The sequence below is a fragment of the Schistocerca americana genome, chromosome 2 (assembly GCF_021461395.2).
Source record: "Schistocerca americana isolate TAMUIC-IGC-003095 chromosome 2, iqSchAmer2.1, whole genome shotgun sequence".
Taxonomy (NCBI): Eukaryota; Metazoa; Arthropoda; class Insecta; order Orthoptera; family Acrididae; genus Schistocerca; species Schistocerca americana.
Genome location: NC_060120.1, coordinates 1,105,553,938 through 1,105,626,026, shown reverse-complemented (window position 1 = coordinate 1,105,626,026; position 72,089 = coordinate 1,105,553,938). Strand labels below are relative to the sequence as shown.

Here is a 72,089-nt window from a genome sequence, read left to right as displayed (position 1 = left end):
TGCAAAACATCTACCGCCAGCTGTATGCAACAGGTATGGTCGTAGCACGCAAACGGGTCCGTAACAGGCCCGTCACAGGAGAAGCGGGTGCAGTTGGTGTGTTAGCTGCTGTTGCCATGAACCCACACATGAGTACACGGGACATTGCGAGAGCCGGTGGACTGAGTCAAAGTGGTGTCATGCGCATACTGCATCGTCACCGCTTTCACCCGTTTCATGTGTCGTTACATCAGCAATTACATGGTGATGACTTTAATCATCGAGTGCGATTCTGTCAATGGGCATTAATAGAGAATGCGTTGCGGTTCTACCTGTTTACCGATGAAGCGGGTTTCACAAACCACGGGGCAGTGAATCTACGGAATATGCATTACTGGCCCGTGGACAATCCTCGCTGGCTCAGACAGGTAGAGGGACAGCGACCGTGGACTGTAAATGTATGGTACGGAATCATGGGCGACCACCTCATTGGTCCTCACTTCATTGCAGGGGCCCAAACAGCTGCAACATACATCGCGTTTCTACAGAATGGTCTGCCAACGTTGCTCGAAAAGTCCCACTGGAAACGCGTCGACGTATGTGGTATCAGCCTGATGGTGCACCTGCACATTCCGCAATTAACACTAAGCTGACCCTTGACAGGATGTTCGACGGGCGTTTCATAGGACGTGGAGGACGCATAAATTGGCCAGCCCGTTCTCCTGATCTTACACCTCTGGACTTCTTTCTGTGGGGTACGTTAAAGGAGAATGTGTACCGTGATGTGCCCACAACTCCAGAGGATATGAAACAACGTATCGTGGCAGCCTGCGGCGACATTACACCAGATGTACTACGGCGTGTACGACATTCATTACGCCAGAGATTGCAATTGTGTGCAGCAAATGATGGCCAGCACAGTGAACATCTATTGGCCTGACATGTCGGGACACACTCTATTCCACTCCGTAATTGAAAACGGAAACAACGTGTGTACGTGTACCTCACCCCTCATGGTAATGTACATGTGCGTCAGTGAAAAAGACCAATAAAAAGGTGTTAGCATGTGTACGTAATGTGCTGTTCCAGTCTCTTTTGTACCTAAGGTCCATCACCGTTCCCTTTGGATCCCTACGTAATTCGGTGCTCTCCGATACACACCATCGAACGGCGGAGGAGTGGTACTCAAGCGTCAACTTTAGGTTACAATATCTCCGGATGTAATTAACATTTTACAAGTCAACAAACGCCACTGATTACGTATTTGTTTATATGTTCAGATGTGCTAACAAAACTAACGGGGTTCCATTTAAAAAAACGTAGGTTTGTGTTAAAAACATAGTTCCGTGCATTTTTTTATGGTTTTTATTAACCAATTACACTAGCCCCTCTCCTCACGTTCGGTCTGTGGAATCAATTCGTCAGTATTTGATGTGGTTTACGAAATCGTGTATTCTCGGAACTGTGGTTCGGAATTTCGGCGCTTGTCGCTTCAATTCGATAGCAACACCCGCTATCTGCTTATATCTCCTTGAACTGTTTAAACTCATCAAATGGAAGTAAGTGCAGCTGGTACCTATAGAAACCGCAACTGATGCTTAGTCAAAGATTACGACTCCTTTGGGAGACCTGTAATCCTGTAGCAGAGCGTAAATAACCTCGTCACGTTGAATCCTCAATTCCTGTTGTGCGTCAAGCTGTCTGAATATTACACCATTTGTTCCATTCTTCATTGCAGATGTAATTGTAATATACAGTGCTTCAGGGGCTGCTTCATGTCTCTACACTGACACAAGGTTGATTATTTTGTTGCAAGTTGAACGAGTCGAGCAATGACTTTTCTTAGTTAACGCAAAGTTGACTAACGAATGCAGTCACTTCAAGAGGTGCGGCCTTGCGATAACCTCTGCTTCCACAAAATGGACCCTGAGTCAGAAACAATCTCACCCAGCTGCTCAGCTGCCTAGTCTGGGCCTTTGAAATGTGGTAGCTTTCGTTGTCTTGCTAAGAAGTAAAAAACTATTGTCAAATGATAGAAATGTCGTTGTGAATGTGGTCTGGAAGTGGACTTTCTTATGCAAAAAGTATTTATTGTGATGAAATGCAATAGATTTTGCAGCGGTACAATCATTGGTACAAATTTTATCCATTATTAAAAGATTGTTCAAATTATTCGCATAACTCCTTTAGCTACCAATTTCTTTCAGAGTAAAGAATGTTAGTATATGGTTATTTCAATCAACGTTGTAGCCACAAGTAACGATATGCCAAAAATGATTCCCACCACTGCCTTTTCTAATGCAGCCAGGTGTTGGACAAACGTGTGCCTCTGATATTTTGATGTGATATCTCTAAGTCCCAGTGACGATGTAGTGAATTATCATCCTGCATTTTAATTTACGATATTTCTTTACAGAAGAGCAGTAGAATCATTTCTATGATTACAAATTTTTGACATTTCAGTAGATTATTCCAAATGACAAGTTCTGTATCGTTACAAGCAAATACGAGTGCGTAATGTGACAGTTACATCCATCCTCCTACTTGTTATTTTAAACAGTTTTTGCACAAAGCAATTTGACGGATTGCACACAAAGCCTTTGTACTAGTTTCCTTCTTTCCGGTAACCGAGCCTCTACCTCTTCTTGTTTCATCAGCCGGTGGACGATCCCCAAAATCCACCGGAGATTTTTACGAAATATGTGGGCGTTCAGCAACATTCTTTCTACACATAATCACATCTTTTTCTCTCACCATTAGCTCTGGAAATGAGATAATAAAATCAGTCAGTGGTATTTTTTACACTGTAGGTACTGAAATATATTCAACGTACTCACCATTGGTGTCATCAGGTGCAGCTTGTAATTTTCAAAATTGTGCAAGCCGTAAAGAGGCTTTCCCTTACCAATGGGACATTCTCGTAGATAGCAATATCAATCGCAAGTCAGCGCTAGTTTTACGGTAAAATGTCTTGGGCACATACTTCCCATTGATAGTCAAAGGGGTTAAGCAGACGACTGAAAAATGTGCCTGTGCCTGAGCGCCTGCGAATATTTCAGTGCCCAAAAATTTGTTTTAGATAACATAAATCTAGTTTTCTTTATTGTACACTACAAAAAATGAACAAGCAGAACTGCAACAATTGCTTCAAAATCTACGTTACCCTTAAAAAAGGAAATATACTGTGTGATGCAATGCAGTGCACATGTGGTGTTTATGTGCAAATATAACTGATAGGAATGATTCGTCCCAATTATAGTTAACTATTATGTACACATCCTAAAATTAAGGTATAAAAACAGCATACATTATTCCTCTAATTTCGAAAGAGAGAATTACTCCATAATTAAACTAAATTATACTCTTGTTTCCAATGACTTCTCATACGTAATCTCTAGAGCATCGTAATTCCATTTCCTTTAAGTTTTCCCAAGCTCTTGACTGTCTCGTTTGCCTCAGGTGAATCACTTCATTGTGGTCTTTTCAGCTTCATCCTAAGCATTTATTATGTCAGAGGGCCACACGCAGACAACTAGGTAATGGCGATCCATAAGACTCCCACATGAGAGTTCGTTGCTGCAATGAAAAATGTTACTAAACTTGCGAGAAGAAATATCTGATAAACGGCAAATCACGCAAAGCCATTGCGTTTTGCATCGGAGGAAGAATTTACAATCTGACTTTTCCTATTCCTCCGTGATTTTGGTGATGGCCCGAACTTATTTTCTGACCTATTTCCTAATAGTAATCGCGTCCTTACATGGACATTCGTGTGCCTTGAGAACTTTATTGTACACCTTTCTCATAATGCTCCGGGACTCATTTTAATTTAGCATTTCAGAGCAAGGACTGAGCTGTAGTTCTTTTTGGTGTCTTTCGTCGTAGGAGCGCTTCCACATAGCTCTCCGTACAAGTGTATACTGTGCAGCCCTATTAATCTCTGCATAGCTGCCGAAAGGCGCATCCTATGGAACCTGCAATCTGCATTGAAGCCTTGGCTTTCCTCTTCGATTTGTACGATCGAACATCATTCCGTCACAAAATTGATAATTCCCTGGTGCCTTTGGACGTACTCTATCGTACAATGCCTTCTTTTAGTAAATTGTGCCCTGAATGTCTACTCTCCCCAGTTCAACTCAATATCACTTCTAATGGCTTCTGTCTAGTTATTGTCCACCTCCAGTCACATACTATCTCGAATAGCTTCGTAACACTTAAATTTACCTGACGTGTTGACATGCTCCGGTTTTTCAGAAAAAATTTGTTAATGTGCCTACAACTAATAGAAAAAACGTCAATCATACACTACTCAGTTTGCAAATATAATCGTAAACAAAGAATGAAGTTTCTTCTGCTCGCAAGTGCCATATATTGACTCGATAAATTAAGAAACATAGCCTTACTCCTATCTGCACCGGGCCGGCTGCGGTGGCCAAGCGGTTCTAGGCGCTTCAGTCCGGAACCACGCGACTGCTACGGTCGCAGGTTCGAATCCTGCCTTGGGCATGGATGTGTGTGATGTCCTTAGGTTAGTTAGGTTTAAGTAGTTCTAAGTTCTAGGGGACTGATGACCTCAGATGTTAAGTCCCATAGCGCTCAGAGCCATTTGAACCATATCTGCACCGGATGTTTTGAAACGAGGATTTGATTTTAAGGTGGATGAAACTGAAGATATCATGCCCAACTAAATTTGAAGATATGTGGTTGGTATTCCATTCTAGTACCGTTCAGATGTGATGAAAGTCATTTGTTATTCGACCTCAAACTTGAAATTCAAACATTCTGGAAAATGGTGGAATTTCTGACACCGATATCTTCCAGCTATCAGTACCGATAACAGGCAAAATGGATTAACTGTCAATATATACTATTAAGTCGTACGGTACGCTCAGAACGCGAGTCCTAATCGCATATCGTCAATTGTTTTTTCTATATTTCTACCCAACTCCCAACGGCAATTTGCAATGTGCAGTGTGGAATGTTTTTCTTTTCATGACGTTGAAAGACGTTACTTCCACAAGAAAGGAAAGAAAGGAAAACAGTGCACTGCCGCAATATAGTAGGTACTATTATTGTTTGCTAAATTTTATCAAAAAATGGTTCGAATGGCTCTAAACACTATGGGACTTAACATCTATGGTCATCAGTCCCCTAGAACTTAGAACTACTTAAATATAACTAACCAAGGACAGCACACAACACCCAGTCATGACGAGGCAGAGAAAATCCCTGACCCCGCCGGGAATCGAACCCGGGGGCAGGAAGGGAGAACGCTACCGCACGACCACGAGCTGCGGATGGAATTTTATCCCTCCGACCGGTATCTAATGGATATTATTATCCATTTTTTAAAACAGTGTTAGAAACGATAGCTTGTTAGCTCAATGAAATTTAAATAAAATAAATAAATAGATAAATGTGAGCAAACTACAATGGCCGCTCACAAAATTTCGTGTTTCGTATATCTGCCAAAAGATCAGATAAAATGCGCCTTATATCCCATAGGACAGACACCCGTATATTAGCGTTTTAGAATACAGCTACTGCATGGGTACACAAAATACAAGTACATCCAAACGTTTTAAGTAGCTTATGTCTCAACACGGAAACCATTTGCTACAGAGCTTTAATTCTCTTTATTGTGGAGTTGGTCGCCTGAAGCCCATCACAAGACTGTCAGCTCTACCGTCAAGCGAAACGTTTCTGTGATTGGAGCTAAGAAAGTGAACACACCTGATAGCAGTACTTGTAGAACTGGAGAAAGGAAAGCTCTCTGATCCCTCTCCGTCTCGAAGATGAACAGCGAGGACATACATTTCTTGAATAATGGACACATTTTCTTTTGTTGTAATAGTAGAATAACCGGGATGGATATCGTAAAATTTATGCCTCTTTATGTGAATTTTAATAAGCATTTTTGCCTTTTTTCTTTTTGCATATTACATACTCCGCAAAATGTACATTTTTACGCATATATACTGCACATAAAGATACTTGAACTGTTATACGTTGGCTATATTAGTGACACTAATGTTTTTGATGTAGGATCGAGTTATATCTATAGATATACTAGGCGCATTATAACTCACTTTATGGATTATTTTTATGACATCTACGTAGCTGCTTCCGTGACTCCATGTTATGCTCTGGAATCTACAAAGTTAACTGTGGAGAATGCCCAAAATTTTATATTGGCCAAACAGGAAGGAAAGCTACCACACGATTTAAAGAATGCCCGACAATAAGCGACAATAACCCATCCGCATTTGCAGCACACTTGAACGACACCAACCACAGAACACCTAATATAGATGACTCACTTCAAATATTAAGTAAGTTACAGAAAGGAAAAATCATGGTTGTAATGGAAGAAATTGAAATTTACATCCATCAAAAAGGTCTATCAGACAGAGTTTTAAATGAGCAAAAAGACCTGCAAATGGGAAATTCCTCTACAACTCTTTACCACCTCTACGTCGGAGCTTTACAGAAGAATAGAATGAAAAATTATCGTTACATCCAGTAATAAATATGATTGTAATGCGAAACACAACACAACCATTTTCAAGTTATTTTAAAGAAATTACATATAGTCATATTTACACCAACCATGAGCGATAATTAAACATAATTGAGAACAAAAGTATATGCAGGTTAATTAACAAATTTCTGTAAAATAATTATAATTTTCCTAGTTAATACATAGGCATAGCTCTTATACAGGGTGTTACAAAAAGGTACGGCCATACATTCAGGAAACACTCCTCATACACAATGAAACAAAATATGTTATGTGGACATGTGTCCGGAAACGCTTACTTTCCATGTTAGAGCTCATTTTATTACTTAATGGAATGGAAACACACAGCAACAGAACGTACCAGCGTGACTTCAAACACTTTGTTATAGGAAATGTTCAAAATGTCCTCCGTTAGCGAGGATACATGCATCCACCCTCCGTCGCATGGAATCCCTGATGCGCTGATGCAGCCCTGGAGAATGGCGTATTGTATCACAGCCGTCTACTATAAGAGCACGAATAGTCTCTATATTTGGTACCGGGGTTGTGTAGACAAGAGCTTTCAAATGCCCCCATAAATGAAAGTCAAGAGGGTTGAGGTCAGGAGAGCGTGTAGGCCATGGAATTGGTCCGTCTCTACCAATCCATCGGTCACCGAATCTGTTGTTAAGAAGCGTACGAAAACTTCGATTGAAATGTGCAGGAGCTCCATCGCGCATGAACCACATGTTGTGTCGTACTTGTAAAGGCACATGTTCTAGCAGCACAGGTAGAGTATCCCGTAAGAAATCATGATAACGTGCTCCATTGAGCGTAGGTGGACGAAACTATAATGAGCTCTAACATGGAAATTAAGCGTTTCCGGACACATGTCCACATAACATCTTTTCTTTATTTGTGTGTGAGGAATGTTTCCTGAAAGTTTGGCCGTACCTTTTCGTAAGACCCTGTATATATAAGAGCTATGCAACAACTGTTCGAAAATAACGTGCTCCTAAAATAGCGTAAAATACTTGAATTGTGTTTGAGACTCTTGCATGTATAAGTACATACATTTTATACTCCTGTGCAGTAGCTGTATTCTTTTAACATGCCCCTAAAGAGCTAACATATAACTTTCTATTAATTCAGAAGCAGAAAGTAACTGTAATCTTTTTGAATAATCAGTAATCAAAATAATTTGTTATCATGTGTCCTTGTTCTTATTTACAAATTATTCCTTGAATCTCAGATCCTGTCACAAAACTTATAAACCAGAGCAGTCACGCACTACTATTACTTGACAGCTCTTATGACAGACCACACACAAGTAGAACATATGTGTACAGATACATATGATGAGGAATGGTGAAGCTTGCAGGCTAGGCATTAAAAGTTTTTTTTCTCATTTCATCAGAGCTATTAGATAGCTCAGACACACATTTTTCAGACTGCAGATCATTAGAAAATGATGTTGGACAGTGGTCTATAATATCTAAGCAGTATTGTATTATTATTATTATTTTCGTCGACACACTGTAGAATCACTCTGCCTCATTTGAGCATTTTGTCAAATCTTCCGCGATTCTCTCAGTTTTTTTCTCCATGGAGCCTCTTTCTGTCCTCAGTCTCCTTTGTACTTCTAGGTCAAGTTGGACTTGTGTGATCCATAATATTGATAACGTGGCTTCTTTTATGTATGTCAGAGCTCTTTTGTTGAGTCTTGTTGCTGGTCCGTCCGCGATTGCTGCTCCGTCGCGACTGCCCTGCTGGTGCGTCTCCCACTCACTTCCAGACACACAACGGCGGAAATACTGGCTCGGACCCAACCATGCAGAGGAAACACGCCCACTGGCAAAACGACATCCCTGCACCAGGAAACGACCAAGCCAAGCTCCACAAGCTGGTAACTGAAGGGCCCCAGAAGCGCTCGGAGAACCAGTTACACCAAGGCGTCGCAGCTAGCACCGGCCAGACTGATGTGGTGAGTTGACTCTTGTTGCTCTCGTGTCGACCCCTCGCTATACGCCGCGGCCCACTGGACTCACGTGGCGACCTCACATCCGTCGACGCTCAACACGGACAAGTCATCTTGTGTCTCAGTGCGCGACCGACCAACCGATCGATCCAACCGCCAATGACCATTGCCTGAGCAAACTCGAGCAGACTGGCGGCCTAACGCGCAGAGTCAGCTGCAGGAACTAAGCCCCGACCGGGCGACCACTCGCTGAGTTCTCTTACTGGCGGAGTGGAAAGACTGTCATTTTGCCAGCTTTAAAGGTTGATCCGAACGACAGACATACTAGCACTCCGACGACAGACAGACACTAACTGCATAACAAATGCGGACGAGAAACAGACCCAGACTGACCGACTGACCCCAGACTGACTGATTGACGAGCTCATAGCGCCCCGTAAATGCATGTGAACAGGCAACTTTTCCCCCCCTTTCTCACCAGAGGGAGACACCAAAGCTGCGATTGCCACAGCGGCGCCACCGCCAGAAACGGAGGGCGACTGCTGCACACTAGCGCTACGGCGCGCTCTTCAAAACAACAATTATTTACCACGGCTCAGTATTCACTTCAGGGCCTCACTGATTCGTTATCTTTATTACTTTTAAATATAAATAGCATCTCCGCTGAGTAACAATAGATTCTAACGTAAAGTTTTCACTAAACGTGGACAAAGTGAAACGAAACAAAGCTCTACAATCAGACTTAATACAAGAGGGAAACGAGTCACAGATAGGCAGCCATATTGCAACAAATAGCCGAGATGTCGCATGCGATTGATCACATTGCATGGGAATTCCGAACTATCAGACCACAGATCGCACAACTTGGAGACGTATCAGTGTTATCCGTTGCTCGTGTGTGGGTGCCCCAAAAGGTCTATTACACTACACTCCGCTATGAATGAAACATCTCAGACAGCCTATGTACATAGGCTGTGTTAAACGGGTCTATCGTGGTTGCCATCTGGCGGGAGAACGCGTGGTCGTGTGAGAATTAGCAGACACATCATTGCCGAGAGGGAACAGACAGCAGTTTCGGAAATCCTGTGAATTCGCTCACGTGCACAATACTCCGTTCATCATAAGAATACACCTGATGTAAGCAAACACAAACGCGACGATTGGCCAGCAGCCGTAGCTCTCGCACACTGGTGTTGTTCCGCTCCTGGATAGAGGTCTAATTTATGTATTAAGGAATCTTATTACTATGTCATTGTAAATGAAACTTTAATGCCATTCTGATGTATTAAAAACCATCAACGTTTTTTCTTAATGATGCTTTAGATATTTAATTTTTATTTCAGAAACCGTGTACAGTCACAGTCTCGGTGAGCTCTACTCGTGCACTGATTGTCTCACTGCTCATCCGTACCGTGAAAATGGGTGACACTGCTTCCTGTTTCTTAGTGAAACACACGTGCGGACACAACGTTAATGGTGAGAAACAAGTTGTTGTTAATGTTTTTCACAAGATTACAGGGAAAAGACAACTTCGACGTTTCTCGAGAAACAGTACGCAATAGGAATAAGGCAACGCATTTAAATTATATGCTTGGGGTAATCGTTAGCGTCTAAGGCAGTCGGCTCTCAGCCGTGTTGCGAAGCGCGACTCTGTGCCGGTAGTGGTACTGGAGTGTAAGCAGATCGCCCCGAACTTTCGTACAGAAAGGCCAAGATAAAATTTGCGTTCCATGCCCAGTACGTACGGCCTAAGACATAAGAAGTCGTTTCCTGCGTGACGTAATACACGTCGATCGACAGGAACTTCTCTGTATACATCTTTCGATCGTATCCAGCACAGTTTACCTGAAATTTGTCGATGAAGCAGCGTGCCGTTCCACCGATGGATATCGTTTCCATCACTCGGACAGCAACCTGGCTGCAGTGACTGCCGACGGTGCAGGCGTCGGCGTCCGAAACATACGAATATTCGAGCTGCCGTTTGAAGTTTCCGCGACACTTGTCGTGGACGCGCTACGGCCTTACGGGGAAGTACTAAGTCATTTCGAAGAGAAGTGGCTCACGTTCGAGACCTCCTCCTGCGTGTTTATGGTTACACGTCTTACGTAAACCTAATTATGGACGGTGGTGGTGGTACGGTCGTACTAATACGCGATGGCATAGAACCAACGCATATTCAGTATTTGCCATCAGCGCGAGGCGTCACGCGGGAAGAAATACGCATGGCCCTGTCGCGAGTTGTTAGAAACAAATCCCCTGGATGCGATGGTCCTCTGCTTGAATTTGATAGCACCTTTTCTGACCTGATGGGGGAAGTATGGGGGCAGATGTGCCGCGAACACGTGGATCCAGACTTCTGCATTCCCCCGAAATTTTGGAGGGCATGATCAAAACCAAAATTAAACGGGGGGCGCAGGCCGCAAGACTTCCAGCCGTTGACATTAGTAAATTCCCATTACAAGATGTTAACCCGCATATTTTTACTTAATTGCAAGGAAATGGACTAACAAAGGTGTGGAACTATTATCATGAAACACAACATCAATGTTATTAATAATATCTGTTTAAATGTTTAGATTTCAAAGCTCCTAAGAATTCTTGTCGTAACAGTGCAAAAATCCTAGTCTCTATACAGTTTAAAGCAGAAAATGTCCTTTCACACGTTACTTTTGTAAATACAAAGTGCTGTATGCAATACAGAAACTGCAGAATGCTTTAATGTGCAAGTTATACTGAGACAGCAATTTACAAGCGCAAGGCACACAAGTTCTATAATTGTGGCCGATTGATAAACGAGTCATTACACTCTTCCTGTTTATTATTTACGTGTACGTCAAATTTAAGAGCACGGCAGCTAATTTGTTTGAGAAAACACAATAAATTCTCTTCTCGTTCTCGTTCTCTTCTCGTTCTAGAATTAGAAACAGACAACAACTCATTTTTTGTATTGGTATGATGAACTGCGCTTACTGTTTCCTCCTTTTAGATACGTTGCAAGAAAAGTACAAAACTTAGATTGCGAACACGTGATTGATTATTCACAGGGTATAATAGTAGAACTGAAAATGTCATCAGAACTACTCAATATTACTGATGCTTGACAAACGATCTGCAGTGACGAAAACAAAAGGACGGACTGAGCAAAGTATGGTATGAAGTAGTAATACGATCGCCAGGCGGCGCACGTGCCCTGGTCCAGCACTCGACAGAGATGAATCAAGGTTATGACTGTCTCCGTTTCGTACTCAGTGGCGGCTGCTTTAGTTTTGAGGTACGTAGAGGTAGTGTGTTCACCTTCGTCAAAACAAGTGAAGACTTATTGCGCAACTGTTCCATAAGTTTTGAAAACGATTCGGAGTTTTAATTTTTCCTCTTTTTCAATTTTCTCACCATTTGCCCAACTTTTTCACTGTTTGATTTCATGTTCAAGTCTTTCGCCCTTTGGCGCCACTACATTTTGCCGCCACAGGCGGTCTAGATATTTTCCTACCTTGTATGACGTTGATGTCTGTGTGTGTGTGTGTGTGTGTGTGTGTGTGTGTGTGTGTGCGAACTAAGGGACCAAACTGTTGAGGTCATCGGCCCCTATATTTACACACTACTTAAACTAACTTATACTAAGAACAACACACACACCGATGACCGAGGGAGGACTCAAACCTCCGGCGGGAGGTGTCGCGCAATCCTAGACATGGCGCCTCAAACAGAGCGACCACTTCGCGCGGCGTCGTTGATACACTACTGGCCATTAAAATTGCTACACCACGAAGATGACGTGATACAGACGCGAAATTTAACTAACAGGAAGAAGATGCTGTGATATGCAAATGATTAGCTTTCCAGAGCATTCACACAAGGTTGGCGCCGGAGCGACACCTACAACGCGCTCATATCAGGAAAGTTTCCAACCGATTTCTCATACACAAACAGCAGTTGACCGGCGTTGCCTGGTGAAACGTTTTTGTGATGTCTCGTGTAAGGAGGAGAAATGCGTACCATCACGTTTCCGACTTCGATAAAGGTCGGATTGTAGCCTATCGCGATTGCAGTTTATCGTATAGCGACATTGCTGCTCGCGTTGGTCGAGATCCAATGACTGTTAGCAGACTATGGAATCGGTTGGTTCAGGAGGGTAATACGGAACGCCGTGCTGGATCCCAACGGCCTCGTGTCACTAGCAGTCGAGATGACAGGCATCTCGATCCTTGAGTCAACAGATGGTGACGTTTGCAAGACAACAACCTTCTGCACGAACAGTTCGACGTCGTTTGCAGCAGCATGGACTATCAGCTCGGACACCATGGCTATGGTTACCCTTGACGCTGCATGACAGACAGGAGCGCCTGCGATGTTGCCGCCCACTGTGGCCGTGTGGTTCTAGGCGCTTCAGTCTGGAACCGCGAGGCCGCTACGGTCGCAGGTTCGAATCCTGCCTCGGTCACGGATGTTTGTGATGTCCTTAGGTTAGTTAGGTTTAAGTAGTTCTAAGTTCTAGGGCACTGATGACCTCAGATGTTAAGTCCCATAGTGCTCAGAGCTATTTGAACCTGCGATGGTGTACTCAACGACTAACCTGGGTGCACGAATGGCAAAAGTCATTTTTGCGGATGAATCCAGGTTCTGTTTACAGCATCATGGTGGTCGCATCCGTGTTTGGCGACATCGCGGTGAACGCACATTGGAAGCGTGTATTAGTCATCGCCATACTGGCGTATCACCCGGCGTGATGGTATGGGGTGCCATTGGTTACACGTCTCGGTCACCTCTTGTTCGCATTGACGGACGGCACTTTGAACAGTGGACGTTACATTTCAGATGTGTTACGACCCGTGGCTCTACCCTTCATTCGATCCCTGCGAAACCAAACATTTCACCGGGATAATGTACGACCGCATGTTGCAGGTCCTGTACGGGCCTTTATGGATACATAAAATGTTCGACTGCTGCCCTGGCCAGCACATTCTCCAGATCTCTCACCAACTGAAAACGTCTGGTCAATGGTGGCCGAGGAACTGGCTCGTCACAATACGCCAGTCACTACTCTTCATGAACTGTGTATCGTGTTGAAGCGGCATGGGCAGCTGTACCTATACACGCCATCCAAACTCTGACTCAATGCCCAGGCGTATCAAGGCCGTTACTACGGCCAGAGGTGGTCTTTCTAGGTACTGATTTCTCAGGATCTATGCATCCAAATTGCGTGAAAATGTAATTACATGTCAGTTCTAGTATAATATATATGTCCAATGAATACCCGTTTATGATCTGCATGTTTCCTTGGTGTAGCAATGTTAATGGCCAGTAGGGTAATAAATTACCTGTACTGGTATTACTGCGTGAGTGGAAAAAAGTATAAATATTTCGTTCTGGAAAATCAGCTGCATTGAAAGCGTTTCTCCCATTTTCTGTGTTTTAAATTTCCTAAACGTCAGCACACAAACACGTATTCTGGATTTTCCCACTATACGAGAAAGTTATTAGGTCCACAGTTTGAGAAAAATTGTGTGATTTATTCAAGAGGAAGAGCTTAACAAAATGAGCAAGCAAGCAATACGTTGGTCCACATCTGTCCCCTACGGAAGCAATCATTCGGCTGTCGCATTGATTCACATAGTGGTTGGACGTCCGATTGGCACCTTCGGTCGCCTTGCCCATAATGCTCCAAACGTTCCCATTTAAAGAGAGACCCGGCGACCTTACACGCCAGGGCAGGGTTTGCCGAGCACGGAGACAAGCAGTAGAAGCTCTCGCCGCGTGTAGTCTGACGTTACCAAGGCTGAAACGTAAGACCAGGTTGGATTCCATGGAGGGCAACAAAACGGGGCGTAGAATATCAGCGACGCACGGCTCAGTTGTAAGGGTGCGGCGGATGACAACATGGCGTCCCCAAACACTTCTTCGGCCTGTAATCTTATTAACTGGAGTCGTATTGTTTCCAGTGATGGGTTCCGCTTCGAACTGAGCTCCAATGACGAGCAAATACGTGTGTGAAATACCACCAGTACCGTCGCCCGCCATTCGGCCCGACAACCAGGAGTGATGCCCATGCGGTGGGAATTGGTTTCATAGCATGATCCCTTGGTTGTCATATGCTGCTCCCTTAACGGCACAGACGCAAGACGATGATATTCTACGGCCCGTTTTGTTACCCTTCAAGGCAAGTCATCCTGGGCTTACACTTCAGCAAGATAATACCTGCCCTCACACGCCAAGAGCTTTCGCTGCTTGCCTTCGTGCTAGCCAAACGCTACCTTGGCCAACAAGATCGCTGGATTTCTCCACTATTAAGAACGTTTGAAGCGCTATGCTTGCTCGGGATTTCGACGCCCTAACGTGTCAGGTCTATACAGAAATTGGCACAGTATCGGTCAGAAGGACTATCAACAACTTTATCAATCAATGTCAAGCCGAGCAATTGCTTGCATAAGGCCCAGAGGCAGACGAACGTGTTAATTAATTGCTCAATTTGTGGAAGTCTCTCTCGTAAATAAATCATCCAATTTTTTCTGAAATTGTAATCATGTCTGAACTTGTTCATCACGTCTGCCGGTACCGTCACATTCTGGTAGTTCCTGCGTGGTGCTTCGTTGTCCTCTAGTCTGAGAGTGTATGCTCAAAGTCGAGAGACTACTAACTTGAACGACGAATTTCGTAGCAGCAAAATCTGAAACAGTTTCAGAGCGCATAAAAAAAGAGAACATTTGTCTGGTCGATTGCCACTGTCTCCAGAAAATGGACAGTATTTCACTATGCTTTGGCGTTCGTCAGACGATACACCGCTTCACACCAGACAGAGTTAACTCCATGTCAGTTCGCATACGACAGCAGGTGCCACCACTATGTTCCAAAACCCCGCGCATAAAAACGGGATTTTTCCGGGGCTCATCTTTTGGTTCTACTGCTGATAGAAAGGTAGGGTCAAGGGTATTGGGTAGCACGTTGGCTAGGAACCATTTGTAAAACAACAGAAGGAGCGCCTTAGAGTAACTATCCTGTAGTGCAGGGTCAAATTCTGAGTATTACACACTTCCTCTAGCTTAGGCAAACCGAGTAAATCGCTTGGCTCTTCTGCCTTAGTTGTGGTCTACCGTGTGCCCTGTTTAAATGTGTAGTTCCCAGTTGCCTCATTCTTCCTTCCTTGGCACATTTAAAAACTTCCCAAAAGTTTTGGCATGCGATCATATTCCCATTTTTTTATGTTGAGATAGAACAAAAGAGTGGTAGTGGGAAACAAACAGGAAACAATACTGGAAGACGGTAGACCATAGTTGAGGTATAGAAAGACGGGAGGAAACAATGACAACGCGAGAGAAAGAGAGGGACACAGCGACAGTGAAACATAGTTGACGGTGACAGATCAGTGATACGGAAAGAGTGAAGGAGACAGTGCAAGTGGGAGAGGAATAATGGGAGGGAGAAAATGTAAGTGAGTGAGAACCAGCGATAACGTGAAAGAAAGAGATAGCCAGTGTGCGGAGAGACAGTATCAGTGGAGACGGATGAACGAGATAGTAGCAAGGGGAATACAGTGACAATGAGAAGAGATAGTAGTAGTAGAACAGAACGAAGGAGACAGGGGCTGTGAGACAGTAGACTGTGATAGTTGGGGAGACACACGGAGATAATAACAATGACATGAGCTGAGTGAGTAAGTGAGACAAGGAAAGTGGGAGTGGATGGGTGCGGGCGATTTATAGCAGTGGGCAGTGGGTGTAGGTGAGTTACAGATAGGGAAGCCTATGAGAGTGAGGGATGATTTGCATGTTAAGAAGAGGGTGAATATGTTAGCATGCCAAAATATTGGGAAAATTTTTAAAGATTCTGTGGAGGGTAGAACGAGGCAGCTTGTTTCCCACTAGCCGGCCGGGGTGGCCGAGCGGTTCTGGGCGCTACAGTCCGGAACCGCGCGGCCGCTACGGTCGCAGGTTCGAATCCTGCCTCGGGCATGGATGTGTGTGATGTCCTTAGGTTAGTTAGGTTTAAGTAGTTCTGGGGGACTGATGACGTCAGAAGTTAAGTCCCATAGTGTTCAGAGTCATTTGAACCATTTTCGTTCCCACATTTCAGTCTGAGTCTTTTAAACTGGAGCATATTAGCCTATTTTGTGCTGCGATAGCAGCATCTTTCCGCTGGTTAAATGTATAGTCACACGGAAATGGGATACGCTATAACCACGTACGAAACAGAAAGCTAGATCTGCTGTTTCGGTGTCATTTGTCAGATCGGTGTCTTGCTACAGCCAATAGGCGACTGCGTTTCACGTTACGTCTCTGTCTGTACACCCCGCGAGCACTCTGAAGAAAACTTGGCGGTCTGAGGATTAACGAATTTTACCCTGTACGTAGACTCTCTAGGTGCGCGTCTTAGAGATAAGAATGGACCGAGATGGCGAGCAGATGATATACAAAAAATATAGGATCTACCTGGATATGTATAGCTGAGGACTGAAGATCAAAAAAATTTTAGATTTTAAATACCTGTTGACGATTACGTCACAAATATTCAGAAACAGTATAAAATGTCTTCCGAAACATGTTTACATTTATTAAATGTTCCTGGTACTTTACAATACTGTCAGGTTAGCAATGACAATTAAACAGTGTAACATTAATAGATCGCCCGAAAAAAAAAGTTAAACACCCTGGAGTGGAGCGGGAAACAAAATTAATCTTCACAGTTTAAGAAGGTACGTTATATTATTTCAGTGATTACAAAATTAAGTGAAATTAGGGGGAACAACAGGGTAACAGAAGAAAATAATGTTGAAATTCAGGAATTTTTTCTCCGTACTGGAATGCAGTAGACAAATGGGATTTGCTGCAATGAATAAATCATACATTGAAGTTTTTGTTGGTATTTTTATTCAAAAATATTAACATCTTCACTGTGTTACAGGGATTTTCCCGAGGCAGCTCTGAAAGGCGATACTGTAGAGCGAAGATTCGTCGCTGGAACTCCGGTTGTGATTATCAGAAAGATGAAGTTAACATATCACCCTGATCCTTACAGGTGCAATTTTAGTTCATCGTTGTGACTTTGAAAACAATATGGTGAAATTGTAGATATTTGAAAATATGGCCATTTTCGGACCCCTCTTTTTTGGCCGAAAAAAATACTGAATGTCGACATAAAACTATCGTCTTTGATGAATTTTAGAGAATTCATTTCGCTTCAAGGGAGACCAAAAATCATTAAAATCATACGATAATTGTAGCGTGGGCCAAGACAACCACGCCGAAAAACATGGTTTTGAGAACACAACTAGTGCGCTATTTCTTCGCATCGCCATTCTTCAAAACCAGTTGCTGAAAATGATGAACGAAAATCTAAATGGCATGATTGGTCTTTGCGGTAGTCGGAGACATGTGAAGGGAAATGCTGACGTAATCGGCGCTCGGCGCTACCAACAGAGTGTGCAGCGTTTAGCTTCACCACTCAGTTTTGACACAAATGCTAGATCGCTGGAACTGGTAGGAATGAAAAAACAAGGAAGTCGACGTGTAGAGTTACGGACAAAACCGATATGTGACGAAACCGGGTATGTAAATGAAGCAATCTTATATCATCTCCTGAAGTTAGTTTTACGGTAGAGGTTCTCTTTTTCCCTTACAAAATTAGAAACAACTTGTTTTCACATTTGGGCGTTTTCTTTACGACACTATGTAACACGTTTCATCCGGTTATGAGGAATCTAACTGACGTACAGAATCGATTTCTTTCGTATCTTATAATTTCCTCTCACAGCTTGATCATGAAGTGCCTTTTTTGATTACTGGTCATAGTTATTGTCATACTTAATTCCCCAGTTCTCTGCAGCATAAAATTTGAAGGGTTTGGAGTGGAAAATTGGTCGCTGGCTACTTTGCATTAGGTCTACTTTAGGTGATACGTTGATCCGTGCTAAATGTAGCTAACACATCGATATTGTTTTTGATGTTGGAAGGAAAACCACATCTTACCACAGAATTGCGAAAATAGAGGTTAAAGTATTTTATTTGAGCGCTGCCAAGTGTAAGTAACCTGCGACTCTGTCGTGTACGGTTTGTGCAAGTAGACGCATGTTTCTCAAGTTAGTGAAGGAAATTTGTTGTTGTACTCACTGCTGAAAGAAAGTGACGGAGAAGAAGTCATTCCACTTCAAAGGTTACATAATGGAAAAACACAAACACATCTCATATTTAGAACAGAGCTTGACAAAAGTTTCGTTGCGACACTTATCAATCGCCATTTACTAAACGAATATGATTCATATTACATATGTTAGCGTGAACTTATAGGTCCAATTCCAAACATTTCTATAAATTAAATTTTAACGCAGCCGACTGCTTTCATTTCAAGTAATACCTATGTTAATCCGAAATAAATTTTCTGAGTGCGACTATCGTGGCATATGCTGCGTCAGATATAGATGTACTATCTATATGTAGATATAGATATGCCACCTATTTCTAGATACACTATCTGTATTCTACAGATGTATTAGCGAAATATGAAAAGTTGTGCTGGACCAGGATTGGAAGCCGGATTTATCGCTTATCGCCTGCAGTAGCCTGAACTATTGGGGCTATCCTTGCTCGTCAGCTTATTTCGAATTAACGTTGTGCGGCTGAAAGTCGTCGTCAACGGATGTTCATCCACACATGCAAGTAAATAATACATATGTGTTACTGTAATGCCGAGAACACGAATGAAAAAATCCCAGTACTGACATAAACACTGAAACTCTTGCAGAATGTCCGATAATAGCTATTTTTGTTGGACCTGAAGTTGATTTATCAGCTACAAAAGAAAAAAATAAGAAGTATGACAAATTTCCAGCAAGGAAAACACCGATATTTACTAAATATAGGAGCTGTGTCATTTCAGAGGTTGCACATACGAACAGTAATGCATTTAAAGGCTTATGTGATAAGTTTTTAACTAAAAATTTATCACAGTGTGTTTCATTAATGTTTACTTGCCTACAAGTTTTCATGTAGTCGGTTAGATTACTTCCATCCGTTAGGACGCACAATTCAAGCCGTGGTAGTAGGCAGCTATCGTATGGCGTTCACTCGGTTCCAACAAGGCGTCGAGCGCAATGCTTGACTTCCTACAAACTAATCGAGCCGCCCTCTGCTTTGCTTTCTGTATCGCTGTCTCGCGCGACTACGCACCATCTCCTTGTCCTTCATAGTGATCCGTCAACATCCAACCCTGTTCGAGCACTTTGTGTATCCCACCAGGCCTGGGAACAGCACGCAACACGAACAACACTAATGTGCACCAGTGGCCATTCTACCTGCCACAGAGATTTGCTACTCTCGTTATTTACAAACCAATCCATGATTTCTACGAGTACAAAGTTACACCGACAACCGACCACGTTTTCTGTTTGCTTCATCGTTATTGTCAGGCAGTGAACAATAGCTGCGGATAAATGACACTCTTTTCCTTCTGTCACTAAATATTAGGAAACGAGTGTGTAATTACTTCAAATATCTTGTGAATGTTGTTCCGTGGTTCAAATTTGCGGTCGTGTAGTCATCCGGCCGCACCCAGACACTTTGTTCAAGATGTAGGCTATGGTGACACTGTGGGAATGGGAACTGACAAGTACACATGCCTAAAATGTATTTATTCTGCCAAATGAGTAAATGGACAAGTGACAAAAATGAAATGAGATCGAAATGTCCATTAACCGGCGATCGCGATAACTGTGTTTTCATAACGGTTCCATCGATCCCAGAGGGAGTACACACCTTGGTGAGAAGCGCATTGATCGATCGCGTGATCGCGGGTGAACTGTGGACGCGTATCCGTAACGAAACAAACCTTTTCCTCGTGATTCCTTGGCGTCGTGTATTTCGTGGACGCGATGAAGTGAAGGCGGAAATGAACCGAGAGCTACAAAGAAGCTTCCGTATGCGCCTGTGGGGAGCTCGCGTTAAACTCGAACCACGTGGCCAGCGGACTCAGGTTTAAGCTACTCGAAAAACACGTCTTTACTGTACAGTGGCTCGATTCGCACTGCCGTTCCTTCTTTTGCTGACCCCGCGCTGTGGGCGCCACACGTTGCCAGAATTTTGCCTATTGGTAGGTATGCACGCCGACGGATATCTGACGCAACTAAGGCTGTGGTCATAGTGACTCCAATATAGGTGGATTCCTCCGACGACCGACATCGGCCAGACACGGCCGATCTTTCAAATCAGTACTCCACGACCACACGATAGTATAGACTTCCGACAACAATCGGTAAAAATGAAATGTGTTTGTTTTCTTCGATCAAATCGACTGAGGTTTCGCACACGAAATATGCAGCGTGAGAAACTGATAAGTTTGGACCAAGAAAGAGTACGTTTGTAGCATTCTGAGGGTGAAAATATCATAATTGGGATATAGGTCGAAAGCAATGGACGGAATTCACAGGTTTATTCGAAACCTTAAATAGGCAAAATCTTTAGTAGAAATTTTAAGCATAGATTATAACCTCAAAAATGAAATACACTACTGGCCATTAAAATTGCTACACCAAGAAGAGATCCAGATGATAAACGGGTATTCATTGGTCACATATATTATACTAGAACTGACATGTGATTACATTTTCATGCACTTTGGGTGCATAGATCCTGAGAAATCAGTATCCAGAAAAACCACCTCTGGCCGTAATAACGGCATTGATAAGCCTGGGCATTGAGTCAAACAGAGCTTGGATGGCGCGTGTAGGTGCAGCTGCCCATACAGCTTCAACACGATACCACAGTTCATCAAGAGTAGTGAAGTGGTGTATTGTGACGAGCCAGTTGCTCGGCCACCATTGACCGGACGGTTTCAATTGGTGAGAGATCTGGAGAATGTGCTGGCCATGGCAGTTTCTGTATCCAGAAAGGCCCGTACAGGACCTGCAACATGCGGTCGATCATTATTATGCTGAAATGTTTGGTTTCGCAGGGATCGAAAGAAGGGTAGAGCCACACGTCGTAACACATCTGAAATGTAACGTCCACTGTTCAAAGTGCCGACAATGCGAACAAGAGGTGACCGAGACGTGTAACCAATGGCACCCCATACCATTACGCCGGGTGATACGCCAGTATGGCAATTACGAATACACGCTTCCAATGTGCGTTCACCGCGATGTCACCGAACACGGATGTTACCATCATGATGCTGTAAACAAAAGCTGGATTCATCCGCAAAAATGACGTTTAGCCATTCGTGCACCCAGGTTCGTCGTTGAGTACACCATCGCAGGCGCTCCTGTCTGTGATGCAGCGTCAAGGGTAACCGCAGCCATAGTCTCCGAGCTGATAGTCCATGCTGCTGCAAACGTCGTCGAACTGTTCGTGCAGATGATTGCTGTCTTGCAAACGTCCCCATGTGTTGACTCAGGGATAGAGACGTGGCTGCACTATCCGTTACAGCCATGTGGATAAGATGCCTGTCACCTCGACTGCTATCATACGAGGCCGTTGGGATCCAGCACGGCGTTTCGTATTGTCTTCCTGAACCCAAGGATTCCATATTCTGCTAACAGTCATTGGATCTCGACCAACGCGAGCAGCAAGGTCGCGATACGATCTTTATCAAAGTCGGAAACGTGATGATACGCATTTCTGCTTCTTACAAGAGGCATCACAATAACGTTTCACCAGGTAACGCCGGTCAACTGCTGTTCGTGTATGAGAAATCGGTTGGAAACTTTCCTCGTGTTAGCAAGTTGTAGGTGTCGCCACTGGCGCCAGCCTTGTGCGAATGCTCTGAAAAGCTAATCATTTGCATATCACAGCATCTTCTTCCTGTTAGTTAAATTTAGCGTCTGTAGCACGTCATCTTCGTGGTGTAGCAATTTCAATGGCCAGTCGTGTATGATTAAGTGGGAAGGGTGGCGTATCTTACAGGATTATAGCTGCTGGATCTTTTTTGTGGTGGGTTGTCATTAGTTGTCTACAAATTATTATTACTGCTTACTTGTGTTTTATGCTAGTAGGATAGTGATTCTGTTAACATGAAATGTTTTGCAAATGTAGCGTACGGTATGTATTTCCACTTTTAAGTGTTTCACGTGTGCAGAGTATCTTATGCTACACTTTTTGATCGTCTTTCACTCGTGCGCTAAATGACAGTCATTGAAGGTTAATTGACATACGTCTGCACAACTGTAAATAAATACAACTAAACAGAATGTTCATAACTTGCTTTTCAAGGCCACCACGAATTATCTCGAGTATGTAACAGAATGTTTCTCTCGTCGTCTCATACATTTGTAGAACTTGTCTGATTCTACCGACAACTGACGACACGGTCTATAGTACTCGCGACGTTCCTTGTGAGACAGCAGAGCTCATTCACACATCCGGCGTTATCTCTAACAACAGAAGCCGCCATGCAGCACTCGTACCCAAGCACAGAGGCGTCGCGGTATCCATCCCACCCTAAGAGGTTCAAATCTAACCTACTTCACACACAAAGCAGTCTAACCTAACCTAACCTAGCCTCCTTGATCCTGCCAAAAAAGGACGAAGGACATCGGACGCACCGAGCTATCGGCCAATGTTATCGGGTGACCTCTGGCGACAGTGTCAGATGGCTAGGCCGACCTTGAGCAGCCCAGGTCCGCTGGTCCGTTCACGCAGTTTTGCGGCACGGCTGCCACAAATTTTCTAACTAACCATCTTGAAATAATGTTGTGTATTCATAAGAGCTTCCCCCTATGAACCATGGACCTTGCCGTTGGTGGGGAGGCTTGCGTGCCTTAATGATACAGATAGCCGTACCGTAGGTGCAACCACAACGGAGGGGTATCTGTTGAGAGGACAGACAAACGTGTGGTTCCTGAAGAGGGGCTGCAGCCTTCTCAGTAGTTGCAGGGGCAACAGTCTGGATCATTGATTTTCTGGCCTTGCAACACTAACCAAAACAGCCTTGCTGTGCTGGTACTGCGAACGGCTGAAAGCAAGGGGAAACTACAGCCGTAATTTTTCCCGAGGGCATGCAGCTTCACTGTATGATTAAATGATGATGACGTCCTCTTGGGTAAAATATTCCGGAGGTAAAGTAGTAGCCCATTCGGATCTCCGGGCGGGGACTACTCAAGAGGACGTTGTTATCAGGAGAAAGAAAACTGGCGTTCTACGGATCGGAGCGTGGAGTGTCAGATCCCTTAATCGGGCAGGTAGGTTACAAAATTTAAAAAGGGAAATGGATAGGTTAAAGTTAGATATAGTGGGAATTAGTTAAGTTCGGTGGCAGGAGGAACAAGACTTCTGGTAGGTGAATACAGAGTTATAAATACAAAATCAAATAGGGGTAATGCAGGAGTAGGTTTAATAATGAATAAAAAAATAGGTGTACGGGTAAGCTACTACAAACAGCATAGCGAACGCATTATTGTGGCCAAGATAGACACGAAGAGCACGCCTACTACAGTAGGACAAGTTTATATGCCAACTAGCTCTGCAGATGACGAAGAAATTGATGAAATGTATGATGAGATAAAAGAAATTATTCAGGTAGTGAAGGAAGACGAAAATTTAATAGTCATGAGTAACTGGAATTCGTCAGTAGGAAAAGGGAGAGAAGGAAACATAGTAGGTGTATATGGATTGGGGCTAAGAAACGAAAGAGGAAGCCGCCTGGTAGAATTTTGCACAGAGCATAACTTAATCATAGCTAATATTTGATTTAAGGATCATGAAAGAGGGTTGTATACATGGAAGAACCCTGGAGATACTAAAAGGTATCAAATAGATTATATAATGGTAAGACAGAGATTTAGGAACCAGGTTTTAAATTGAAAGTCATTTCCAGGGGCAGATGTGGACTCTGACCACAATCTATTGGTTATGACCTGTAGATTAAAACTGAAGAAACTGCAAGAAGGTGGGATTTTAAAGAGATGGGACCTGGATAAACTGAATAAACCAGAGATTGTACAGAGTTTCAGGGAGAGCATAAGGGAACAATTGACAGGAATGGGGGCAAGAAATACATTAGAAGAAGAATGGGTAGCTTTGAGGGATGAATTAGTGAAGGCAGCAGAGGATCAAATAGGTAAAAACACGAGGGCTAGTAGAAACCCTTGGGTAACAGAAGAAATATTGAATTTAATTGATGAAAGGAGAAAGTATGAAAATACAATAAATGAAGCAGGCAAAAAGGAATACAAACGTCTCAAAAATGAGATCGACAGGAAGTGCAAAATGGCTAAGCAGGGATAGCTAGAGGACAAATGTAAGGTTGTAGAGTCTTATCTCACTAGGGGTAAGATAGATACTGCCGACAGGGAAATTAAAGAGACCTTTGGAGAAAGGAGAACCACTTGCATGAATATCAAGAGCTTTGATGGAAACCCAGTTCTAAGCAAAGAAGGGAAAGCAGAAAGGTGGAAGGAGTATATAGAGGGTCCATACAAGGGCGATGTACTTGAGGACAATATTATGGAAATGGATTAGTATGTAGATGAATATGAAATGGGAGATACAATACTGCGTGAAGAGTTTGACAGAGCACTGAAAGACCTGAGTCGAAACAAGACCCCGGGAATAGACAACATTCCATTAGAACTACTGACGGCCTTGGGAGAGCCAGTCCTGACAAAACTCTACATTTGGTGAGCAAGATGTATGAGACAGGCGAAATACCCTCAGACTTCAAGAAGAATATAATAATTCCAATCCCAAAGAAAGCAGGTGTTGACAGATGTGATAATTACCAAACTATCAGTTTAATAAGTCACAGCTGGAAAATACTAACTCGAATTCTTTACAGACGAATGGAAACTCTGATAGAAACCGACCTCGGGGAAGATCAGTTTGGATTCCGTAGAAATGTTGGAACACGCGAGGCAATACTGACCCTACGACTTATCTTAGAAGAAAGATTAAGGAAAGGCAAACCTACTTTTCTAGCATTTGTAGACTTAGAGAAAGCTTTTGACAATGTTGATTGGAATACTCTCTTTCAAATTCTAAAGGTGGTAGGGGTAAAATACAGAGAGCGAAAGGCGATTTACAATTTGTACAGAAACCAGATGGCAGTTATAAGAGTTGAGGGGTATGAAAGGGAAGCAGTGGTTGGGAAGGGAGTGAGACAGTGTTGTAGCCTATCCCCGATGTTATTCAATCTGTATATTGAGCAAGCAATAAAGGAAACAAAAGAAAAGTTTGCAGTAGGTATTAAAATCCATGGAGAAGAAATAAAAACTTTGAGGTTCGCCGATGACATTGTAATTCTATCAGACACAGCAAAGGACTTGGAAGAGCAGTTGAACGGAATGGACAGTGTCTTGAAAAGAGGGTATAAGATGAACATCAACAAAAGCAAAACGAGGATAATGGAATGTAGTCGAATTAAATCGGGTGATGCTGAGGGAATTAGATTAGGAAATGAGACACTTAAAGTAGTAAAGGAGTTTTGCTATTTGGGGAGCAAAATAACTGATGATGGTCGAAGTAGAGAGGGTATAAAATGTAGACTGGCAATGGCAAGGAAAGCGTTTCTGAAGAAAAAAATTTGTTAACATGGAGTATGGATTTAAATGTCAGGAAGTCATTTCTGAAAGTATTTGTATGGAGTGTAGCAATGTATGGAAGTGAAACGTGGACGATAAATAGCTTAGACAAGAAGAGAATAGAAGCTTTTGAAATGTGGTGCTCCAGAAGAATGCTGAAGATTAGATGGGTTGATCACATAACTAATGAGGAGGTATTGAATAGAATTGGGGAGAAGAGGAGCTTGTGGCACAACTTGACTAGAAGAAGGGATCGGTTGGTAGGACATGTTCTGAGACATCGAGGGATCACCGATTTAGTATTGGAGGGCAGCGTGGAGGGTAAAAATCATAGAGGGAGACCAAGAGATGAATACACTAAGCAGATTCAGAAGGATGTAGGCTGCAGTAGGTACTGGGAGATGAAGAAGCTTGCACAGGATAGAGTAGCATGGAGAGCTGCATCAAACCAGTCTCAGGACTGAAGACCGCAACAACAACAACAACAACAACATTCATAAAAGAGAGTACGATAGAGGGTGAAGGAAACTAAAAGTGCTTCGAATATGCGTAATCTGGATTTAAAATATTCATGATTTCCCATAAAAAATATTTTCTGCTACGTCATAAAATGCATTCATGGTTAATTATATCTTAAAATATTCGAAATATGTTCTAAAAACCACAAACACATTTAATTTCAAGTATATTTCACTTCAGACACAGTTACTCAGTATCGCATTAGTTCTCGAGCGTTCCATTCCGACACATTCTACCGACTCATATGGCGCAATCTGAAAGTATTCTCATACATCAAGAGTCGGTCTTCAGCTGTTCTGTCTACCGAGGTAACGTGTCGCTAGTCTGTCGCTGACATTGAGTGCTAGGCAGGAAGTAGCTCGATTAGCCGTCGTTGAGAGAGGAAGGGAGGGTAAACAGCAGACTCCGTTGCGAAATGCGCGGATGAGTCAGCAGTAACAGCCACCCAAGGTCAGCAGAGAGCATAGACGTAACAGCACCGGCTGGCTGCGCCATTTAGTAGCCGCAGTAGCCGCCGAGCACAGAAGCGAATCGCAGGCATGGAGAGGTACGCAGGCCGCGTCGCACTGGTTACTGGCGCCAGTGCCGGAATAGGAGCGGCCATCACACAGGCGCTGCTCAAGAAGGGCCTCACCGTCGTGGGACTCGCGAGGAGGGTGCACAGAGTTAAGGTGGGCCTAAACTCGTGTTCTTTTTAGGCCTGTCTTCTGTAATCGCTGTTTCATACGTACTATGTCAGTCATTTTATTTTCTTGCAACTATAATGAACTATAATGAAATCTGATTTGGGTCAGGTATGTTCGATTTATTTAAAATATCTTCAGTGGTCACTGTACCAGTTGTGTTTATCATTACAAATATTGTTAACGAGAGCGTAAACAGCTGTGATATTAAAATTGTTTTTTTCCTGCGTTGTTTCCGTGGTTCCTTGTATAAACAGGCGTGTGATTTTTTAGCGTACTATTTTCTTGTTTTTGTACATCCTCTTTCACCTGGTGTTCAATGTTTTGATCTCGTGAAATGCGATTCTTTGTTTTGTTTTTCTATGGCCGTGGCAACGTCTGTATTTCACTGTGTTTTTAGGTACCTAACGGTCTGTGTGTTTCTTACGCGCAGAGATATTTTAGGACACTTTGCTGCAATCAAAACACAGTACACGAGGTGAATGTGAATCTATAAAAATATGCAAACGCGAAAATACCGTATGTCACTGCAGTGTCAAGAAAATCAAACGCTTGCGTGTAGAAGAATGCACCGAAACATTATGCGAGTCCGAAAACGTAATAAGTGACGTTAGAGATTAGAACTACCGATGTTCTCGTTTCACCGGTTTATAGAACCTCCTTAACCCTAACTTATTAACCCTTCGTAAAATTTAAACTTGCAGTAATGTATAGAATAGGACATGTTGTACTTAATTTGGTATGTAACATACCATTGTAGATCTAACTGTAATGAACTAAGGCATAGCCTTTAAATACAGTACGACGTCTTTCGAATAAAATGTGGAGTGCTATACTTTTGGGTGGTTTAGTTCCAATGTAATCATGTAATCTTCCTTCCCCCCCCCCTTTCCCCCCAATCACCCTTTTACTGTTCTAGGGTTAACACGAAGCGAACGCAAATGAATTCGCAACAATGAACGATAATCCGCCCAGATATAAACGCTATGTGTTCGTGAGCAAACTGCGTTCGTTTGAGTTTTCTTGGCATTCGCCTGCGTTCGCTCGTGTTTGTCTTACTTCCGTCGTTTAGCGAAACAACAAAGGAAGTTACTGCCCTCTTTGTTTCGGTGCTAGCAGTACAAAAAGCTGTTGTGCTATTGTGTCCTTTTTTACGTAAGGTAAAATGAGCGATGGAGTAGCCGAAGAGAATGTAATCGTGCTTCTGGAATGGAAGAGATGCATAACACAGTTGCGAAAGGAAATGTGACTGACAGAAAAATAACGAAGGTCCCAATGTGAGAAAGACGATAAATTCAATAGATAATTGCACCAGTCAGACACAGAATGAATAAACATAACCGTTGTATTTATTTTTATTAAAAAATAAAAGCACAGTAAATTTCCGTGAAAGTAAATAAGTGCGAATATGTATCTATTATGCTGATTAAAATTAAAAATACACGAACGACAGACTCATTTTCGTTGCGTACGTTCTTGGTAGCTGTAATAATATGACTGATGTATCGCAGTTACCTTAGAGACTTTTGTTCATAAATAAAAGTGTTTTACGTGGGACCACACCATCATCCCTCTATCAAAATACGTAGCAGATTGTACCAAGTAGCCTGGGTGATAGGTCATATGCGTATCTCACATTTCATTAATCTTTGTTTTTTGATAACTTCCTTATAACTATTGAATTGTGAAATAGTTAGTAACGTGTTTCCGAATGCTAATAACCAGAGTGTAAATACCAAACATTCTTCCAGTTATGCTGGTCGTCGGTGATCAGTGTTCTAATTTTAAATTTTCTGATCAGTTGCAATGGCAAGCCAGTCAAAACAACAACCGACATCTGTACAACGTTATGAACTAAAGCTAACGAAAACTAAAGCTGCGATTCAGTGTCACTACCTCCACGCATTTCATGGTTAGGAACAAATTCAGTCACTTATATTCTTCTTTTCATACTCCATTTTATTTACTCAATTTACTAAGGTTTGAGGCTCCTCTTTTCGTTCTTCCATGTTTGCGATTTAAAAACTGGGCTGTTTTGGAAATCAGCCTTATGCAAACACAATTAGCTTATTTTTATATTTACCCAGACATGTTTCGACACCAATGTGTCATCTTATGTGGGTCAAATTTTTACATCTGTAAAGTACAATGTCACGTTTGTAATAATTTAACTGCTGTAGGCCTAAGAAATACAATATTTGCAATTTGCTTCAGTTGGTTTAGACACACACTTTAAAATTACATCGCTAACTAAACTGTATTATTATACATCGATTTTAGTGCTCGTTCTCGTCGTTTTTTGACAGCATGTCATCTGCAAACTGGCTATCAAGAAAATTATTGCGTATTTGTGGAGAGCTGTTTCGAGGGTAGAGGTTATATACGTTTCTGGACTTACATTTTTCGTCCTGTTTCGAGTCCCTGGTTGGTGTCTCAATCAAATGCTATGACCGCATTGTTTTCAGTCAGTTATTTTACAAATTTCCGCTCACTACTTCACCTCACATCTACTTACAAAAAATGTGGCTGAATATGATCTGACGGAAACTTCTGACAACACACTCAGTGAGAGGTGTTATGCTATTCTCGTTGCTTACTTGTTCATCGTTGGTCTTGTGTTTGTTATGGCACTGATTTCAGAAGTGTGTGTGTGTGTGTGTGTGTGTGTGTGTGTGTGTGTGTGGGTGTGGGTGTGACAGAGAGAGAGAGAGAGAGAGAGAGAGACAGAGTTTGGAAGAGGGGTAGGGAGGTAACCAAGAAAACAGAAATCCGTTTTTTATTGTTATGTTTTTTTGTGGGGAGTCACCTTTGTATAGTTCATTGAGTTTTCGAAACGGTGTTTTGTTGCACAGTGTTACGTTTTCATTCAGGACTCTCTTTCCCTGTACTATTGCTTAGGTATGCGGTAGTTCTCCCCTATTGTGAATTTTTGATAGAGACTGTTGGCCTAAGTAGACCGACTGTCATGAACTGCAGGTTGACTGATATATTCCAGCTTTGGAGAATTTGTCTGCAGAGGTGTTCTTAGATCTTAGATTTTCTCTCTACTGTGTTATTTGTGCGAAATGATATTTGCAGCCCTTGTTTCTTCAGTATGTTTCCCACCCTGTGGACGGTTTTGTTAATAAATGTTAGTATGTGCCTCGCAGTACTCCTTGTAGGATGTTCCAGGTATCCTTTGTTTATTTTAAATCGCAAACACGGAAGAACGAAAAGAGGAGCTTCAAACCTTGGTAAAATTAGTATTTCAAAGGCAAGCCCAGCATTTCCCACAAAGCTCTACAACAAATTCAAGAATACAACAGTACAACTTGATGAAACTATCCTCACTATCAGGTTTAACAAAATCTGTCTAAGTAATAACATAACTCCTTGTTTTGAAAAAGTCAGTGTAAATAGCAAGTTACCTGCAGCACAAGTGGCCAATAGAAAAGTTATTTGGTTGGAAGAAGAAATTCGTTTCCTGTATGCGAAAAAACAGCAGCTTAATCCTCAGATGTACAAAATTGAATTAGCCAATCTCTAAGAAACACCAACCCATTTGGATGAAATAACTGAAGAAATTAGGTCTTACACAGAAACACTAGTGAACAAAAAGAAAGAAAGACGAAGTAGAAAACTGAATCATCTCATGAGATCTGCCACAACAATAGATAAAGAAGACAGAGTAGGGACCGAACATCAGTTCCATAACAGCCTAGTCTATTTAACTGATAAAGAATTAACAAAACAAGAAGGAGAATTACCTGAAAAGGGGCCTAAACACAACATAAGCACAAACCTATCACACAAACAGATTACACAATAAAGCAAGAGGAAAAGTTGGAGAACCCAAACTTCAGTGCCATCTTGACACAGGAACTTGTAGAAGAAGAAGTAAAACCCATAATAAAAGAGAACAAGACCCACATCACCTCAAAAAGAAAAGCAAACGATGCAATCATCACCAGAGCAGACAAATGTAATACACTTGTACTGATGAATGAGGCAGAGTACATCAAGAATTTCTAGAACAGAACAACATCATCAAGTTAATCAATGATCCTACTAGAAGGTACCAAAGAAACATTCAAAAACTCTTAAAAATCCTCAGAGTCGCCATCACAGAATCTCGAGCCAAATACATGGCACAAAAGAATCCCAAAGCACCCAGCCTCGATAGTTTACCAAAGATACATAAAAATAACTGTTCAATATGGCCTGTAATACATTTCATAAATGTACCATCTTGCCACCTAGCATACATACCACTTGCATACAGTACTACAGAAATTATACACTTTCACAAGCAACAGAAACCTAAAATATACCAATGAATTGGTAGAGAAGATAAAAGATATAAATTTACCATCAACAGAAATCCAGGTATCTCTTCACATCACATCCATGTACACAAATGTGCCAGTAGAAGAAACAGTAAAAAAAGCTGCAGTGTCAAGGGGACGTAACGAGTAAGACATAGATGAACTAGAAGCCACCCTGAAGATTATATCAGAACAGAACTAGTTCACTTTCAAGAAAGGGTTCTATCAGCAAAAAGATGGCCTACCAATGGGCTCACACCTCAGTGGTCTACTTGCAAACATATTTCTAAACCACATTGAAAACTAAATATTCAATGAAATCATACATTTAAAACAGTGCAAGATTATATACTGGAACCGATATGCACTTGTAGATGACATCATTTGCTTGATTGATGAAACAGAAACCCAAATAAAACAATTACAAAATGACATAAATACAGTTCACCCACAAATAAAATTCACCATTGAGACCGAAGAGGAAATGAAGGTTAATTTGTTAGACATTACCATACGCAGAATCAATAACAAACATAATTTTGGAATTTTCAGGAAACCTATAGCCGCAAGTACGACCCTTCACATCAAATCCAACCACCCCCAAGCACACAAACTTTCAAGATTCAGATACATGCTGCTCAGGCTCAATGGAACTCCACTGGACAAACTCAACTAAACACTGTAACTAAATACAATACACCAAAAAGCCAGAATGAATGGGTACAACACACAAATGATAAACAAACTGAACAACAAAATTAAAAAAGAAATTAAAGGAGAACAAACCATCAACAAATCTCCAGCCACAATAGAGAACCAAGAACACAAGCTGCAGACAACACAGGATACCAGGAACACCCTACAAAGAGTATCACATGGCACATATTAACATATAGTAACAAAAACGTCCACGGGGTGAGAAACACACTGAAGAAACAAGGGTTACAAATATCATTCCGCACAAACATCACAGTACAGAAGAATCTAAGATCTAAGAACACCTCTGCAGCCAAATTCTCTAAAGCTGGAATATATCAGTTAACCTGCAGTTCATGCCAGTCGATCTACGAATACTTAGGCCAAACATGCAGAAATTTCAAAATGAGGTACTCCAAACACCTCAGAGAGATAAGAAGTGATAGTACGAACTCCACATTTGCAGACCATCTAATTCAAGAAAACCACCACCCAAAAGATATGGAGACTGATATTAACATCCTCAGAGAAAGCAACAATCTCTATCAAAAACTCACAATAGAGGAGAACTACCACATACAAAAAGCAATAATACATGGAAAGAGAGTCCTGAATGAAAATACAACACTGTGCAACAAAACACTCTTTGGAACACTCAATGAACTGTACAAAGGTGACTCCCCACAAAAAACATAACAATGAAAAACGGATTTCTGTTGTCTTGGTTACCTCCCTACCCCTCTTTCCATCTCCCTCTCTCTCTCTCTCTCCCTCTCTCTCTCTCTCTCTCTCTCTCTCTCTCTCTCTCACACACACACACACACACACACACACAAACACACACACACTTCTGAAATCATAACACAAAGACATTACAAACACAATACCAACGATGAGCAAGTGAGCAATAACAATAACATAACACCTCTCACTGAGTGTGTTGTCAGAAGTGTCTGCTCAGATCACATTTCGTCAGATTTTGTGTAAGTGCATGAGAGGTGAAGTAGTGAGCGGAAATTTGTGAAAAACTGAGTGAAAACAATAGACTGAATAGCAGTTGATTGAGACACCAACCAGGGACATGGAACAGGACGAAAAATGTTAGTGCAGAAAAGGACATAGCCTCTACCCTCGAAGCAGCTATCCACAAATATGCAATAATTTTCTTCATGGCTTGTTTGCAGATGACATGCTTTAAAAAAAAAACGAGAAAGATACAAAGTTGGCAGCGGGGCATGGTGAGAATTGGTATGTGAGTATGATTTGGCTTAGCGACGAAGCTCACTTTCATTTGGATGGGTTCGTCAATAAGAAAAACCGGCGCACTTGGGGGACTGTGAATCCGCGTTTCACGATAGAGAAGGCTCTTCACCTCAGCGGGTGACTGTGCGGTGTGCAGTCTCCAGTGACAGAATAATCGATGCAATATTCCTTGATGGCACAGTGACTAGCGAACGCTACATAAAGGTTTTGGAAGATGATTTCATCCCCATTATCCAAAGTGACCCTTATTTCGACAAGATGTGGTTAATGCAAGACGGAGCTCGTCCCCACCGATGCAGGAGAGTTTTTGTTGTCCCGGAGGAGCACTGCGGGGAACGGATTCAGGCCCTGGGGCACCCAGAGGCCCCTCGCATGGGCCTCCATGGGCCGCTATATTCTCCAGATCGGAACAAACGCGACTGATTTTTGTGGGGCTACATTAAAGACAAGGTGTACAGCAATAACCCCAAAACCATTACCGAGCTGAAAACAGCCATTCAGTAGGTCATCGACAGTATAGATGTTCTGACACTTCAGCGGGTCATGCAGAATTTCGCTATTCGTCTGCGCCACATTATCGCCAATGGTGGAGGCATATCGAACATGTCATAACCTAAATCCGAATAAATGTGGTGACGTTCACACGTTGAATAAACTGTTTGTACGCCGTAGTTTGTAACTAAGCTACTTTTTTCATATAGTTCAATAATTGTCACCATCTACGTGTGTGGCTCAAAGACATTTTGAGTAATAGAACCCAGTACTTTGTCAGGGACAGCAAGAGTCAGTCGGAGACAAAGGTATCGTCAGGGGCGCCCCAGATAAGTGTGAATGGACCGCTCATGGTCTCTGTTTATATGAACGATCTGAAGCATAAAATAAACAGCGATCTGTGACTGCTGATGACGCTGCAGTGAACGGAAATGTTTCGTGGGTTAGTCTTTGGGTGAGTCTAAATGTGAAAAACCTGAGTTACTGCAGATGAGCTGGAAAAACACGTGTTCAGATACAATATTAGTGGTACACTTCTTCACACAGTTCCGTGGATTAAATATTCAATCGTAACGTTGCAAAGCGACATAAAATTGAAAGAAAACGTAAGGTAGGTTTCAGCGGAGAAGAATTTTCGATTTTGATTTGTTTGGAGAATTCTAGGAAACTCGATTATTATAAAAGAGACCGCGTACTGGGAAATGTACGATCCATCCGTGAGTACTGCTAGTCAATGGGATTCCCACTATGTCGGATTAAAGGAAATACTTCTTTGCCTTTACAGTTAGACGTATCGACCTGTTCTGACCTCAGTTCCGTCTTTTAACTGGCTGTCCTTTGTGCCACTTTCTTTTGGGTTTGTATTGTATGGCAACTTTGGAATCCTTGTTTCTTCCATTCGTTCCAAATGGTTTTCCGATTTTGTCTGTGTTCTTCTGTTTCGTTATTTACTGCAAAAAAGTTAAGTTGTCATCTAATGTTATCATTAGGAGTCCCGTTCTACTTACTGCAGTCTTCGACTGCTAGTAAAAATTTTATTTCGGCCGCCTGAAGATGGCTAGTATATTTTCTCTCAGAATTTAGTGTTTCTGTCCCTATTTTTCAATGTTCTGCTCAGAGTATGACGTATGCTCTGACAGTTCTGCAGTTTAACATTTACATTCTTCTCTTTGTTAACGGTAATACAGGTACCCAAGTAACTGAAGTGAGCTTGTTCCAAAACTTGATCTTCAGTTACAATTGTGTCTAGTAATACGTATTTCCTATGGAATGCCATTGTCTCAGTTTCATTTACTGCCGTCTTAAAATTAGGCTCCTTTTCAAATAAGTGTAATGGATAGATTTATATTTGTAGTTGGTCTTCAGAATTTGCGAGTAATACAATGTCATCATCATACAATAGTATGTTAATGTATTTATTCTCGTCCCTATTGAGCCTTTCGGACGCTGTTCCTTTATATTTTCAGATGGGATTGTCTGTATAAGTATTAAAATAGCAGGCGGTAAAGTACACCATTGTCTCACGCCTTGGTTATTATCTCTTATCCGATCTAATTTTGGCCATCAGGAGTAAGTTCAGCTGTATTGATTCTTGATGCATTGTATTGAGAGATTTGGGTAGGCACGTTTTTGCCATAAATTCCTACAGGGTATATGTCCACACTTCTTTTTTTTTCAAAATCAGTATTTCGATAAATTCTTCTCTTTCGTTTTTTATTTGTCACACACTAAATATGTAATTTATTAGGAAATGATTTCACGTCAGCTGTACTATATATTAGTAACGCATAACTGATTGATCCCGATCGGGACTCGAAGCCGGATTTCTCACCTATTGCGAGAGGGGCACTTTGACCATTTCAGCTGTCCATACATGCACCCCACACCAACCGAAACCTCCATATGTTACACCGTCCACATCCCTAATGCTCGCACATTATGTGGTTCCCGCAACAGGAAGGTGGAATGTTGTTGCCTGTTTGGAGGACACTGCACATTATAAAACAGACATTCTGAACTATAATGTGTATTACATGACATGTTATAAACGACGATAACAACATTGTTTCTCCCTGTTGCGGGAATCACATAATGTGCAAGCATTTCGGAATGTGGGCGGTGTGGGATATAGGGGTTTAGAGTCGTGCGGGAAACATGCATGGATAGCTGAAGTGGCCAAGATCACCACTCGCGATAGCCGAAAATCTGGGTTCTAGTCCCAGTCGGGCACAAATACTCGTGCATCACTAATAAAATAGTACAGCTGACGTTAAAATCACTTCGCAGTTTGCAAATCAATTTTGTAATTTTTAATACTAGCTGTGGATTGTCAGCAAAGTCAGTTCCATCAGACATGCAACCAGATAAAACACAGACATTGTAATTAAAGTGTATTGTCGCTACATGACCTTTCTTCTTCCAGGCGTAACTCTTTATTACGTATGTGTTTTCTTATTTAATACATCTGAATATATTTTGTAGATACTATTTGACATATTAATAAGCCTAAAATTTGGAGTTTTGTTGCGATCCTCTACTGTAAACAGCGGCAGTTTTGTTCCAAGCCACTCTTTTTGAATTTTAGTGTGTAGCCAATAGGCATTGATCACATGTAAAATTCTAAGCTTCAGGAATAATCCACTATGCTTAATCAGCTTGTATATTAATCACTCCAGGTTCTTTACATTTCTTGGGTTTTGATATTTTAATTATTGTTCCATTTATTATAAAGTTATTCAATATGTCATAACATAAGGAAATATATTTTCGTAGTGACTACTTGCCTTCCGATTGTACCACTGCTTCTTCTAATGTTTTGGCCATTGTTCGTGACTTGTACACTTGTACTTCAGTATCTTAATTCTTGAAAGACAAGTCTTGTCTGTCATGTAGTTTGTAATTGATAACTAATCTCTACTTCTAATTTATTGGCCGTGCGGGGTAGTCGTGCGGTCAGGGGCGTCTTGTTACGGTTCGCACGGCTCTCCCCGTCGGAGTGTGTGTTTTGTCCTTAGGGTAAGTTAGTTAGATTAAGTAGTGCGTAAGCCTAGGGACCGATGAGCTCAGCAGTTTGGTCACATAGTCCTTACCACAAATTTCCAGTTTCTAATTTATCTCAGTGAGCCATTTTTATTAGTGACTTTGTTTATTTCCTCATCAGTCTGCAGTTTCCTCTTGCTTGGTCATTGAGAGATTGCAGCATTCAGTAGTATGCTCTTCGCCTCCTTTAATTATTTCTTCAATTTCTTCATTTCTTTTTTGCGTTGCCGTTTTTATCGATTTCCTAGTGTTTCACCTGTTGCTTAATTTATACAGTGTTTGTTTCCCTTCCTAAATTAATATTATTATGTGTAACTTAATTCGCTAAATAATACAGTCTTTATTGGTAGAGTTCTGAAGGTTTATTTAATAATCTTACTTTAAAAATGGATGATTTGACTTTGTCTTTAAGCAATGAGTGCATGAGTCTCTTCCACCTGTTTGCTAGTTCTGTTTTGGGCGTAATCAAACAATGGGCGCTAAAAATATCACACTCTGCGAAAATTTTAAATGTCCTTAACTAAGGAAGCAGACATCTTTTTCACTAAAATTAAATATATAATTGATCTAACTCCTGTGTTAGTCAACGTGCATTTATCAATATCCTCATTCCGGAAGAACGTGTAGGTTACCTTGAGATTGTTGAGAGTACAGGAAAATTTAGTTTCATTTACAGTATATTCCCAATATCTTCCCACCACATGTTTAATACGGCTATTAACTACTCTGACTTTCCAAACTTCACGTATGTAAATCAAGTCTGTTTTATTTATCACATCTTACAGAAGCTGGAGCTTTTCGAAATGATCTCCTGAGTTCTGTACTCGTCCTTCAGAAAAGTAAACTTCATGACAGTTAGGTGCCCTCGGTCTATTATGAACCTAGCAGTCATTAGTCTCTTACTGTGAAAGGCGTAAGATGTAATTCTTTTCTTCTGTTTTCAACCTACCGTAATGGCTACGACAGCCTGCGCAGTCGCGCAACCTATTTGCACACTCGAAGTTAATACGGGACTTGTTTAAAAGTGTTTCCCATTTACATTCTCCTCCATCAGCCACTGCGCTGGGTCTCAGCTTGGACTATGCGAACAGTACGTGCTTATACGTAGCGGCTTTTCAGGTATACAAGTCTGAACTCCGTCACTGTTATTGCCACAATTTTCACTTCATAAAACCAAAATGAGAGTACTTTGTGGCTCGCTCCTCATCGCGCAACGTCTGCGTCCACAGGCCCTGGAGCTGAAGGATGCTCCAGGCAAGCTGCACGCTCTGCAGGGAGACGTGGCCGACGAGCAGAGCATCCTGGCGGCCTTCAAGTGGATCAGGGACAACCTCTCAGGCGTCGACGTCCTCATCAACAACGCCGGGATACTCGTAGAAAGCGAGCTGACGTGTAAGTAAAAAGTCTGTCTAATGCAGCCAATTGCTATGCTACTCTGGGTCTTTAGTTCCTCATTCCACCACGAAGTAACATAAATATGAGTTCAATAGTATGTAGGCCATTACCGCAGCGTCCTTCAAAACATTTTACGGCTTGCATAGATAGAGAGGACACAGTATGTTATTCTTGAATGGAGAGGAACTTCACGCGAGACCCAGGAAATTGTGCTCTTGATGTTACTCGTTTAAGTCCTAGAAGACAGTATTATTAGCTTTCCCATGTTTGGAGGGTACCGTCACCCCGCAACTGTGTGTTTAATTAATGAAAGGTGGCTCCCGCTTATGATATCCGCTCCCTGTAAAACAGTGCACAGTAAGAATGTGTTCCAAAAAGCTGCGCGTTTTTAAGGAGCTATCTTCGGGATCTCTTGATGACAGAGGTAGGGGAGTAAAGTGTTGCATATAGCCCTTGGCTTAGCGACTGTCTGTATTACCTATCGGAAGAATGGTCATACTTTGTGTAGACTACAGTACATGGTCAAAATTTAAACATTGCACAATTCTTCTAACCCAGGAAAATTGAGCTAATCGGCTGGGTGATTTTCATTAGAGGTGTCTGTGCTAATACTTATGTGGCTAGAAACACAATTTGTTGATGGGTGGTTCCTGAGAAAAACCTGGTCAACCCTAATTTTTGGGTACGAAAAATACCAATTGTGGGGACGGTCACTTCCATAATTCTTGTTCGTGACAAATCTTTGAAATTTTTACCAAGTTTCTTAAGATGATATCTCAGGGAAACTGGAAACTTTTTTTTGATACCTTTATCCGTTACTGAGATCCAGAGGTTCAAAGTTACTGCACATTTGTAATAAAATTTCAGGCGCAAGCGTACTTTACACTGACGTGGTGGACACGTAACAATGGTTCTAGGATCATCGCAAGGATTTCTCAGGTCGCCACACTACGTTCTACGTCAGCATTTTTTCCCAGCAAAATTTTATGACGCGCTGCCTCTGCATAATGGCCTGACACACGGCTATAGAGGTCTCCACACTCATACTTCAGCGACAAACAGGGGATAAAATGGGTCTAACATGCCAGAAAAAAGGTTAAGACGACTGCCAAAAATCCTGTAAAACTGGGAAGATTGCAAATTTGTTAAAATACATCTAATACACTTTTACTCTTTTAAGATACGAGTCATAAGCCTGGCGTTTTCGATGAATTGCGATCGATGAATTGCGATCGATGAGCGAAGCATCCTGAAAATGTAAAGCAAACGATTTTGTGTTCAACTTAGATTATTGTTAGTTACTTATTGTTTGTATGTCAAGCATATAAATGCGTCGAAGTATAAAAAAATACACTCCTGGAAATGGAAAAAAGAACACATTGACACCGGTGTGTCAGACCCACCATACTTGCTCCGGACACTGCGAGAGGGCTGTACAAGCAATGATCACACGCACGGCACAGCAGACACACCAGGAACCGCGGTGTTGGCCGTCGAATGGCGCTAGCTGCGCAGCATTTGTGCACCGCCGCCGTCAGTGTCAGCCAGTTTGCCGTGGCATACGGAGCTCCATCGCAGTCTTTAACACTGGTAGCATGCCGCGACAGCGTGGACGTGAACCGTATGTGCAGTTGACGGACTCTGACCGAGGGCGTATTGTGGGCATGCGGGAGGCCGGGTGGACGTACCGCCGAATTGCTCAACACGTGGGGCGTGAGGTCTCCACAGTACATCGATGTTGTCGCCAGTGGTCGGCGGAAGGTGCACGTGCCCGTCGACCTGGGACCGGACCGCAGCGACGCACGGATGCACGCCAAGACCGTAGGATCCTACGCAGTGCCGTAGGGGACCGCACCGCCACTTCCCAGCAAATTAGGGACACTGTTGCTCCTGGGGTATCGGCGAGGACCATTCGCAACCGTCTCCATGAAGCTGGGCTACGGTCCCGCACACCGTTAGGCCGTCTTCCGCTCACGCCCCAACATCGTGCAGCCCGCCTCCAGTGGTGTCGCGACAGGCGTGAATGGAGGGACGAATGGAGACGTATCGTCTTCAGCGATGAGAGTCGCTTCTGCCTTGGTGCCAATGATGGTCGTATGCGTGTTTGGCGCAGTGCAGGTGAGCGCCACAATCAGGACTGCATACGACCGAGGCACACAGGGCCAACACCCGGCATCATGGTGTGGGGAGCGATCGCCTACACTGGCCGTACACCACTGGTGATCGTCGAGGGGACACTGAATAGTGCACGGTACATCCAAACCGTCATCGAACCCATCGTTCTACCATTCCTAGACCGGCAAGGGAACTTGCTGTTCCAACAGGACAATGCACGTCTGCATGTATCCCGTGCCACCCAACGTGCTCTAGAATATGTAAGTCAACTACCCTGGCCAGCAAGATCTCGGGATCTGTCCCCCATTGAGCATGTTTGGGACTGGATGAAGCGTCGTCTCACGCGGTCTGCACGTCCAGCACGAACGCTGGTCCAACTGAGGCGCCAGGTGGAAATGGCATGGCAAGCCGTTCCACAGGACTACATCCAGCATCTCTACGATCGTCTCCATGGGAGAATAGCAGCCTGCATTGCTGCGAAAGGTGGATATACACTGTACTAGTGCCGACATTGTGCATGCTCTGTTGCCTGTGTCTATGTGCCTGTGGTTCTGTCAGTGTGATCATGTGATGTATCTGACCCCAGGAATGTGTCAATAAAGTTTCCCCTTCCTGGGACAATGAATTCACGGTGTTCTTATTTCAATTTCCAGGAGTGTATATTTTCTAGATTTTAATGAGCTATAGAATTCGTTTTCTTATAAGCAGTACACACGTTGTAGCAGGGAAAAGAAAGGAATCAGCGGGAAGATACTCCTTTCGGAGCACAGGCAAGGCGAAAGTATTCGTCCCTAAGACTCTGAGGGAAAATAGGGGAACCACCTGCCTCACCTCAATCCTTATTCGAACTCCCACACCAAAAGTTTTGGCATGCGAACATATTCGCTCTCTTTTGTGCTGAAAGAGAGTAGCAGAGAGACAGTGATGGTGGAAAAGAGTGGAGGCAGTACCAGTGCAAAAGAGGGAGACAGTGAAGGCGGGAGAGAGAAAGTGGCAGTGAAAGAGAGGCAGAGACGTGGATGGAAATAGTAGTGGTGGGAGCAAACGAGACAGCAGACATCGGAAACGAATAATATAGGTGAGTGGCTACCATCATAGGTTAGGGGATCTGCATCGTTCCAGATGTGTAGGTAAGGGGCGTTTCCATTTTTTACCAAAATTTTAGTGGTTCTTCACTTTTCTGTCATTCTTTTAAAGAGAAACATACTCGCCTTTTTGTGCTCCGACAGGAAATTTTTCCGGAAGTCCATGACCGCTTTCGGCTTTCACATACAAGCCATTTTCAAGTGGATCTGAAAGTGCCATTCTGTGCAAAACTTAAGCACGATCGTAACTTCCTAATGATGTGTCACTGCAAAGTAAAAAAGTCTAGATGAAACTTGCACCATACATAGAAAGAACTGCTACACTATAGTACAGAACGTAACTGAATGATAAGCGCAGTGAGACGAACAGAAATGCTACCTTGATTCGAAATGAATCATTACACTGAAGTCTCCGCTATTCATGATGGTCTATATGAAATTACGAATGACGAGGCACGCTTCTTCATAGGGAGTATGACAACTGCGGACGGCAATGCATACGGGGCAACTTGCTCCCATATTCGTCACAAGGTTGGTGAGGATTTCTGGTGCCAGGGTGTTCAGTTCCACCACCAGCGCGATGGCCGTTGGTGGATGTGGACGTGCTGTAATACGCCTGGCCGACGCATCCCACACCTGCGAATGGTCAGAGATTTGTTTGAGCCGCTGGAGGGCATCACTGAGATGCTAAAAAACCTGAACTGGCTGATTCTTGAACATAGACGCCCACCATCCCGTGAAAGCCGGCATACAGAATTTAAAAAAAAAGAACAATTTTTATCGAATGTGGAATCTAGCGACATACCTTTCGTTCCCATAGGGGCCGCAGAGATGAGATCAGACTAACTTCAGCGTTCACACATGTATTAAAAATTAATCTCCTGACGCCCCGTATGCGAATGGAATGGGAAGAAACCCTAATGTTTGACACAATGGAAGCAGTCTCTGCCATGGACTTCACATTGACTTCCATAGCATGGAAGGTCTTACAAACAAAACGGGCGAGTAGCGGACAATGAATTAAGGAAAAAGCATAATAAAGACATGCTGTCGGTATGGAAACCAATAGTTTGGCCGATGCAACGAACGACACTGGCAACACTAGTAATCCATAAAGGTCCGTCTAGTTTGAAACAAAGCAACATACGCGTAAATTACAGATTTAAAAAATGACCTCATGTGAATTTATCATTGTGGATACTGGACACTGTGATTTCAGATTCCTAAGTACTGGTAAATAGCGTTTCTTTACAAATGTATCGGTCGTGCCATGACAATAGCGCCCCCCCCCCCCTCCCCCTCCCCCATGTCTCCCGACTGGAACCAGTTTTTTTTTTTTTGTGTTGGGATATGTAAAAGCGTTTGTGTATTCCAGGCGTGTTGATAGTGGCGGTCAACTCTGGGAACACATTGTGGATGGTTGTCGGTGCATTTGTAATGTGTACGGGCATCGATGAGGTGAAGCGTTGAGACCTCCCTTCATATCAACGGTGGCCATGTGAAAAATACCTTGCAATGTGTTTGTCCTTAAGAGCATGTCTGCAGTCTGGATCCTCGGGTATTCTGTTGCAAGGTGTTCCTGTATTCTGTCTTAATACGTCGTATCGGGGAAACGGTTTAGGATTATTTGCTTGTTTAATTGTCCTCTAAAGTAGCAAACATTCTGGATACGTAGACCGTTAGCCGGTATCTGGAACCTTTCCTTCGTGAGTGGTGAAATGTGTCAGTGATATTTCCACGACAGCTGCCGGCCTCAATAAAAGATTCCTGGACGTTCGAGCAGAATGTAATTTTGTTTCGTGAACCAATGGTTCTGTAATTTGAAAGTTAATCAACTCCTTGTGTATAGTGTCAGGTCCCCAGAGGATTTAATTAACAAAATGACATAGCTATTCATAATGTAAAGGTTCAGCCAGTATTTCTTACGCGGACGCCGCGCAGTACCGCAGACACGGAAGGGAAAGTGTCACACAGTACAAATAGCCTGAGCTAGTAAACACGTCGAGGATACGAACAGCGCGTCTCTCGGACCTTGGAGGGTGAGAAGGAACTTTCCGTCCGGGACTCGGCCCGACATATCGAAACCAATGTAGGTCCACAGCGACGAAATGTCCGGGAAGACCGAAAAATAAGGTAGAGAAAGCGGATTCCAGGGCTACGTCCGAGCAGGGCAGACCTTCACAATGGGTACTTAAGGGCTTCCACGAGCAGCAAGAAGCAGAGTCGTCGCAGAAGTCGAAGAGGGCACAAGCAGCGCCCAAGGCCCGGCAGCATCGAGAAGGTAGCATCCGCTACTGATGAGTAACTGCAACTACGAGAAGACGGTGATGCTCTGGTGGAATCAACTACAACTGTCAGTTAAGCAGAAGTTTTTACCGTGGAATAGTTTTGAACAGGGACAGTTTGTCTCTGTCTCAAGTAGCCTCTACAGCTAGTTTCAGCAATAGAAGGAACAAGCCACTGGCTGGTGCTTGTCTCCTGTGGATAGTATAAGGGTCCTTTATTTAAACTAAGAGTAAAGTGGAGATTCTGGCTGAATCTATAGAAGTGTACAGAGTAAGGGGAAGGGTCTGACACCTCACATGTTCTTTGTGATATTAGTTTAACAAAATTACGTTAAAGGAGAAATCTCATCTTACTGTTTTTCAGTGCTGCCAATTCCCCCATTGTACCCGCTACCTATTGGAAGTATTGTCTAAGGTATCTACACCTCCTATACGTCCTTAGACAGTCCAGGAGATTCTACTCCCTCTCACCTCCGTAATAAAGGCTAATTAAAGGGAACCGCAAACCCATAATTGTCGTCAACGTCCCGATTGCGCCACGCAGGCTCGACCAACTCTATATTGACATCCGGGACCTGTGGCGGGACGCGACAATAGAAGAACATGCTAGAAAAGTTTTGCTGGCTACTGAAAGTATGCATTAATACCTAACAGTGCGTTCCAGGTCGGGAACCCACTTCAACGTCTATGGTGCCGTCATTCAGGAACTGATATTGCCCTATGCAGTCTGTCACTCTTGGGATCTGTGAGCTTTTAGACCAACATGATAGTGGTTGATGTGGTCAGTTTCCGCTGCTCGTGGTCTGCTGATTAGCATTACTGCCTCTAGATCAGCCGGTTTCGAGCTTCTCTGCTTTGGGACAACTTAATGTATCCTCATCATAATATCATCGATGTCCAAGTTGTCAATGTGGTATTGAATAGAGAGACTTGCCGTAAGTGGCCATAGTACCCCATGTGGCATCTCCCGGCCAATAGTGCTATACAATCAAATGGTTTGAATGGCTCTAAGCACGATGGGACTTAACATCTGAGGTCATCGGTCCCCCAGATTTAAAACTACTTAAACCTAACTAAGGACATCACACACGTCCATGCCCGAGGCAGGATTCTAACCTGCGACCATAGCAGCCGCGTGGTTCCGGACTGAAGCGCCTAGAACCGCTCGACCACAGAGGCCGGCGCTATACAATCATTTCATTTGGTCGCAGCATAAGTCATCTAGAAAAAAGTTCCATCTCTAAGAGCTACAAACCAACCTTTTCTCCAACGGGTCGTCTGAACTTTCCGAGATCGGGAAGGAATGCTTGCTTACTTATAGAGGCATTTATCAAGCAAAGGTCTAAGGGGACGATCAAAACGTTTCTGTCTGACTACGGTACTGTGCGGAATCAGTACGTCAATCAGGGTAAATCGCCGTGAGCCCTATGGCAGTCATGGCACCGACGCACCAGGTTCAAGAAGCCCCCGTGTCCTGCTTCGTGAAGAAGTCGATAACTGCCTGCTGCACATCTTTACCTGACAGGAAGTGTCAACCCGTTAAAGGCTTTCTTAAGGGTCCGAAGGCGTCGTAATGGCATGGGGAGAGATCATGACCACAGAGCGGGTCACGAGTGTCTCCCAATTCAGTTGGTGTAATTTCTGCGTTACGACATTTGCGACAAAAGGACGTCCATTAGCATGAAACAGCGGCACCCCTTTTCGCACGGAACCTGCCGCACCATTCCGCAGTGGTGGTTTCTGACACACATAATGCCCCATACACACTCTTCGTTCTCTAATGGATGTCCACCGGTGTTTGTCCTTCGGCAGCTAAGAAAAGAATAATAGGACGTTGGTTCTATTTCGGACGCATTTGTTAACAACATCGCTATAGCTCAAGTTTCCGAATATACCACACGCATGTTGGAAAGACACGAATGCGACAATAATCCCTTTCCTACATGTCACTGCACAAATGAACGCGTCGGAGTAGTGATGTGTTGTGTATATACTGCAGCTGTCGTCTCAAATATAAAGCTTTTGATCACCCCCTTATACTATATACATCATCCATATGCTTAGTACCACCTTGTATGCCGCCAGCACATATACATACTCTGATTCTTCTCTGGTCCTGTGAAATGCAATGTAATTCCATTTATGGTAGAGTTAGATTAAAGTTCGTACTGGTTTTCGTCTGTTCTCTCTCTCTCTCTCTCTCTCTCTCTCTCTGGGCATTTGTGTGTGTCTGTGTGAGTTTTCTTTTCGTTATGTGCCTGATTTCATCATTTAATTCAATTTTCACTTGCCGTCTTCAGACGTCACCTATTACTCCACCGAATACTTCCTCATATGTTTAGCAGTTGTTTTGTGAGAGGTATACGGTCTGTTGGTTAGTCATTGCTATCATTATTACTTAGACAGTTCGCCAGTGGCAGTATTAAAATATAAAATTCGGAGCCTGCAATTACTCCTACTGATAGTTATTATTGCATGTCATTTTCACCTTCGATTTTCGTTCATTTTCTGTTTGTTAGTGAGCATTATGTTATTAAAATTCGATTCATGTGTATTTTTATTGTCGTATTATGCTAATATTTTAATTTTACATGTAATTTATGCATCATTTATAAATGCACAAAATATGAGTTGTAGCACCAGCTTTTCACAGATTTAAAAAGACATCGTTTTGAAGCTTGGAGGTGAACAAACCATGATTTTCGGGCTGCATTCTAAATTGGAGCGCTCTTCTGCGGTGCAATGTTCGTGTCCTCAGCAGGCCAATTGTACTGGCGAACTTCATGGCAGCGAGGCGCTGTGTCTCCACTCTCTATTCGTATTACAACGAAAATTGCGGTGAGCGCTGATTATAGCTCCAGCATGTTAGGATGCACAAGTGTTCGCATTTCAGATTCATGATACGTTTCACTGCCTCATTTTCATCAGTTTATCTTCAGGTCTTTGTGATTACGTGGTTCTTTTTTCAAATACAGTTACTATCGTCGTATAGCCCTTTTACGATATATTTCACAGAGCCAGATGCGAGATTATTTAGTAACCACACCCCAGTGAGTAATTCAGCAATTGACAGTCTTACTTTTGCATACCTCATTGGAAAGTATGTCATCGTAACATTCATTTCATGATTGGTTTGAAAGCTTCGTAGTTACAAATATCTTTCGTAATAAATCATAGAGCTCTTTTTAAATTAGAGGTTATCATTAGATACATTTAAACATTTCAAATGATAAATAGTGTGGGAACTACCGACCTTAAGTTTCACTGATAGGGTCGAAATAATTTATGGCGGTAGTAAATTCATTGTGTGCTGCACTGAGCATCAAGGTTGTTCCTGTTTCATAATTAACTCAGATCCATTTCAATTCGCTGAAACAGGTGCAGTTTTGCACAGTGTACTCCTTCATAAAAGAGTGACTCATGTTTGATCCAGTGAGTGTATATCCACCTTGCTTACTAGTATTCAATCAGTGTATATGGATGTTTATGACCAGTTACATGTACCTAAGACAGAGGATTTACGAACGATCTTAAACTTACGTATGTACCAAAAAAATTATACATCCATGTACGGTACTCGATATGCGTGAGTTGACTCCATTTGTGACTCAGTGACATTTTGCTGATACGATACTCCTTTTTGTGTTTCGTGAACGGGACAATTTTGAATTTCCCTGCTCCAGTTTCTAATCTTATCGAGGTCTACCTAAATACTTCTGCAACTTCATTGCAGAAAAGTGCATAAATTCCAAAAAGTCTGCTTTTATTATTATTATTGTTGTTGTTATGTTTGAGGTCACTAGCATAGAACGTGAGCAGTAAGGGTCCCAACATACATACGTGTGACATACCTGCGGTTCCTCCTGCATCTGCTGACGGCCTTAAATCCACGATAGCATGCTGTACCCTCACTACCAAAAAAGCCTCAGTCCAATTTTTTTTAATAATTTTATATACATTTCTACACATTGATCTTGCCAAAAGCCGAGAAGCGATTCTTCTTAGTGTTTTAGCTCTCTGGGGCACTCTGGGATGCTCTCTGTGTGACTCTGGGATGCTCTCTGGGGCACTCTGGGATTGTCTCTGGGAGAGTTTTGTATGCATTTTGTTTAGTCCAATTACAAATTTCGTTTGATATCCTGTATGATGCTACTTTCGTTAATAATCGTTAGTTAGTGCTGTGTCAAATCACAGGAGGAGCACCTGCAGTTTACTGGCAAGGAAAAGCGTTACCATTATTTGTGGTGACTTGGCAGTCTCGTTGAATCAATCGTACCCTTTGGCGTGGTTCCGGCGCCTGCTGACTGTTGTACGTATGTTGTGGACAGCCGCCCCCACGGAAGCCTGGAGGCGGCAGCTGGACGTGAACGTGCTGGGTCTGAGCATCTGCACCAGGGAGGCCGTGCAGGACATGCTGAGGAGGGGCGTCGACGACGGCTTCATCATCCACATCAGCAGGTGGGTTCTCTGACAGCGCGTCGCCACTTAACAGGGACGTAGAGGACTGCACGTACCACGTTTCTTTTCGAATGGACACTATGTAGCATACGTGTTAAAGTAAGTCTTACTGAGACATACCTTCGAAGCAGATAATACATTCCACGCTGCATCCTATTAAGTGTTTGTTTAGGAAGGAAACATGAACACAGAAACCAGTTTTTACCAGTCATCTCGTTTTAGGAACGCAATGTGAAAACTGTTCATTTTATATGCTGTTAAAGTTCAAGTTATCTTAAAGAAAATTAATATTATTGGTGCGTTGTCAGTGAAATAGGCGTCCGCAAGTGCCATGTCGTGAATAAAATTTTCAGGACAGGATTAATAAGAACGGAGAATTACGATGATGGTTTTAATGATTCAGCTTTTTCGCTTAACCTTCTCCCACTTCACTAGAAGGCACAGAACGTTAGTGAAACTGTCAGGAAAGTCATACGTTGGGACGTTGTTCGATTCCCGCGGTGCATCCGCAACTTCTTTGGCCTTTGTGAGCCATGAGAGACCCTTTCTGCACTCTCTCGTTTTCCCGTAGCTTCTTGTTGGCAACACCAAGTGATATTTTACAGAAAAGAATTGTCCACGATTTCATTTCAGTCAAGTCACAGCAAGCGTCAACACGTCGTTGAGTTTCGTTCAGGAGTCGAGACGTGTGTGAGAGACTTTGCAAACGCTTTCTGGTAAACGACATGTTCACTTGACTTAGAAATGTTGTTTTTTACGGTCTCCGGCACAACATCGTTGACACACTTTTGGCCGCACGTTTACTGCTAAACAGTGCCCGCACAAACCTGATTAGCCGAATAATCATAATTATGGTGTTTGCAGCTGTTAGTTTAGTCTGCACTGACGTCGTTTATACGCCAGGTATGAAATAACTTTCTGGAGGGATGGTGTAGTTTGTGCACTTGCTAAACGTTCACTCCTTTCATTTGTTGTATTGCAGCTGTTCCGTCCTGCAGCTGCGACGGATGCAAACCTCCTCTTTTCTCGGATAACTGGGCAGCGTAACTCTGCGCTAGACAGAGCATTCAAATGACGGAAGCGAAGCGTGCTCACGTGGGAGTATGAATCATGGTTTTCCGTCTCAGTATTGAACACGTAAAGCAAATGAACTCGTCCTAACTTTCAATGTGTTCTAAATTGATTCATTTAGTCTGTACAACACAGTGCACGACACTATCACCAGGATCTTTTACATTGCCAAGAACTGCCTTTAGAAAAATACGGATAAAGCCAAGGATTCAATGCTTACGGCCCTAAGTAAAGCAACGACATTTAAAGGGAACCTGGCGCTGCTACAGTGATTATAGTGCCAGACGGCTAGCCGTAGCCCCTTAGGTTAAATTTAACCTCAACAACGCAGATACTTTTGGGGAATGTTTTCTTTTTGCATTTCACGAAACGATAGTCCGCCCCTGGTAGCTGAGTAGTCAGCGCGACGGAGTTCATACCTAACGGCCCCGGGTTCGATTCCCGGCTGGGTCGGAGCTTTCTCCGCTCAGGTACTGGGTGTTGTATTGTCCTTATCATCATCATTTCATCCCCATCGACACGCAAATCGCCGAAGTGGCGCCAGCTCGAAAGACTTGCACCAGGCAAACGGTCTACCCGACGGAATGCCCTGGCCACACGGCATTTCCATTTTACGAAACGATGAAGGAAAGAGGGTGTTGGTAAGGGGATTTCGATGTCTTATTGCTATGTTGAAGCTGGCTTGCAGCATACAGCAGGCTTTTAGTTGCTCACGATGCATTAAAACGGTTGCGATTTATCGCAGGAGCATTTACCCAGGAGCATAATGGCAGGAGTCACTTCACATTGTTATCCAGGAGGGTAATAGACAGTGACGAAATGCGCTGCCTTTAACCTATAATGTTTTCCGATACGCAAGGAGAGAGTTAGTAGTTATATTTTATTAGACTCCAAACATCAAAATAATACGCAAGCAAGTTATATACGTCATCTGTTGAAAAGTATCTGGTCACCTTTTCGAGGATATTAGTGTGGGGTGTGTCCAGCGTTCGCCTTTATGACGACTGCAGTTCTGCTCGAGAGACTTTCAGTGAGGTGTCTGAATGCGGAGGAATGGCAGGTCACGCTCAGGAGCAGACACCGGATAAGGCAGTGAGAAGGACGCTGGAGTCTGGAGGGAACTGGACGTCGTACTTCATCCGAAAGATGTTCCTGAAAGTTCAGGCTGGGTCTCTGGGCAGGCTGCTCCATTTCAGGATGTTATTGTCGAAAAACCATTGCCTCACACGTGAAACTTTCATGAGAGGGTGCATTTCCATACTGATACAACTGTAGCCTACAGACCATTCCTCTACTGTACACACTATACTGTGTAGAACAACGTGTACGTATCCTTCCGCATTTAGCGCTTCTTAATCGCTTTAAGAGTATAACAACGAAACCACGGAGAACACTCCCGTACCGTAACACCATCTCATTCGCAATCTCTCATCATGATGGCAGGTAAGGTTCCTTAGGCATTCGTCAAACCCAAACACCTGTGTCGGACTGACACAGGGTATAGCGTGATCCGTCACTCAGTATCACTCGATTCCAGTCGGTCAGTCCAGTGCCGTCGCCCTTCACTCCGACTAAAGCGTGGCTCAGCATCGACCACAGGAATGTGTAGCGTGCAAGGAGCCACTCGACCCACTGCGCCACGTTCTTTTCAGCTCACCGAGCACAGTCACTGTGTTAGCCTATCTACTGGTAGCAGTTTCAACCTCACGATTGGTTCGTTCCTCAGATTTTATGCGGTTTTTTGCAGTCGCCACTCGATGATCCCTGCCAATCTGTACAAGCGGTCTTGCCTAGCCTTGGTTTAGTTGTTGTAGAGAGTTTACACCATAAACTTACAATGGCAACATTTAAGGTGGGCAGGTTTATGAAGGTTTAAATATACCTGCTCGATGTGTTACCCAGATGACATGGAACGCCTAACCCACGTTCGAAGTCGCTGGGCTCTCCTGACTGAACCACTCGGCTGTTCCTGCCTCAGTACTGCCAACATCACAACTCTCCGCCTCCTGTAGTACTGGCGGGTCAGCCTCACGTGCCAACTGATGTTCAGTTCCTGACAGCATATGGGTATGCAGACACTTTCCATCAAGTACGGTAGTTAGGAAACGGAAGAGGTATGTTGAGATTTCCCTCCAGCTTTGGGAAAGGAATTGTTTCAGACCACTTGCGAAGAGACATTTCACATCCACGTTTTACTTTACTTCCATTATACAGAGTTGGTGAAACTCCAAGAACTTATCGGGGAAAAAAAGTAATTGGTCAATTGAAATCAAAGTGTTACAAACACGAAAATATATTGATAATGTGTTAAAACAAATCTCGAATTAAGAGGAAACCCATGTGATGTTCATTATCTATGTCTACGTCATGTAATTTTAGCATGCAAAACAAAGGAAAAAAGTGAGGACAAAAAGACTGGTTCATAGAAGATGTATGATTAAAGACGATCTTTTTTTTATTACTGTAGACTATAAAAATATATTGTGGACACAAAGATCGCATCATAACTACTACTTTTGTCAACAGTTGTACACGTCAGTATGTATTTTGTATAGGAGTGGTGATAATGAACTTTGATACTGTGAGCAGTATGGTTTTATTCCGACTGAGGCGACTTTCATCTACGATTTGGTTTTCTGTAAGCAGAAACTGTTATCGCATCTCGGAGATGGCTCGCGACGAATACTATGCGCAGGTGCTGCTACTAACGTAGTGCTCAGTAGTTCCCCAGTGCGTAATGTCACTTGCGCGCAGCCTTTGTCTTGAATGCTTCGGGAAGCTCCACCGCAGCCGATCCATGTGGCTGCCGTGCCTCGTTAATAGCTCCGCCTGACACGGTGTCGCTCACACCGACGATGCTGCTGTCTCCCATGACAACTGCCTGCTGCGCGATATGGCGAAATCCAGAAGACCTCTACCGAATTTCCATTTAGGTAAGCAGTGACGGCTCTTCTTAAATATCTTAAAGGTAATTCCCCCTACAGAGAGAAAACGCCTTATAGTAGCCTGCTGCAGGAGCAGCAAAACTGCAGTATTTGCGACTCTGTCGCAAATGGTACTGTCAAAGATCACCATGAAGGAAAGGACCGTCGGCCTTAACGGAAAACTGTTAAACAGTTTAAGCTTTAGTGGGGTGCTTCGAGGTCTACAGCCGAGTATTTTTTTTTTTTTTTTTTTTTTTTTTTTTTTTTTTTTTTTTTTTTATGCACAATGTTTCAACGCCGACCCAGTCGTCGTGTTTAGGTGCTACGGGTTTTGCTGGTACGTGTGGACTCGAGATATTGTTAGCCTCTCACACCTGTTTGTAGCCGAGTTCGACTCTTGGTGACTACTGCGCCCTTTGTTGTTCATTTGTTTTTCAGAGATCCCTTTCCGTGAAGCAGCGGAAGTGAAAAAATTGTTATTGATTTAACTTCCGGCCGCTAACGGTCATTTAGCCAGCTGAACGTTAACTGAGACACATAGTTCAACCCATACATAGATGACACAAGTGATACAAATAAGAGCATTAGATATACAACTGTTCAGAGCCTACATTAAAATAAATATACATATAAAATACATATTAACATAACAGTTAACATAGTTTCCAGTGCGATGTTGCTGTTACACGGATATCTTGGCAGCTTATAACAATCTGAGAACCTCTTTTTTATATGAGCATTACTCAGAGGAAGTAGGGACGTTGGCACTCATAGGTATCTCCGCCTTCAGACGGTATAACTGTTGTAAAAAAGATTGGCTATGTCTCTCATAGTTTGAACATGCGGAGACGACGTGATTAATGTCACTTTGTGTGGTGTTATTACAGTCTCAGACCAGTGTCGGAGTAACTGCAGTGAGTAGTAAAATGAAACACCTGCAGCCCTTGTTCATGATATGGCAACCAGTTTCGGTGATTCAACAGACCATACTCAGACCTCAGCTGATGCTGAAGGGCTGAACTTCGATCAGATGTACGATCCTATCAGCAGCCAACGTCTATTAACTGGCGTCCGTAAAATATTGTAGCAGTGATGTTGTCTAACACAATGAAATAAAGACCTTGATAAAGTGAAGGGAGTTGACATATTTCAAAGCTACTAGTATGGCTACAGCTTCCGCAGGAAAGAAATCGAAGTTTCCTGTGGCAGGTGAAACGTTTTTGAGACCGTATTTGTAGAAAAAGGCACATCCCGCATTTTCTCCCTCACTTAATTTGGGGCCATCAGTATACAAGTGTGCAACCAGTCCGGCCTTTTCTGGTCATTCTGTCACGATAGATGAGCGATCCGTTAGTGACAGGCTTTCTAAATGTATAAGCACTTCATGAGACACGACTGAACAATGGTGCGTACAAGTAGGAAGTGATCTTGTGCTGACGGTTTTTGTTGGCAGGTGACCCCATGTTCTATAGCTAATCACTAGAGCGGAGACAGGCTGGCGGGGAGTCGCTATTCCGGCAAATAGTCAAGGGCCTCCAGTTTGGAATGCAAAGGATGATTTAAAAAGGACATCCTGTTGAGTAGAAATTGGCCCACCAGCAATTACCTTCTGTTATGTAAAAGCATTTCATAGGCTTCAACTAACAGGGCGTTGTATAAGGTAGAGCACATAGTGCCTAAGCAGTGACGAATTCATCTAAATTGAAATTTGTCCAATTTTCTCAGAATGTCCTTTCGCCCAATATGGGACGCCACACTACTGTACCTAAGTCTTGTTCGAAGTAAGTTTTTGTAGCACGTCAATAAATGGGTTGCATGAGATCCCCCTCCAAACTCGGGAGACTGATTGGATAATATTTTATGCTTTTTTGTAGTCGCTTAGTACATGTGAGGGACACATGACAACCGGGAATCAGTTAGACGACGCCCAAGAGTGGAGCCTGCGATGACACCGAGTAACATTCAGGGTCTAGGATAATTCCGTCGGGAATCTGTGGAGACCAACGCTTGAAAAATACAACGAAAGGTGACTCATCAGTGGGTGCTTCTGTAACGTCGACTCTCAGCCAGCTGTTCACACGGATCGTGGCAGAGAAAAATACAGCTTTAAGGTCTGTAAAAGAAGTGGAGCGAGAAATAATCACACATTGTCTGCATACTGAAGTATTTTAGTCGACGTGGGAAGAGTTTTTCCATACCCATGGTGTACACAGCATATGACGGAGTACTGATAATTGCTGCTCGTGAAAGTCCAGTTGAGACAGTGCGATGGCCCATTCGTTTATCATGCAACGTGATGAAAATATTCCTGTCAAAAACCATTTCTTCTGAGATACCTAGCGCTCCATTTATGGAGCAAAAGATCTACGTTTACATTGTCATGTGCTCCGTCGATATCCACAAACATAGCTGTGGTCTTTCCAGTCTTCTAGAGCTTGTGAAACTATCTGTTAGAGCGATATTGGCAATTGTGCCTTTTCCCTTTCCAATCCAAATTATGAAGTAGCCCAGAGGTTGTGCTATTCCACCCATCACTCCAATTGTTGTTTAACTAAACGTTCCAAAGTCTTCCCAATGCAAGAGGAAAGAGCAATGAATCGGTACGAAGTCGGCTCAGAAATATCATTGCCTCTTTTCAAGACTGGACTGTTATGTGTGTTCTTCAGTCTTTCCCAGGGTCTTTAGACCCCCAAAGTTGATAGCGTATATGCAAGAGGAGGAAAATTGCATGTTGCACACCACACCATAGCATAGTGAACAGTATCAAAATGGTTCAAATGGCTCTGAGCACTATGGGACTTAACATCTGTGGTCATCAGTCTCCTAGAACTTAGAACTACTTAAACCTAACTAACCTAAGGACATCACACACATCCATGCCCGAGGCAGGATTCGAACCTGCGACCGTAGCAGTCGCGCGGTTCCGGACTGAGCGCCTGAACCGCTAGACCACCGCGGCCGGCGAACAGTATGAAATGGCTGTAGAGCTGCCTGTGGCTGAGCGCATTGTCCTCTTCAGTTCCACGAAAGTAAAGGGAGAAACAAAGCATTCATCATGGTAGTGGTGGCCAAGTGAATATGTAAGCAGTCGAGGACGTACTGGAGCAGGAGAAATTCGATCAGTGAATTGTTCTAACCAAGGTGTTTCCGTCATAGGAGTGTAAGCAGATAGCTTGGTCCTGAATTTATTGATTTTGTGTCATAATTCTGTACTACTAGTACTAATACTACTACAACCAGTACTACTACTACTTTCTTTTGCTGATCTACAACAAAAACTTAACCAACTTGCCTTCTTTTCGCATATAAGGTTTCACTTAACTGATGTATTTTTTTTTTATATTCCAGAAAATTATGAAGAGTTCATTAATTGCGATAAGCACTTACTGCAAGATGGCGTCGTTCCACTGTTTGAGAGACGGTAGGGTTCCGCCAAATGGGCGAGGGTTTCCTGTCAAGACTAGTCTCCCCCTCCCACGCTCCCACCCCCCCCCCCTCGTCCCGACGGCTCTTTCTTGAGTTCGTGTGCGGCACACATGGGACCGAGATATTGGGGCCCAGTCTTCCTTCCCAAGCTGCATTTCTTTCTCTGTGCTGCTCCCTCTCTGTGCCCCCTTCTTCCCCTCTGCCACTTCCATCCATTCTGTGTTCATACTTACGTCGGTCTGGCTATCCAGCTGGTTTGTGTGTTACTTACGATTTTTGTTCCCCTTGTTGACCTTTTCTTTTTGGCGTTTTCTGGTCTCCCTTTGGGATTTCACTTCTACTTCTAAATTTTCTCTCTTTACTGCGCAGGAGAGCTTCTGTAAAGTTTGGAAGGTAGGAGACGAGATACTGGCAGAAGTAAAGCTGTGAGGACGGGGCGTGAGTCGTGCTTCGGTAGCTCAGCTGGACTGGCAGTCTGCGTTCGGCAGGGCAGCAGTGCGCACCGCGCTCGGCCGTCCACGCCGCTGCGCGCGCGGAATGTTTTGTTTACTTCCTCGTCACCGCGCTTCTCAGTCGAACAAGCTGTAATGGCCAACTCTTACAGGAAGAACACACTTAAGTTCACCTTCTCAAATGAATACGCACGACCCAAAGCACTGGCCGTCGAACGCTTCCTACGCGAAGACGTGAAGATCCCCCGTGACGAACTCTTCGGCATACACCTATCGATCATTAGCAGCGTCGTTTATGTTAAGATGACTTCCGACGCTGCCTGCAACGAGATCATTCAAAGGACGCGACATGGACTAAAATTTCGGCTCTCCGACGGAAACGTCGGGCCTGTGGATGTCGACCATGCAGGACTTGGCCTTCGGACGATCCGTGTATTCGAACTGCCTTTCGAGGTGAATGAAGATGAAGTCATCGCGGCGCCAAGCCCGTTCGGAAAAGTCCAGAGCCACGTAGCCGAGACATGGGCACAGTTTACGACTTATCCGGTGCTTAATGGTGTGAGACAAGTCCGAATCGATCTCAAACGGCACGTTCCATCGTACATTTCTATCGGCGGCTGCCGTGCGGTGGTCATTTACGACGGACAACCTCGAACATGTTCCGGTTGTGGGAAAGAAGGCCACGTCCGTAATGAATGCCTGCAACGCCGCATCACACAACTAAGGCACGACGATACGAACACCGACAGAACCACGACCACCATTCCAGTCACCTATGCGGCGACACTGCACGTCCAGCCCTCACAAGACGCCGTTCATGAGCATCTCTCTGGTCCGATACACCTGGTGGCGTCCCAGCACCTTGACACCGGCGGCGTCGCCCGTGAACATGTCCGACAGCCGGACACACCCACGCTAGAAGATCACAAGGATACCAATGAGAGTGTTCTGGAGAATGAAGACCGCATCATAGCACCCGCGGCTTTTGTACCGGAATGACCTTCCTCAGACACCGAAACTCATTGCCGAAAGCAGAAGTCGCCCAAACGAGGAAAAAAAAGGCCGCAAGACATCAGAATCGACCATTGAGCCACCTCCGCAGGACGAAGAGATGGCACATCACTCTGACGGAGAACACGATAACACTTTCTCCTCTGCCACGGAGACGCGTCATCCACCAGACGGTGAACCGTCCAACAGAGATCGTGCGCCAGCCCCGCGCCCAGAAGCCATGGAACATAGCACGCCTGTTGTCACCGACGCAATTGAGCCGACTCGGCCAGCGCTGCCACCTCTCGCCGATGTCAAAACTGTCGGACATTTTTCATGGGCGGATGACACGGATTTCCCACCTCCATCTGATGCGGAAATGAGATCTGTTCCTCCGTTAGACCAACACTAAAATGGGGGAAGTATTCTACGGCGACTCCTGAGACTTCTATGGACTTCCAGCATCCACCACGACAATCTTCACCAGCTACGAACCTATCGGCAGCACGGATCTCCCATCAGGCGTACCGAATAGCTACTATCAATACTAATCGGCTCCCACGTTAAACTTCAACTGCTCCGTGACACGCTAAGAGCAGCGGACATCAACATCGCCCTGTTACAAGAACTGAGGACAGCAACTTGGACTGGGTGATATGGATATGAGACGTACGCCGCCCCTGCAGCTATGGAACACACAGGCGCAGCCATCCTCCTCCGAGAAGGGATCGCAGTTTCCGATGTCGCATACCTCCCAACGGCGCGAGGGGTGGCCATAACAGTTGAAGGAATCAAAATCATAAATCTCTACGACCCATCGGGCACTGATAAACGGAGGGATCGCTCCCAGTTCTACGCAGAAGATATCACGCCTTTATTCCTCGGCCGATACGATCATCTCATCGTAGGTGGAGATTTCAACTGTATTCTCGAGCGCACAGACCAATACCCCCATTTCACCACATGTCCCGAACTTCGCTTCCTCGTCCGCCGCCTTCGTCTCCTCGACACTTGGCGAGTGATGCACGGCGACCGCCTGGGGTATACACGCATCACGAGCCACTCCGCCAGCTGACTTGATAGAATATACATCTCTAACGCTCTAAAATCAGTTCTCCTCGACGCGGAACGTTGGCCGTCTGCCTTTTCGGATCATGACATCTACATCTGTACCATGAACCTACGTCAACAATCTATATGGCGCAACGCAGGACCTTAGAAACTCAATGTTACGCTACTGCGTGACCCTGAATGTCGACAACAGGTCACCGACACGTGGCACACCTGTGTTCAACGCATTATGCGTTACGAGACCACACTGCAGTGGTGGTTGCTGTGCGCCAAACCGGCCATCCGACGCACATTGATACACTATGGCAGAGCCAATCCAGGTGGAATCGCCACAAACCTGATTTCTACTATAGCGCTCTACGTGAACTCATGGATCATTCTCCATCCCCGGATCGTCTAAAAGAAGCTCAACGCATCAAGGCAAAGATTTTAACCTTGACCAGATGCCGTCTAGAGGGAGCCATTGTACGAGCACGCAGCCAAGATAGGATTAACGGTGAAGAACCTTCTATGCATCATATTGTTCAAAATGTTCGTCGACGCAGACAGGCTTTAATGTCAACTTTAGACCTACCTGATGGACGACGGCTGACATCGCAAGCTACCATTGCGTATGCATTCACAACGCACTATAGACGTTTCTATCAAGAGGTACCTGCCGGTGCAGAGGCCATTGCTGAGGTTGCCCAGGAGACATTTGGTACTCTAAACGCAGCAGCTGCAACCCTCCTGACTTCTGAAGTGACCACCGACGACGTCCAAGGCGCTGTAGCCAAAGCGTCTCTGAATCGATCTCCCGGCCCGGAATTGTTTACCTCTCGAATTTTACAGAACCTTCCAAGATTTGATATTGCCACGATGGAGGGACATGTACTGGGAACTTTTGTCCGGCGCGCCGAACCCGCCATCAATGTTCATGGAAGGCTTACTTGTACCAGTCCCGAAACCCGCAGGAGGAACACGACTCGACAATTATCGGCCGATCACGTTACTCAATTCCGACTTCAAGATTTTCACACGCCTTCTAGTAGTGCGACTCAAACATGTCTTACGAGACATTGTTTCCCAAGAACAAACATCCTTAGGCGCCGATCGTAATATACAGACAGCCCTCAGTGAATATCGAGATGTGATCGCTGTGGCAACACACTTGTGACTGCCAGGCGCTTTAATCTCCATCGACTTCAAACAAGAGTTTGACCGCGTCAATCATGCATTCCTCAACGCAGTGATGGACCGAATGGCAATTCCCCCGACGTTCACGCAAGTGATTATGCGGCTCCTTCGTGGAGCAACGTCCGGACTTCTCGTCAACGGTAGACTTACAGAACCTATACGGATTGAACGCTCAGTACGGCAGGGTTGCCCTTTGTCGACGGTACTTTATGCCATTGCGATGGAACCACTCATTTGCGGATTACGGCGTCGTTTGACAGGTATTCCACTCCGGGATCATATGTTCCGCTGCCGAGCCTACGCGGACGACTTGGCCCTCGTCGTACGTTCAGCGGCCGACGTACAAGCTGCGATGCAGTGGATTACCCGTCACAGTGCAGGGGCAGGGAGCGCTATGAACGTGGCAAAATCATGCGCCATGAAGATCGGCCGCGGCCTTCCCGCAGACAGCGTAGTCCCATTTCAACTGGCGGACACCCTTCGTTGTCTCGGATTGGTGTACACGCAAGACATTCGCCGCACCTCGGCGATCAATTTTCGGGCGCTACTACAACGCATCCGGGCCAACATACAAAATCACATACTACGCCCGCTGAATATGTGCCAGAGAGTCACCTTCGCCAATACCCATCTGGCAGCCCGGATACCCCATATAGCGCAGATTCTGCCATCACTGCGACAATGGCGGCCGGATTACAGGCGGCTTTCGGCTATTTTATTTGTTCTGGACACATCTTCAAAGTCCAGTATGAAGCTCTCACCTTACCGAAGCGGGACGGTGGCCTCGATCCGGTTAATGTGAGCGCCAGAACTACGGCACTTTACACCAACACTATGCTTCGGTTATGCAAAAGCCAAAATGCTAGTTTTACTGGAATGTTGACCACTGAGCTCGCACCTGTTTCGAGACGCCCACCGACGTCTTTGGCACACATCCCACCTCCTATGTCACATATCGGCCGTTTCTTTTTGGAGTACAGCTACATAGGCACCGAGCTCCCCAGGACCAGGAAGACGATTACCCGCGACATCTATTGCCTTCTCCAAAAGTCTCCATCCCGCAACCCCGTCGAAACACGTCACCCCGAGGTTTCATGGCCTACAGTTTGGAAAACGATCCACCAACCATATCACACCACTGACACCACCTCTATGTGGTACCTTCTCGTCAACTGCAAGTATACTACAAGACAGAAACTGCATCGCATCGCACTGGTGGACTCACCCCTGTGCCTCAAGTGCAATGTCGAAGATACAGATTTACATCGTTTTGAGTGTGGGCCAGCAGCAGCCGTCTGGACCCGTACAGAAGATTGTGGCTTTCTACCTCCGAGTACCACCACATCATGTTTCTCCTACCATGATGATATATCCCGACACGACCTACTTTCCATCGGCTAAGTGGCACGCCATCACATGGATCAGTGGCATGGCTGTCAACTACCTCTTCCAGGACGACATCGTCGATCCGGCGGACTTTTGGACACGCCTCCAAGTACATCACCACACCCTTCGCCGAGATCGACACTATCGGGCCATTTTCGCGAACTATTTACAGAGTATTTTCACCAACCCGCCTCAAAGCTGGAATCTCAACGAACCGTGCCAGCCAAGAATGGACGATCCCACGTTCCCCTTTAACGGTCAATGATAGAATGCATTTTGTTCTGATGGCGCGACAAAGTGGAGCATGGCGAGGAAAGTATTCCTATTTTATTTAACTTCTATTTTCTACTCCTCTTCTAAGTTTTTTTTCCTTACACATTTTTAAGCTTTTCAGGCATAGCTCTCTATCTGCAGCCTATTTGTTTTCTTTATCCTGTGCTCCCCCACCCCACAAAAAAACATAAAAAAATGGGTTGCTACTGATGGTTTGAATCTATACTCATTTATGTTAACAATTTAAAAAAATAAAAAAATATAAAAAAAGAAGGCCGTTGCGGAAATATAGCTACCTTTTATGTTTTACGCTTTCTAAGGATATTGTGTTATTTTATGAAGAACGTCGTCTTTTATTTTCATACACAAGAGGTTTTTATTTTTCTCCTTACCTGCACCTTAAAAAAAGTAAAAAACGGAAGTTGGTAGAGCACTAGCCCGCAAAAAAGTAAATAAATAAATAAAACAAAAAAACAAAAAATGGAACTTTTAAAAAATAAAAAAATAAAAAAAGAAAAGAAGCGGTTCAAAAAAGATGGAAGGGAAAAAATGGTAGAGCACTTGCCCGCAAACAGGCAAAGGTCCCGATTTCGAGTCTCGGTCGGGCACACAGTTTTAATCTGCCAGGAAGTTTCATATCAGCGCACACTTCGCTGCAGAGTGAAAATCTCATTCTGGAATTTAAATACTCTTTTACTCTATATGCGTCAATAGCTGATGAGGCTAGAACTCCTAAAACTTCTTTGCTTACTGGAACTGATTCTTACTTGTTACATTTTCAACATTCAGGTCATATGCACTACTCACGTTTGCAAACGCTTTACCAATGCTTTCTTTGCCAGCCGACAGATATTTGCAATGACGAAAGAAGTAATCAAGACATGATATCCTGACTTGTGGATGACAACAAATCAAAATATTCTTGAAATATCGAAGGATCCGAATTGTACAGAGGTATACCACAAAGCGGAACTACGTTCTTCTTCTGTTACACTGTCAGTGTGTCAGTGTCGTCGCAGTTTACTTACATTCTCGCAGTGAAATCTTGACTATGAATTGTCATTCATAGTGCGGCCAATAAAAGCAAAACATGATACGTTCATTTTCGAAAACAAGTTCTAGCAATTTGCAACAAAATGTCACCAGTAGACAGTTATGGCGCTATTAAAGAGCTTTTAAAATAATACCTCATATATTAATTAGTGAAAAAGCAATTGTAAACAAAGGAGTGGTCTCAGTTGCCTAGACCCTGTAAAATTTTATATTTTGCTTCAACAACTAGCCCTATGTGATTAATTTTCTTGGTAACGATGGCCTAACCTCTGTAACACGTACATGCTTCTTAAACAGCTGTTTCACATCCATTTTAATAAAGATTTAATTGATAGCGGGAAATTTTACATTTTATTTTCACACTAAACTATTGTAAGTTTTTAACAGTAGCTTAATTGCTTCATTTCTATATTACTTCTTGCCAGGACCTTTGTGTGTCAGTTTTTCAGAAATAACTTGTTCTGTTTCATTTTTGAATTTCGTTTTGAGGTTTTCGAATTAAATAAGCCGACATCGAGCTTTGAGATATAGCAGTATTAATACTAAAATGACATGAAACAACCGCTTTAATTTTAGTCACCCATATATCATACCTGTGATCAAGTTTGCTACAATGTACTCTTCAGAAAAAACCATGAATGATGATGATGCATTTTCTACTTACAGCTGTTTTCTTCTGCTTTTATGTTTCATTCTATAATGCCGTAAGTGAAATGGAAAGAAGACAAGGATTTCTGGTAAGTTGAGTATTGGGTAATATCAACAGCAGCAGAAAATGGCATAACGGGAGTAGGATTTGTTATGAATGGGAAGGCAGGACACAGAGTGAGTTACAGTGAAGAGGTCAATTATGTAATTACTCTCATCAGAATCGACAGCAAACGAATACCGTGAACAATGGTTCTGGTATACATGCCGACGTCGCAAGCAAAAGATGAAGAGATAGAGAAAGTATTTGAGAATATTCAACGGGTAATTCAGTACGTGACGGGAGATGAAAATCGAACATTAACGGAGAATTGGAATGCGGTTTTAAGGGAAGGGGTAGAAGAAACGGTTACGGGACAATGTGGGATTTGTATTAAGAATGAAAGAGGAGAAAGACTGAGTTCTGCAATAAATAGCACCTAATAAGAGCAAATACTCTAATCAAGACTCACAAGGGGAGGTATGCTTGGAAAAGGTCGGGAGATACATAAGGATATCACTTACAAGGGGAGGCCGCCAATTGTGAAATTCAGATTCGATTCATACTGCGCATAATAAAAGCTCATGGCCAGAGGTGTAATGTGGCAAAGCACCAAGATGCACTTCCCAGCCGTTGTCGAGAAAATCGACAGTTAAAAGAAACCGTTGCGGTGAAATACTCTCGACAATTAATGATTTTCTACAGCGTCGTGGCGCAGCGGTAAGCGCTCGGGTTCGTAATCAGAAGGTCGCCGGCTCGAATCTCGCGCCATGCAATTTTTTTTTATTATTAGTTTTTTGTAATTCAAATATATATATATATATATATATATATATATATATATATATATATATATATATATATAAAGTATTAATGAATTGCTTATGCATGTTGGTGAAGGCGGATCGCTCTCCAATTGTACCCGCCTCCATTTTTCCGTTTTTTTTAACAGGGTGTACCAAAGCTCTCCCGTCCGCACTGATTTTCGACAATGTTATAAGTTGCGCTAGGGACCGCATCTACCTTCTTTCGAAGTTAGCAGGCAACTACGCTCTTATGCGGCGGCTCGTTTCGGCCCATTCAACATCTGTCATTCAAGTGTAACGAGCGAGTAACGGAGTTTATATTTCATAACTGCCACAGCAAATTTGTGTTCGTGGGGTCTCTATCCTAATTCGAACGTTTGACTTACGCTATACGTATTCGTTTCGGAATATCGTTTCTACGTCTTCCGTTAACTATACGTGGTTAACATTATGAAGACAATTAATAACATTTGTGAAATACAACTTTGTTTGCGGAAAACATAATGATGTCGCCAGTTTTTCCACGACAAACGACTTTCAACAACCTATTATATGCATAATTGTTGCAACTGATTGCCGGGAATTATATATATATATATATATATATATATATATATATATATATATATATATATGAATTATAAAAAACAAATACTAAAAAAATAGGTTGCACAGCGCGAGATTCGATCCGTCGACCTTCGGATTACGAACCCGAGCGCTTACCGCTGCGCCACGACGCTGTAGAGAATTATTAATCGTAGAGAGCATTTCACCGCAACGGTTTCTTTTAACTGTCGATTTTCTCGACAACGGCTGAGAAGTGCATCTTGGTGCTTTGCCACATTACACCTCTGGCCATGAGCTTTTATTATGCGCAGTATGAATCGAATCTGAATTTCACAATTGGCGGCCTCCCCTTGTTAGATCAAATCAAGGTTACGCAGAAATTCCGGAATCAGATACAGGATTTTAAGGCATACCCAGGAGCAGATATAGAGACAGATCCCAGTTCAGTACTGATGAAGAGTGGGCTCAGGTTAAAGAGATTAATCAGGAAAAATGAGTGCACAAAGAGTTGGGATATGATAGTACTAAGAAATGAGGTGATAAGCTTTATGTTCTCTTAAAGCTATAGGCACTGAAATAAGGTGTAGCTCAGTAGACCATACAGTTAAAGAGGAATAGACATCTATAAAAAGGCCAATCACATAAAGTGGAGAGAAAAACATAGGTATAAAGAAGGTAACTGTGAAGAAAGCATGGGTAACACACGATATACTTCAGCCGATCGATGAAAGAAAAAAGTACAAAAATGTTCTGGAGAAAACAAGAATATAGAAATAAGAGTCGCTGAGGAACGAAATAAATAGAAGTTGTAGCGAAGCTAAAGCGATAAGGCTGCAGGAATAATGTGAAGAAATCAAAAATGAAATTATTGTCGGAAGGACTGACTCAACAGAAAAGTTAAGAGAACCTTCGATGAAATTAAGAGCAAGGGAGGCAACATTAAGAGTGCAACGGGAATTCCAGTGTTAAATGCAGAGGAGAGAGCAGATAGGCGGGAGGAGTACCTTGAAGGCCCCTTTGAAGGGGAAGATTTGTCTGATGTCATAGAAGAAGAAACACGAGTCGATTTAGAAGAGATAGGGGATCCAGTATTAGAATAAGGTGGAAGGGGTAGACAACATTCTATCAGAATTTCTAAACTAAAAAATTGCAATAAAATGACAATTCACGTCAGTGTTTGTAATGTATGGGTATGGCGATGTGTTGTCTGACTCCTGGAGAAACATCATCCACAAAGTTCAGGAGGTAACATGAGCCGACAACGAGAATTGCCAGACATTCAGATTAACAGCACGTGCATCGAAGTTGATGACCAGAATAATACACAGAAGAATGCTAAAGAAAATTGAGGATATGTTAGATGATAATCAATTTGGCTTTAGGAAAAGTAAAGGTACCAGAGAGGCAATTCCGACGTTGGGATGGATAATGGAAGCAAGACTGAAGAAAAATCGATACAGGCTCATATAATTTGTCGACCTTGGAGAAGCGTTCGACAATTTAAAATGGTGCAAAATATTCGAAATTCTGAGAAAAATAGGTGTAAGCTGTAAGGAAAGATGGTTAATATACAACATACACGAAAATCAAAATAGAATAATAAGAGTGGAAGACGAAGAACGAAGCGCTCAGATTACAAAGGGTGTAAGAGAATGATGTAGTCTTTCACCTCTACTGTTGAATCTAGACATCGACGAATCAACGAAGGAAAGAAAAGAAAAGTAAAAGCGAGAAATTAAAATTTGACGTGAAAGGGTATCAATGATAAGATTCTCTGATGACATTGATATCCTCAGTGAAAGTGAAGAAGCATTACGGAATGTGCTTAATGGAATGAAAAGTTTAATGAGTACAAAGTATGGATTACAGGTAAATCGAAGAAGGGCGAAAGTAACTAGAAGTAGCAGAAATTAAACAGCGAGAAACTTATCAGGATTGATGGGCACGAAGTAGAAGAAGTTAAGGGATTTTACTACCTTGGTAGCAAAATACGCTTCGATGGGGAGGGGAAGGAGGACATTCGTCATCACAAGCGGACTAGTATTGCAAAAGAGGACATTCCCGGCCAATAGAATTCTAATAATGTCGAACATAGACTTCAATTTCAGGAAGAAGTTTCTGAGAATGTACGTTTTGAGCATGGCATTGTATGGTAGTGAAACATGGACTGGGTGGAAACCCAGAAAAGAAGACGATAGAAGCATTTGAAATGTGGTGCTACAGAAGAATGTTGAAAATCAGGTGGACTCATAAGGTGAGGAATGAGGAGGTTATATGGAGAATCAGCGAGGAATGGAAGCCATTGACAACAAGAGACAACAGGATGGTAGGAACCTGCTAAGACACTAAGAAATAACTTCCATCGTACTGGAGGGAGCTGTAGAAGGTAGAAAAACAGAGATTGGAATACATCCAGCAAAAAATTAAAGACTTATGTTGCAGGCGCTGCTCTGAGAGGAATTCGTGGCGGTCCGCGTCAAACAAGCCAAAAGACTGATGACTCAAAAAAAAAAAAAAAAAAAAAAAAAAAAAAAAAAAAAAAAAAAAAAAAAAAAAAGAGATACTCGCTTTACGATAACACTTACCCGTTAGTCACATTGCAATCGAAGTTCTGACTGTTACATTGTTTAATAATAAAGCAAAGACCGATATAAAATTGCGCCTCATCTTGCATCTAAAGTATGCTGGTAAATGGCATTTTCTTGGTTAGGTGAGCAGAAACTTGCATGTGTTACTGTTACCACATGTGTTGCTGTTGCCGAGGTAGTGCATAAAGTTATTTCTTTAGTGATATGAAGGCATCAGAAATATCGGAGAATAATGTTGAACACTCCAATGCTGTGCAGAGTAGAAGATCAATGAAATCAGTGTTGTGGCGTATTTCTGATTCTTCAGAAAGATGACGGCCCACGAGCGATGTTGTAGGTGACGACGTAAGTACTTACGACTGAGATGTTTTCGGAATATTCCGTTTATAGAAGGGAATAGATTAATCAAGCAGTTCAGTAAATTGTCTTCCTATGATTCACATAACTGACCTAACTGTACTTATCAGTGTAAAGTAGACAACGAAAAATTCCGGATGAAGCTACACGTCATGATTCTGTCTCGTGTCTATAAGGGACGTATTAGCAGTTGGACAAATACAGGAAGTTCAGGTATATCGATTAGCATTTTTGACATGGCATGGCATCACATACAGACCTTTTATTACGCTGAAAATGGTGCTGGGTACCACAGAGAAAGCGCATGTGGTGGCCAGAGGAAAACATAATGTTACGCTAAGTGTACAGGGAAAGCTTACGTAAAGTGCATCTACATATACACAAACTGAGAGGCCGCAAATCACATTCTACCATTCGTGAGAGAAAACATGTATTTGCCAGAAAAAGATAACATTTGAAAGTCACGCCTGGTACATGCAGGAAAAAGTCCTCCAAACCCTGTCATACGGACAATATTGACCGACTACAGCATAAAATTTGGGCACCCCAGAATTGCCACATGTTTATTGTGAGGCAAATATAGAGCTGACTGTTTTAATCTTGACTCGTAAACGAGACGTATGTAACTCAGATAGTAACTTTGAATAAGCGGAAACAACATCCAACGAATTAAAATTAACTAGGGTTTGTATAATAGTAAACCAGGCAGTTTTACGAGAGTGAACTTTCCGAACGTTTCAAGTCTGTACGGATTACCAGAAGTATCTTCCACTTCCTAATATTTTAACCAATGAAGTATATTCCTGCCTGCAGTTATCATTTTATTCATTCAACATTCATTTGCTTTCTTTTGTGAAATCGGAATTTTGCAAATATAACCAAATACGTTCCAACAAAAGACCTATGAACTGTAATCCCTTTACACTTTTGCCAGATCGAGTAGAACTCTCATAAACGACGCAAGCTAGCGTTATTGTTCAAACAACTACCACGACTCTAGTCAGTCAAAACATCTGGAGGTAACGTTCTGGGGCAACTAAGATAGCAGAGGTCACCAAGTTTTGACGTCATGACAACTCCCCTTATTTTTACCGCCATGCGTGAAACTCATATTCTCTCAGTGTTTTACAACTCCTGGTGGATGTTGTGGCCATTGAGATCTTCATAACGTCACTACCGGACTCCAGGCACTGTTTTAATTGAAATCTTCTAGCATATTATTCGACACACTCTTTAATTCTGCTACTGCAGAAACTCGGCGTTAGCGTGACGATACTGGTCACACCGCATATGTTTTCATGATTATATTCGAGGCTCGAACCTCAGGTGGCATCGCACATCTCTGCTCCATGAGCCATTAAGACCCATCATACAGAAAAGAAGTGCTAAAGACTCCGCTCCATAGAGCTCGAACACTCTCAGATAATGAAAGCGTCTCCGAAGAATAACAAAATCTGGAATAATGTTCCGAAAAAATGGGTATTCAGATCATAAAATTGATTGGGCGTAAAAAATGTGTCCCTGAGGAGGCGTTTGAGACTGAGAAAAAGAAAGAGAAGCAAATAATCATTTATCTATCTTTTTTAAATTGATGTACAAGGCTAACATACGTTACCATATGCACTGCAGTACTAAACTATTGATGATATCATTTCATCATATTGTATTTAGACAAACTGTATTTCTTGCACTTCTTTCTACAACTCAGATGCTTCCCCATGCCGGAATATGACTCGTGTAATGTAGTAACGACCTTTCTCAGTCTGAATCTTAAATGAAGTAAGTGGCCTCACATATCGCTCAATTATTCACATTTACTGCAATTACTAACTTCTTCCCCACTTCCAATGTTTTTAGCAGATACTGAACTTTTACTTGAATTGTCAAGAGTCTTAATGTGGGCCAGTACTCTGATAGCGTGCTTCGTAGCGTTCTCATATCAACATAAACTCATGCATTTTATATTCGTTAAATGAAGGAAACTTTGAGACTATCTCAGATAATACATGCTTCTAACTTATTGCAATGTAATATGTGGTTATAGTTTCCTAGCTATGTTTCATGTCATTTTAATAAAAACAAACACAGCGGCGTTGAGGTTGAAGAAACAGTCGTGAGTGTCTGTGTATTTCTAGCACATCATGTGTCTAATGTAATGTAGAAAGACGTAAGCATTTCTTTTTTTTTTTTTACTTATTATGCTTCTTCATTAGCTCACTACGCTCTGTACTTGGAATACAATGCAATATTAGCTTTTATGGAACTTACGTGAGCACGTTATGAAGATATGTTTTGTACATTGCTACGTGCATTGCTCAGTGAAATAAGCAGGCATATCGAGAAATGTCCACACTGATTTTTGTGTCATGAAAGGTATGTCTTGGACCATAACACTAGGTATTTATTTTTTCTTTTCAGCATTGGGGGCCACCTTCCGCCGTTTGCCAGTGATGGAGCTATGTACAGTGCCAGCAAGCACGCAGTGAGGGCACTCCTTGAAGGACTGAGAAAGGACCTGGTCGCCAGAAAGAGCAAAATTCGAGTCGGGGTGAGTGGAGATGCTTCACAGTAATTGGGATTTCTTGTAAGTCAACCGACTCTTTTGGGCTTTAGTCTTCTTTTTGAAATGTTCATAAATAATTACTGCACTGTTCTGCTACTGACAGATTGAACAGGATGCAATCAGTTTTTTCTCGAATTATTTACGTTTTCTGTGAAGTTCCCTGTAATTATATGAATACTATAACAGTGTTATGATTGAGAGTTCATAAAGTTTTGTCTGTTTACCTATCGTGGCAGTTTATTATTCCCATAGTTTCAATAAAACAGCTTTGACTCCGATTGCAAAGGCAGGAGACAGTTTTACTGTCGTGCTGCTATACGCCTTACAAAGTCTTCTGCCTGTACTTGTAAAACAGGCAATACCTAGAGCACCTAGCGCTCGAGAAAGAAATGAAATTGGCCGCTGGCTGGCTCAGTTGAACGTCACTCACAAAGTTATTTTAATCGAAGTACTCATTTGTACATTGCTGCCCCTTTTCTGATAAGTTGAGGAAACCCACAATGAAGTAATTATGAATGCTTCTCTTCCCACAGTCTGTTTCTCCTGGGCTCGTGAGGACCGAAATCCTTGACGGAAAAGAAAAGTGGTCTTCAGAAATATTTGACAAATTTAACTGTCTGGAATCGGAAGATATCGCAGAAGCTGTTGTTTACATGCTGTCACAACATCCGCGTGTGCAGGTAGGCTGTCTGCTGTCTTGTCATTCCTACTGCCTGACACTCAAAATCTCCTTATCACGTAAATAAAGCTAATACTTAACTGGAAAAATTTGCCAGTTAGGTAGATGAGTGATTGTTGAGAAGGTCACTAAAAACAGTGAGAAAGAAAAATATATTATGTGTCTGCAATTTACTAGTCGCTCATCACGTAAAATCTTATGTTTCAGGTGCACGACATCATTATTCGTCCCACTTGCGACGCCCATTTATGAACGAGTTTTTTAAAGACTCTAGGTGTAGAAAAATTCAAAGGGAGTTGGTAGTGGATGTCTGGAGCGGCAGCAGGTATCAAGCAGATCGCAGTACTATGAGCGAATACTGCAAAATTTGGTGAAAGCGAATAAAATAGAATTATTGCATTATGGCTACTGAATTGTTCGCCACAGGCACAGAACGAACGTTGGGAGCTACATCTGGGGACATCTGCGTGAGTTCCCTGTAGTGGGTCGAACATCTGCATGGAAGAGACAGCACTCAGGTAACACGTCGCCACGATGAGAGGACGCGCAGCTTGTGTGTGACACGAGGCTCTCGCGTAGCGTATGTAACTGTCGACAGAATGTTTTACTGCATGGGGAAGAATTGGGAAATGGTAGTCAGCATGTTCGTGATGACACTTTAAGCTAAATAGTGTCTCCATGCGGGATCGACCAGTGGCAGAGCGGTCTTAGGTCCCATTATGTAATGAAAATTTGGCAGGGAATCAGCACGGAATGCGAGAGTTCATAGTTCGGCCAGCAGCGGCCACACACGACCTTGGCGGCGAAATGCAGCCACGGTTTGGGGAATAGTAGGCCGAACAGCCAGTCCACCAGCACAATTAGCAGTCTTTGGAAAAGGAAGTATCCTTGACGTGGATTGTCGTGAAACAAATTAGAAAGCGCGTGAAACGGTAGCAGACGTGGCCAATACAAGGGGTATGCTAGAGACGCTGAAGAAATACAAGGGTCTGCAGGCTTTGATGTGTTCAGAATCGCGAGGCTGTTTGCAGAGCAAACACCAATGATACAGAAAAGAGGAAACAATAAAGGTTCAATGAGTCAGCATGTTTGAGATTTACGGTTTAAAAATCACGTGTTCCAACTGGCAAGAACGAAAATATTTACAAAGAATGAATGAGAAAATTAGCACCAGCAGGAAAAACAGGTAAGGTAGTGCCAATAATAGAAAGTGGTGTTACATTTAAGTTTTTGTTCGAGAAAGATTCCGAAAACGAACATCAGCTAATGTTAGATAATGAGCTACTTTAGCTTTGAGAAGGGCCAGCCTCCGACATAAAAATTTTTGGTGCTATAATAAAAATGTCCAATACTGTTCATCATGAAGTGACATTACTTACGCCAATTCTGGATGAATTAGCGGATAACACATTCCTCATAATAACTATGCTCAGTGTAAGTCAGATGGTTGGCACAGATTTTTTAAATGTATATCATTGTGAGGTCAATTGTGAATTATGTTCAGTGAAAATGTATATTGAAGGAATAGCAGTAGTGGTACCATTCTTATCACAATAGTGAGCCAGTTAAGGGAACTCCTGAATATAATACAAACGGCCAAAAATAATCACGAAAAAGAACTGCAAAATATAAAGTTCAATCTCTTGAGAGTTTAAAGAGCAGCAGAAGAGCTATGTGGACATTACAGTACTGAAATCATATTGTGGAAAGTTGAAAGTGAGAGAGAGAAATT

General features: G+C 43.0%; 1 protein-coding gene across 1 annotated transcript; it reads left to right on the top strand.

The window, feature by feature from the left end:
* Positions 1 to 27,011: 27,011 nt before the first annotated feature.
* On the top strand, positions 27,012 to 70,733 carry LOC124595753 (farnesol dehydrogenase-like). The gene is made up of 6 exons (XM_047134631.1): positions 27,012 to 27,143; positions 38,179 to 38,341; positions 48,158 to 48,287; positions 69,534 to 69,663; positions 70,212 to 70,358; positions 70,565 to 70,733. The coding sequence occupies exons 1-6, from the start codon at positions 27,012 to 27,014 to the stop codon at positions 70,607 to 70,609; spliced, it is 747 nt and encodes a 248-aa protein (XP_046990587.1). The 3' UTR covers positions 70,610 to 70,733.
* The last annotated feature ends 1,356 nt before the right edge of the window (positions 70,734 to 72,089 follow it).

Excerpts from the sequence above, each read along its gene's own strand:
- LOC124595753 (XM_047134631.1), top strand. The coding sequence starts at position 27,012 with ATGGAGAGGTACGCAGGCCGCGTCGCACTGGTTACTGGCGCCAGTGCC. Across the intron at positions 38,342-48,157 it reads CGTAGAAAGCGAGCTGACGT|CCGCCCCCACGGAAGCCTGG; the intron begins GTAAGTAAAAAG and ends TGTTGTGGACAG. Across the intron at positions 48,288-69,533 it reads TTCATCATCCACATCAGCAG|CATTGGGGGCCACCTTCCGC; the intron begins GTGGGTTCTCTG and ends TTTTCTTTTCAG.